This window comes from Ascaphus truei, chromosome 10 (assembly GCF_040206685.1).
Source record: "Ascaphus truei isolate aAscTru1 chromosome 10, aAscTru1.hap1, whole genome shotgun sequence".
In the NCBI taxonomy this organism is placed as follows: domain Eukaryota; kingdom Metazoa; phylum Chordata; class Amphibia; order Anura; family Ascaphidae; genus Ascaphus; species Ascaphus truei.
Genome location: NC_134492.1, coordinates 12613741 through 12685829, shown reverse-complemented (window position 1 = coordinate 12685829; position 72089 = coordinate 12613741). Strand labels below are relative to the sequence as shown.

At 45.5% G+C, this 72089-nt stretch overlaps 2 protein-coding genes across 6 annotated transcripts; both read right to left on the bottom strand.

Annotated features, from left to right (window-relative positions):
* Positions 1-12756: 12756 nt before the first annotated feature.
* Positions 12757-22651, bottom strand: DIRAS3 (DIRAS family GTPase 3). Of its 4 annotated transcripts, none has more exons than XM_075615857.1 (2): positions 22578-22651; positions 12757-13934 (listed from the first exon to the last, which is right to left on the bottom strand). In XM_075615857.1, exon 2 carries the CDS (start codon positions 13837-13839, stop codon positions 13243-13245), a length of 597 nt encoding a protein of 198 aa, XP_075471972.1. In that variant the 5' UTR covers positions 13840-13934; positions 22578-22651; the 3' UTR covers positions 12757-13242. The 4 variants fall into 4 exon arrangements, with proteins under 4 accessions (XP_075471972.1, XP_075471973.1, XP_075471971.1 ...); XM_075615858.1 differs by lacking the exon at positions 22578-22651 and adding an exon at positions 14342-14509; XM_075615856.1 differs by lacking the exon at positions 22578-22651 and adding an exon at positions 14329-14508.
* An 8675-nt stretch (positions 22652-31326) lies between these two features.
* On the bottom strand, positions 31327-65773 carry WLS (Wnt ligand secretion mediator). 2 transcript variants are annotated; one of them, XR_012804036.1, is made up of 13 exons: positions 65494-65773; positions 52944-53216; positions 48139-48263; positions 45105-45266; positions 43572-43708; positions 41499-41667; positions 40494-40591; positions 39216-39279; positions 35537-35680; positions 34330-34413; positions 33676-33829; positions 32516-32645; positions 31327-31872 (listed from the first exon to the last, which is right to left on the bottom strand). XR_012804036.1 is itself a non-coding variant. In XM_075615853.1 (12 exons), the coding sequence occupies exons 1-12, from the start codon at positions 65597-65599 to the stop codon at positions 31757-31759; spliced, it is 1632 nt and encodes a 543-aa protein (XP_075471968.1). In that variant the 5' UTR covers positions 65600-65773; the 3' UTR covers positions 31327-31756. The 2 variants fall into 2 exon arrangements, 1 of the variants encoding a protein (XP_075471968.1); XM_075615853.1 differs by lacking the exon at positions 32516-32645.
* Between the last annotated feature and the right edge of the window lie 6316 nt (positions 65774-72089).

The following is a 72089-nucleotide window of genomic DNA, read 5'->3' as shown; positions in this document are numbered from 1 at the left end:
CACAGTGTCAGATGTATTTAACAGTCTCTCAAATGTAGTCCCATAATCCTTAATCCAAAAAGCACAAGGTTCAGTGAACATTGCATAATTTACTGAACTGTCGCTCAACTCACTCATTTCAGCATCAGTATCTCATAGACTCGAGTGATGTATCACTGATAATAGTCAATAGCAACAAAAGGCTATTTTTTGGGTTGAAACCCCCCAAATCGTATTGCTGATGTTGCTTGGAGGTTAACATCTCTGTATTAGGGTAAACAAAAAGTTTGCTTCCTTGGGTTAGCTTCACAGTGAGGTTTGCGTGATTCGATACGATCAATGAGAAAAACGAGACGGCGGTTTTGGAGCACGGACGCATGGCCCCAGTTTTCCAAGTCCATTTGGGTTGAATATAGGAACTGTTTCATGCATCTGGGGCAGATTGTTACTTGGCAGCAATGTAACACCGCTCTAAACCTGCAGCTGAGTGAAGGGAGAAGAACAGCAACAGACGCTCAATGTAAAACATCTCATTATAATCTGTGCATCCTTGAGCCCTCTATAACGCCTCCTGCTCCAATTTTGTTCCAAAATTGCCCAAGTCCATAAACTCAAATGTCTCAAAAAACAATATTATTTTTAACCATCTAAGGCCCAGATCCACAAAGCTCTGTTATTGACTACAGATGTGTTTACTTAAAGCTGAAGTTCAAGCAATATCCTACATATGTTTTTTTTTGTTTTTTTTCATACATCAGTTCGGTACTATGAGAAACTTGTAGCATTTAAAAAAAACATGTAAAGACATTTTTAATGTATTCTGTACAAGCATTTTTGGTCCTGTAGCAACCATATACAAAGTCACATCCCCTTCCCCTTCTGAAACAGCATCACCTTTTTGAGCCCTGCCCTCTCTCTAGCAGTGAGCCAATTGAATCTAGTGCCTGCCTGGTCACATCATCTTCCTCACAGAACTTTGGCTGTCAGTGCAGCAGAAGATTACCCAAGATGCATTTAGTGAACCCCTGCCCGAATCCTCAGCGATCGATTACAGGAGAACGGATCGATCGGCAGCTTAGCTAATCACTTGTCAGCGTGCAGATTGTATTGATGCACATATTGAATTATTTTTTTTTTTAAATGACAGCTTGACCTGCAGCTTTAAGGTAACACCTTGTTAAGTGCTAACGAGTATCTTCAAAGCTCACTAATTCAGTGTTAAGTGCTTTTGTCAGCCGCAATGAGCCCTTGCATTATTATGACAGATATTAGTGCTAATGACATGAAAAAGAGCTGTTCTCTCTAACAACACATATCCAAAGAGCTTCCTTAAAGTTAATGCAGGGATTTAATGAGACATTGTATATATGTATAGCTTTATTTATATATAACGCCATTAATGTACATAGCGCTTCACAGCAGTAACATGTGACATAATAATATAAAATAACAAACAATACAAATAACACATACTGGGAATAAGCGCTCCAGGCATACAAGTAACATTAGAAAAAGAAGCCCCTGCCCTGAAGAGCTTACAATCTAATTGGTAGAACGTACAGAGACAGTAGGAGGGCGTTCTGGTAAGTGTGTCTGCAAGAGGCCGAGGTCGATGTATGAGGTGTAAAGTATCAGCCACGGAGGTACCCATATGCTTCGCTAAAGAGGTGTGTTTTAAGAAAGGTCCTAAAGGTGGAGAGGGTGCTAGTTGGATATGCAGGAGAAGGGCGTTCCAGAGGTGTGGGGCTGTGAGTGGGAAAGGTTCAAGGTGGGACATTACTTGGATAATAGCTAAACTTGGCGTTACTCACATCCACACCCTGAAACAGGTCGGTTACAGGGTCTGGATGAGTGTAAGACCGCAGTTAGGTAGGATTTAACTATCATATCTTTATTTACAGGATTCTTTCCTCGTCTCAGTCTTCTCTTTTTAAACTTTAATTAAACACCTGTTCAGGGTCTGCATGGAAATAACGCCCGGAAATAAGTCCGGCATCACGCCATGTTATTTGAAGCCAGCGCAAGGCAAAGCTAACTTCACACGGGGTTAAGCCTGTGCTAATGAAAATAACTAGTGGCCGTTGCTTTTGCATATACTTAGCTTTGTGCATTCGCGTTAACCTCAGGGGAAATAACATCCGTTACCTATTTCGGCAACGCCCCGTTATTTTCCTGGATTTGATGGAGCTTTGTGGATTTGGGTGTAAGTGGGACTGCATGGCTGATAATGGAACAATGCGTCACTTATCAATTTGACGAGTGTTAATTATAATAATGCTGAGTATACCCAGTGTTGGTAAGTGCCACACTGCATTGTGCTACTAAAACCCCCTCTGGATGTTCATTGTGAAGGGGGCACACTTGTGTGGGCGGCTTCTTTGCTGTGCAAGTCACATCGGGATCACGGTTTGCAGAGAAGACGTGTTCGCATGGAATTCTTTCCGTCCCTCCCACTCATGTTATTCTCACAGAGCAGGTGCCCAGATGAGATGACATTTTCTCCCGGTACTTTCATTTGCAAACATCCTCCAAAGTCATGGGTAATAAATAGAAATAATACTTTTATTGGGGACATGTAAATGGCTAATAAGATTCAGTGCTTTATGTCGTTTCCGAAAGAAGGGTTGCCATGGTTACCTGCTCGAAAACGTCTGTACCAGGAATATGAAATGAGGACTTTTACATCAAAGCCACCTAGTTCTTACTTACATTCTGCTTCTTGAACTTCAGGACCAGATGCTCTCAGCTCTGTTTAATCAGGGCACTTCATGTTACCTAAAACAGGGGCAGACGTTATGTTCCGTCATAACTTGATATTCACAAAGCTAAATATATACAAAATGAACGTCAAACTTCATCTTATTAGCATAGGCTTAATATCACTGTCAGGGTTGATCGGACTAGCAGGGATCGTACAAACGCTAGATATGGGGTTCCTAGGAACCCTTGGGTACCCCTTGAGCATTCCCCTAAAGCAGCGTTTCCCAAATGGTGGGTCGCGACCCGGCACCGGGCCACGGCACCAAAATTGCCGGGTCGCAGCGAGGCTGGCCACGCGGTGTCTCCCGTCCGCCCCGCTCAAGTTAAAAAAAATGGCGGCGATTCCTCCCGCGGTCCCGCGCGCTTGCGCAGGGCAAGTAGGGCCCGCTCCCTTCCTCCCCCCCGCTCCCAACGTGGGACGGAGGGGAAGTACCAGCTCCTCTGCGGCCCGCACATTACATGGGGGAGGGTGGAAGTACAAGCTCCTACTGCGGCCCGCTTCCCCCCGCGGCCAGCTTCCCGAGCTCACCTCCCGTGGCACCCCCTCCCGAGCCCACCTCCCGTGCCCCCAAGCACACATCCCGTCCCGGGCAGCAGGGGATATCGGGGGCAGCAGGGGAAAGCGTCCGGCGGCAAGGTAAGTCACCCCACCCAGTCACTGCCTCCCACCCAAGTGTCCCTGCCCCCCCCTAAGTGTCCCTGGCCCCCTCCCTCCCACCCACCCAAGTGTCCCTGGCCCCCTCCCTCCCACCCACCCAAGTGTCCCTGGCCCCCTCCCTCCCACCCACTCAATTGTCCCTGGCCCCCGACCTCCCACCCACCCAAGTGTCCCTGGCCCCCTCCCTCCCACCCACCCAAGTGTCCCTGGCCCCCTAAGTGTCCCTGGCCCCCTCCCTCCCACCCAAGTGTCCCTGGCCCCCTCCCAAGGTGTCCCTGCCCCCCCCTCTCCCACCCAAGTGTCCCTGGCCCCCCCTCCAGTCACTCACATCCGTCGTTGCCTGTAATTCACTGTTCGTGTCTGTGTGCGTATAGGGGAGAGCGAGTGTGTGTGTGTGTATCTGTGTGTATCTGTATCAGTGTGTGTGTGTCTGTGTGTGAATCAGTGTCTGTGTGTATCAGTATCAGTGTAAGTGTGTGTGTATCAGTGTCTGTGTGCGTGTATCAGTGTTTGTGTGTATCAGTGTTTGTGTGTGTGTGTAGCAGTGTCTCTGTGTGTGTAGCAGTGTCTCTGTGTGTGTATCAGTGTGTGTGTATCAGTGTGTGTGTAGCAGTGTCTGTGTGGCTGCGTGTGTGTCAGTGGCTGGGTGTGTGTGTGTCAGTAGCTGCGTGTGTGTGTATCAGTGTGTGTGTCAGTGGCTGCGTGTGTCAGTGGCTGTGTGTGTGTGTATCAGTGGCTGTGTATGTGTGTGTATCAGTGGCTGTGTGTGTGTATCAGCGGCTGTGTGTGTGTCTGTGTGTGTGTATATCAGTGGCTGTGTGTGTGTCTGTGCAGGCCCTATAGGCCAGTATAGGCGATAAAAATTTTAGTGGGTCACGAAAAAGAAGTTAAAAAATAACCGGGTCACGGAAAAAAAAGTTTGGGAAACCCTGCTCTAAAGGGTTCCCTGCAATTTTCAAAATTTGAAAATTGTACCAAATACAGAAGAATTTACAATGCATCTGATCTCAGACGCGCTATTAGAGAGGGTTGGGGTTCCTTACAATGCATCTGATCTCAGACGCGCTATTAGAGAGGGTTGGGGTTCCTTACAATGCATCTGATCTCAGATGCGCTATTAGAGAGGGTCGGGGTTCCTTGCGATGCATCTGATCTCAGATGCGCTATTAGAGAGGGTTGGGGTTCCTTACAATGCATCTGATCTCAGACACGCTATTAGAGAGGGTTGGGGTTCCTTGCGATGCATCTGATCTCAGATGCGCTATTAGAGAGGGTTGGGGTTCCTTACAATGCATCTGATCTCAGACACGCTATTAGAGAGGGTCGGGGTTCCCTGCGATGCATCTGATCTCAGACGCGCTATTAGAGAGGGTTCCTTACAATGCAGGGAGTCGCCGCAAAGTCTGGGGGAAACAAGAGGCACGATTGGGGAAGCTGTCTCTAACGTTGGGGTGCCCATTGTCCGAAGGTCTGCACACGGCCCAGGTACTCTGTTATTACCAGGACACCCTGGACCTGGATACATGGGGCGACATGGCCAAATTTGGTCATGCCTATGTTTAACATAGGCCATCCGATAAAGGCTTCGCGGGCGCACAGGAATGCACAGGGGGAGAACTGTCAGAAAGAGCCGAGATTCATGCACTTGACCTTTTATTGGATTTGAGATGTTTGATACTTTAGTGTCCACATCATGTGCACTACATGCTGTTCTTATTATATAACACCTAATGTGTGCATCGTTTGCAATCGCCTCATCATTATTCATGTTATGCTATTGTACTTGGAGGATACAGCGTTACTTTTAATGTCAAGTTAAGTGAGTTCATGGAGCTTTGATTATCTGGTCCTTAATGTCCTTTACCTGTTATACAGCAGGAGGGTACCTGTTACATTTATTACACTATCCTATACATACAGTATGCAACTGCATTGGTTTGCTTATTCCGTTTACAAAGCACGAGTACTGTACAATGCAGTTCCAAATGGGGGGAAAGATGTGGATTTGTACGACATGTACACGTACTATAAAACGATTATAAAGGGACGACAGACGAATAAGGAACCTGGCATTGCCATTATCGCTCTTTAATGATTATTCAAACTAAAAACATAAGGGGCCATAGTTGCAGTTTCCTCTACAAAGAACCGGAAGAGCAATCTCTCAACAGTTCTCAGGAGGTTTCATGGGGGAAAAAGTGGAGCAGAGTGTAGGTCAGGGGATATTTCAAGGGATCCCTTAGGTTTTTGAAGACTTTGAGAGATGCCACATACTGTATAGGATGTTGTAAGGTAGGTGTGCTCAATTCCAGTCCTCAAGACCACCCAACAGGTCCGATTGTAAGGATATCCCAGCTTCAGCACAGGTGGTGCAATCTTTGACTGAGCCACCTGTGCTGAAGCTGGGATTTCCTTACAACCGGACCTGTTGGGGGGTCTTGAGGACCGGAGTTGAGCACCACTCTTGTAAGGGAAAATACCCAACAGGTGGTGGGAAGCTGAAGTAAAATGTTGGAGTCGGGATTGATGGGAGAAGATGAGAGGTGGAGATGTTGATCATAACAAGGCGAGCATAGGGGTATTGCAGTGGAAGTGTGACAACAGGAGGGAATGAGTCACATAGAGCTTTAGAATGGGAAGATGAGAACCTTTAGTTTAATTCAAAAGGATGTGGGATGACTTGCGTAGAGATTAAAGTGTTAGGTGGGTGATAATGATTCCAGCAGCAGCATTCGGATTGGTTGGTGTGAGAGAAATTAGATAGAGGAAGAGGTTGCAGGAATATATATGATGAATAATAATAATAATAAATAAATTAGAATATTAAACCTTAAATCATTTTTTTTCTAATGGGAAGCCAAAAAGATTTTTTCCCTTTAAAGCAGCAGTCCAAGCTCCTGTTTAAAAAAAAAATTCCTTTTAATATGTGCATCAATACGATCCACACAATAAGTAATTAGCTAAGTTGCAGATCAAACCAGTCTGCTGTGATCGATCGGTGAAGATTCAGCTCAGGGGTTCACTAAATGGCTGTCAGTGCAGCAGAAGAGGACCAAAGATGCAAGGTTCTGTGGGGAAGATCATGTGACCAGGCAGCCACTAGATACAATTGGTGCACTGCTAGAGAGAGGACAGGGCTCAAAAAGGGGTGTGCCTGTTTCAGAAGAGGAAGGTGATGTGACTTCGTAATGATTGCTATAGAAACAAAAAATGCTTGTTACATTATTATACATTAAAAATGTCATTCAACATTGATTTAAAAAAAATACTACAAGTATTTTCTCATAGTACAGAAATGATTTATTTAAAAAAACACACATGTAGGATATTGCTGGGTCTGCAGCGTTAAACCTGTATAAATGTCACTTCCAAAAAATAAAGGCATTTTCAGTGAGCACAATTATTCTGTTTCTTTATTCCCTCCAGGATTCTCCAACTACAGTGTCTGCTTCTCACATCTATTTCCAGTTCCTCCCAAGTCACTTTCTCCCATTCACGTGTCACCTCTCACAGTGTGAACTATCAGTCCTTGGCATCTGCCATCAGTACAGTAACATTTGAATGCGTTGGCTGCCGATCCATAAATCCTTTCTTTATCTCTCGTTTATCTTTTCAGAACAAATACAAACTAACACATTGGAGGCACTTATGAAAACTCCCTAAGGTTGTGTCTCCCGTCCGAGCCTGATGACAGACAGTCTGTAATACAGACTGATACTAAAGAGTTTAAATCCGGAGCATTTTGGTTTTAACCACTCCACAGATACAGAACTTATGAATTAATTTATGGCAAGAATTCCCTTTGGGGAAGTGTTCAGAGTGACTACAATGCTTAAAAAACAAACAAAAACATTATTGGTTTCACTGGAAGTGAATGTATTTATGTATAGGAACCTCCTGCACTAAATGAGGTCAATAACTTCACCCCAACTACCTGATTTATTTGTAACTTTATTTACCTGGGCAAGAACGCTCTTACATTGGAATCCATTCAGTGCAGGAGCCATTCCCTTTCAATTTGTCTACTCCGCTCTGGAAATACCAATAGCTCCAATGATATTATTCCAGATGGACATACACAATCTTAGTCAGCTCAAAATGAAAACCCACAGTATTATGTATTTATATACTTAATAATAGTGTCAACTGGACGTGCTACTGGGAAAGTGACCTCAAATATACAACAGTAAACAAAGACGCCCCAATGCACGTCCAATATGACGCATTACGGATTTATTTTCCTTCTCGTACGTAGGAGTCACATAGTTCAATCTTCTGGCCAAGCTATGTTAAGCATCCAGCCACATGAAGGTTTACCCTTCCAGCAGGTTGTACATTTCCTCACTACACGGAGAAAGAGGACACCAAACAATGGTATAGACCCATACTTCTGAGAAGAAAACATATATAAAAGTATTATTACTGATACTTGGCCGTGCACTTGGTCATTGGCTGCTGTGGACCGTGCTCATTTCGTTCTCTCTGACAGTGCTGGGACTTAGCCAGTCAATAGCTCCCAAATCAGGGATTCTGCTGCTTTACACCCGGATTAAGGAGCGATTGACTTTTAGAGGGGTTTTTTTTGCAAGATAATCGATTCTTCTCTAAGGGAGCTTGTCTTTAGAGGAGGTAACTAACTAAGAGGAATACTTTCATGATGGATAAGATTTCATTAGGACACAAGAAATGAACCTTGCTATTTTACTACAGTAATAACTAAAATATAAAAAAACACTTAAAATGATGTATGGATTAATTGATCCCTAAACTCCATGCTATATAGCACTATGAATGAAAAGATTAGAGACAGGTGGAAAGGGGAAGAGAGAGACAGAGAGACAGAGAAACACACACACACACACATACACACACACACACACACACACACACAGAGACAGAGCGACACACACACAGACAGAGAGCGAGAAACACACACACAAACACAGCGACAGACACACACACAGAGACAGACACAGAGAGTGACAGACACAGACACACAGAGACACACAGAGACACACACACACACAGACACACACAGACAGGGAGAGAAACACAGAAACTCAAAAGTAGTCAAAAAATTCTTAACATTCTTTTCAATTATTCTAAAAAGTCCTACACATCAAACCACCAAGGTGAGATTCCTGATTCCTTTTACTTCTATAAGAAGCTATTGCCATGATGTGTTCCAGGCATACAGAAGGAGAAATCCCATAACTTGTGTAGCCCTTTTTCTAAACCCTCCCAAAGGAACTACTGGTCGCTGTACAACACCTGCGGCTCCAGGAGATCTGAGCCTCCGCTAGCTGGGAGCCTGGGGTAACACTCATACACTTACTTAGCGCAGCGCCTCCACTTACCCAGGATCCCCGTGATGTGAGATTCCCCTGGGCAAGAAATACATACACACATATGTAATGCAACCAACTTTATGTAATATGATAATGCATGGCAACCTTATCACTCTAACATGCAATTAGCAATAACACATATCCTAATAACTGGTACCGTCCTTATAACGGTAGTGACTTAGCCACCCTCTTACGGAGTACTGTCTCAGTCCCGCTACCGCGTGCTCCACACCGTGTCCGTGTACGGTACTATATGGTATAGGCTCAGTCTTGTAACCACTCGCTCAGTGACAAAAAGACAGTTTGTTAATGTATATGCAATCATCATTTCATGGAGTACTTGGGATTGCTGCTCAAAAGAGGAAAGAGAGGAGTTTACCATATTCTAAGGCCATACTCCTTTCTAAAACATCTAAACCGGATTAAATGTGGGTTATCATATTTGCTTTTACATGGGCTCCTCATATCAGATAAAAGTCGTGCCTTGTAAACTGGGGTAACTTAAAGCGGTGGTCAAAACCCATGTATTCATTATTTCTCGTACACCCTAAAACAGCGCCCTTCTGCACGTCTCCCAAAACATGAATGCGTAAAAGGGACAAAATAATATGGACACTACATTTTAGGCATATTAAAAAGATACTTAAACAGAATTTGCCTTCAATAAACATTTAGTATTTCAGCGTGTTTGTAACATATATGCCATATGTTTTGATTGGGTTACCTTAAAATGTGAATGGGAATTTGAATGAGAAATATTACAATTAGCTGCTTGAGTAACTGCGATGGAATTAGCAGTAGCAGATGGTCTGCGGGTTGCACAGCTCAGTTCTAAAACATGTTTAAAAAAAAGTGTGTGTGTGCCGGGCACACGCATTTTAAGTGAAACTTCTTTGTCTTTTGTCACACAAATTGTATTTGTGATGGTGATGTTTTTCATTAAAAATCAAAACACAATTTCAGTGACAAAACACAAAGAAGTGTGACTTTGAACGCACTTGCACAGCACTAATATATTTGTGCAAACTGTGAATTCCTCGTGTGTGTGATTGCGTCCATGTGACTGTGCATGCATGCGACTGTGCGTGTAACTTCATGTGTGCGACTCTGCGTGTGTGTGACTCTGGTTGTGCATGTGTGTGTTTGTGACTGTGCGTGTGTGTGTGACTCTGTATGTGAGTGTGTGTGTTTGTGACTCTGTGTGTTTAACTTTGTGTCTGTTTCAGTACCGGGATCTCGGTGAACGCGGCTCTCTCACTCTTCCTGCTCAGTGTTCCCGGCTCCTCTCCTCCCCCTCGGTCAGTCCTCTCTAAGGTGGCGCGCATGTGCAGAGGCCTGCGGCCTGTAGAGTGCATGCTCAGAGGCTCGCGGCCGTTAGTGCACATGCATCCTGGAAGAGGGGGGAGCGCGAATGTACTTGGAGGTGGACAAGGGCAGTACTGCGCATGCGTGATGGGGCCTGCAAGCTCCTCTTCTGCGCTTGCGCTGGATACAACCTCCATGCGAGCTTTTATGCGCATGCACGATAGGTGCATGTGCGAGCATGCCGGGCGTGCGCCCATTAGTTGCATGACGTCACCTTTGTTACGGTTTTTCGTTACAAGGGAATACATTTTGTCCCACGAAAACCCTGTGGGCACCCCCAAAGAAGTTTCACTTCAAAAGAAGTCTGGGAAAGGCAGGGGGAAGAATCCTGTGGAGTAAAGAAAGGTATTGTTCTGTGAGGATACAGAATGATTAATACCCAGGCTGAGGCAGAGAAAAGTACCCACCGTATGCTACTCACCAAGCACGATGTGGCCAGGCAGGTGTACCCCACTTTACGTGCAGGTGTACCCCACTTTACATCTTTGAATTTAAAAAAAAAACCTTATTAACCATCCAAATGCAGTACCTCTCTGTGGATGGCGACAAGAGCAGAGCCTGGGATATTTCTGGAAACAGCTTGTATCCATGGAAAAGCACTCGTGAATAGCTTGGTATTAACATAAGTCAACGTTTATATCTGGAGGGGAAGGGTAAAAAGGAAAGGCTAAAGTAATAACGAATATGGAAGAGAGGTGTCCAGCCCCAGCTATCCCAGGAGAGCGCAGAGAAGAGGACCATACATCTACTTGGCAGCTAATACAAATTTTTGTGCCATTTCCCATTGCTGAAGTAACCCAGTTTCTTTTTAGATGCACTTTTTTGTTTGTTTTCCTTTTGAGGTCCATGTGATCGTGTTTAGTTGTCATTGCTGCCTTGAAAATAAATGGTTTAATTAACACTGCATTTCATGCTGATCTGCCATCATTTCAGATTTCATTTATGACGCTTATTCTACTTAGTGACTCTCTTCCTTCCCCCCCCAAGTCATCATTGAGAGGGTGTAATAACGCATTGCAAACCCAGCGAGCAGACAGGTGGCTGTTCACAATGGTTCCTTCTGATCCCTTGTAATTGACATTGGACCTTGATACTGTTGTTGTGTGAGCACACGGTCTGTGTTATAGAAGAGTAAGGCAGTATAGGGAGATCTTGCCTGTCTGTACAATACAAAATGAGCACAGAATCCTCACTTAGATCTCACTGCGGAATGCAAATGTATCGGTGAGAAACAGAAACAGAATGTAACAGCAGATAAGAATCACTTAGCCCATTCTCCTATCTGCTGGAAAACCTCAAACATGATGTGATGCTCAGCTTTCTGTCATAGTTAGGATTTAGCTTATGTCTATCCCAAGCGAGTTTGAATTCCCTTACTCAGGGGTACTCACCTCCAGTCCCGTCCCCCCCCAAACAGGTTAGGTTTTCAGGATATCCCTGCTTCAGCACAGGTGGCTCAATCAGGGGCTCAGTCAAAGACTGGGCCACCTATGCTGAAGCAGGGATATCCTGAGAACCCGACCTGTTGGGATGGGGGGCTTGAGAATCCCTGCCTTACTGTATTAACCTCTACCACATCTGTTGGGAGGCTATTCCATGTATCTACCGCCCTTTCGGTGGAGAAGCAACTCCTCACATTTCCCCACAGCCTGCCAGTAGAATGGAAAAGCAGCCAAAGTCTTCCATGTTAGGGCTTTATACCAACATGTTACGTTTTCTCCAGGTTCAGCGAGGCTAAGACGGACACGAAAGCCAAAGGGGGGGTGTGTGTGTGTGTGTGTGTGTGTGTGTGTGTGTGTGTGTGTGTGTGTGTGTGACAGAGAGATAGGCGTATTTGACTGCTCACTGTTAAAGAAAAACACATTGCAATATGTCACTATGCTTTTCAGATTGTTTGCTTAGAAAACGATGTTTTAACCAATGCTTTTCCTGCTGCATCTGAAAATAATTATATGAAATGTTTCACGTCTTTGAGTTTAACATTCATTGTTAATTCTTTGAAGGGATTAATACAGGGGGGCTCAACTCCAGTCCTCAAGATCCCCCCAACAGGTCAGGTTTTCAGGATAACCCAGATTTAGCACAGGTGGCTCAATCAGAGGCTCAGTCTTTGACTGAGCCACCTGTGCTGAAATAGGGATATCCTAAAAAAACGGACCTGTTGGAGGGAGGGGGGGGGGGGGAGGAGGAGAAGGGGGTGTTGAGGACTGATGCTGATCACCTCTGGATTAATGAATGACTATACTGTAGGACAGGGGTGCGCAATTTTTTTTGGCTGCTCCCTCCTCCCTGCTTTAGCCTTTTGTTCTCGGGACCCCCCCCCCCCCCCTTTACCTTTTCTCCGGCGTCTTCTGACGTCACGACATCAAATGTCACTTTGTCATGGCGACGCCAGAAGCCGCCGGAGACAAGGAAAGCAGCGCGCCCACCCCCAGAAAATCCCTTTTATAAATCTATGGGGATTTTTCGGCAGAAAACAGCACAAACAGTCACTTCAGTGGATATAAAATTCCCCCTTTGGACTATATGAAATAGGATCGGTTCCCCCACCCATTTTTATAAACAAATATCAAACACATAACCAAAAAAAAAAAAAACCAACAAAAAAAACCCACTAGGCACAATTTGAATACATAGAGGTGTATATATTTAATTTACAGCCGCAGTATCTTTCCACAAACTGCATATCCTGGCATGCGAAAGTCACACAAAAACCTTGAGCTGTATGTGGTATGCAAGTGAATGTCTCCACACGCGTCCAATATCAGAAACACACCAAGCACCCAATATAAGACTGGTCCTATAAGCTAAAGGATGGAGCTTTTATACGGAGAGCAGCTCTCTGTAATAAGAGACAGATGTTCTGCTTTCCAATGTGCAAAAATGGTTAATGGCGATATATTGATACTAAATGAAGCAGCACGAACATGCAGCAAACGTTACTTCAATTAATATTTAATGGCAGAAAATGGCTGCAATGGTGCTCATGTCTTCAAATCCCGGTGTGCACTTTCCCTTTACAATCCTAGTGAAACCCAAAAGTTAATACCTTCTATTTTAATTTCTATTAAAAAGCACTCCAGCCTGGCATTGCCTCATGCAGAAATGCGAGTCTGGCGAGGCCAGGGCACTTCACATAATGGAGCATTTCCCTTTCAGCTTATCTTTCTTTTTCCGCTGCTTGGATTTCTTTCCATCCACCTGGAGGCTGACAGTTCTCCGCTTTTCCAAGTTTAGAAGTTCTTGAAAGAGTTCCTGGACATTGTAGTTGAGTTTGGCCGAGGTTTCCATGAAGGCGCACTTCCACTTGTTGGCCAAGCTTTCTCCTTCACTAGCATTGACCTCCCTCTGAGATTCGTCGCTCTTGTTACCAACCAGCATGATGGGAATGTTTTGGGTGTCTCCTTTAATCTGGCAGACTTGTTCATAGATTGGCTGGAGCTCCTCCATGGACTGCTTGCTTATGACCGAATAGACCAAGATAAAAGCATGGCCTTTGGATATGGACAACCTTTGCATGGCAGGAAATTGGTGGCTTCCTGTTGTATCTGTAATCTGTAGAGTGCAGATGTTCTTGTCGCAGCTGATGACTTGCCTATAGTTATCTTCGATGGTAGGGATATAGGTTTCTCTAAAAGTCCCCCTTACAAAACGGAGGACAAGGGAACTTTTTCCAACGCCTGCAGCGCCAAACACCACCACCCTGTAATCATTGCTTTGTTCTGGCATGTTGCCTAGAAAATCAGGGGTTAGGGAAGTTTAAGCGCTTTCTGGTTTAAATGAACAGATTCACGGACGTAACATACCCCATGTGAAACGCCTACCTATGAAGAGAAATTATATATAAGAGTCAATATTTCACATAATGTACAAAAAAACAAAAAAACGCTAACAACTATTGCAATGCATGAGGAAAATACAGCAAATCGTGAATCCTAGATGAATTGAACTGCAGAAGATACGCACAGCACATGCATAGTTTCAGAAACAATATTCATAATAAAGCAAAGTCAGATCATATTCATCTTTGGTGACATTCAATGACTGCCAACAGCCCAAAATCCCTCAGCTGACAATATTCTGTAAAGTACTTTGAAGTATACAAACCGCAGACGTGAATGGTCCAGATACCCAGCTAATTACATCCTTCGCTCAAAGCTCCGTCAGTCAGTCAGATCTGCACGTACATAATAACAACCTGCAGAATAAGGCACACACCTTACTCGATCACCTCTGCTTGTAGAATTTATCAGCCTACGAGTTCTCCTTCTTGCTGTGTGGAGGGGGTATGACTATTGCATCTTACGCAGGCAGCACAGCTACCGATGACGGCTGGAGCTATGGTACCTCCCTTTGGTCTCTCTGTTTTCCTCTTATTCGGTTTGAATGGCGCCTGCAAGATTAGATTATTTCTGCCATCTAGTGGATTTGCAACACATCTTCTGCTCTCCCAGTACCTTTCACACAACTATAAATCGTTCTGTTTCTCATTTCAGTTCAATTGCTGCTGATGATGTTTAACCCTTCGAAGAGGGTCTGCGCAGCAAAAGCTTAATCCCACTAGGCTTCCTATGAGAGCTCCTATCAAGGAAATACATGGCAAAAACATGGGAGATCTCTTCATCCATCACTGACTTGCAACAGGTGTTGGAACTTTTATCAGGGAGAAAGTACACTGGCGACACACTTTATTCGAGCTCGGCTAGTCCCACGAATTCGGGTATACCCGGGTGTATTGAGGTTTGTGACTGTTTTCTGCCCGAGTGCATTGGGTTATTTTCCAGGCAGGGATTGAAGCATTTTATTCCCGCTGGCTGCAATACTGCACAGTATATATATATATATATATATATATATACTGCATTACAATTCATGAATTTATGCCATCTGGTAGACACACGAAGCATTGCAGCCTATTAAATCCTAATCATTATTATTTAACAGATCAGCCGCCCATCAGCCAGGCATGAACCCAGGCTGGGAAGGCAAACGCAACGGGGCTTGTCAGAGGTGAGGAGCGGCGCATTCCAGGTATCTGCCAGGTACATACTGGGTATTTGCTCGAATAAAGTGTGTCGGTGCAGTACTAGAGCATGGGTTCTCAACTCCAGTTCTAGACCCCCAACAGGTCAGGTTTTCAGGATATCCCTGCTTCAGCACAGGTGTCTCAATCAGTAGCTCAGTTGAAGTCTGCACCACCTGTGCTGATGCAGGGATATCCTGAAAACCTGACCTGTTGGGGGTCTTGAGGACTGGCGTTGAGAGCGCCTGTACTAGAGTGACTGGCTATTCTGATTGTAACTCTTCTATCCACTATTAAAGGGAAATGAGTCTGTTTTTCTTATCCAATGAGCAGCTGTGCCTCACAAGGACAATTTATGTAACTATAAAACATTTAACAAGTTGCTGTAATGCATTTTTATAATAATTTGAAGTTACTACAACAGTATAAATCAGAGTTTATTCCCCACATACTGTGCAACTTCCAGGTGAAGTTTAAACTAGACATCACTTTGGCCAGGATTCACTAAGTCGCGCGTGACTGGCGGTTACCCCCGGATCAGGGCGGGGCATCTCGGCTTCGTGAATCACGACCTTTCAGTCTTCTCTTGACTTTTTGTTCTGAACTTCAAAAAAAAAAAACATTGTTCTCCTATTGTCTAATACTGTACTGCTTTTGCACTTCTGCCATCCATTTAATTCCTTCTCATCCCAGCATAACCTGGGACCTTAATTTTTAATCAAATTACTTATTCATATTCAGTCTTTACAAAGGCAACAACAAATTGATTGCTCTTTGAAGATCCAATCTTTATAGGTGTAACACTAGTGGGTTTACTAGTGTACTACAAATAGTTAATGGTGATGCTGAGCTCTACCGTGTGGTGACATCACATGAGGTATAAAAAGGAGGAAGTAGAGAGTTGTGGAAGGGAGGTTCCAGCATGGCAGAAGGAGAGGAGCCTCGGGGAGTAGAGGTAGGGGATATGTTCCCTAAAGTATAGTATAGGCCAGGCCCCTTTTATTATAGGCATCAAATATTCTTGATTAATAATAAAAAAAACTATGATCTTAGGACAGGGCTGGGCAACTATAGTCCTCAAGGGCCACCATCAGGTCAGGCTTTAAGGAGATCCCTGCTTCACCACAGATGGCTCATTCAAAGACGGAGCCACCTGTGCTGAAGCATGTATATCCGGAAAATTTGACCTGTTGGTGGCCCTTGAGGAGTGGAGTTGCTCACTCCTGTCTTAGGAGGTCAGTTGCCCAAAATAGAATACTTGTGAATAGTTATACTGCACATACAGATAAAGAGCAGTTTATATTGTCCTTCAGACAGTGGTTGAAGTGCCATAAGAAGTGCCATAAAAAGGAGTAATGGGACTGTCCGGTCCTAGAACCCCAGCCTTGACCTGGCCTTGGTAGAGTTGTTGAGAAGATGAAGGGAAGTGTGGAGAGGGGTGTGCCGACAGAGTTATAAAGGGGGTTGCTAGACTTGTTAAAGGGGAGAGGGGAGCACGTTGGGGCCCATTCTTGCCCTAGCTGACTCCCCCTTTTGGTAGATCAGGGTACTCTACCAGATCTCAAGAAATTCTAAACCTGGGATAAAATTCAAGATTGTTCAAGATTGGGATAAAGTTCTTTTGACCCCATTACACAAAGGTTTATACAATCATTATGCTCTACAAACAGAGACATAGAGAGCCCTTGTAACATTAATCCTTCTTTCTTTAAAAACAAAGAAGAGAGAGTTTACATTTGTAAATGATTAAGTAGTGGAACCCCAGGTTTATAAATAGGAGTACATACCTCCAATACACCACACGGAAACCTGGCCAATTTCCTCTGAGTAAGGAATTCCTCCCCCCCCCCCCCCAAAAAAAGAGATAGATTTGGGGAAAATCCCAAAAAGATCTATAGGAAGAATTTTGAAAAAGAAAAAAATATAAATCAGAGCTTTTATCATTTGTGCGGACATTAAAAAAAAAAAAATCAAAATAGCAGGCAATTTAACATGGTGTTTCCCCAGCCCATGGGAGATTCCCCCGTTACCAGGGGTATGGTGCATGCTACCTGTTGGCTCACAAGAGGCTGAGGTGTCAGCTGATATTTGTGGGGACTGCAGAACAGGCTTCGGGGGTACGAGTCTTAGTGCTCACCGGAGTTGCAGCCTTTTTGCGTTCCAGGTGTGCCCGGACATGGGCCATAAAGTGAGTCACGCCAGTAATACTTGATGTGGTACTCACTGGAGCGGGAATCGGCCATTCCTCATCTGCCCTGGCGGTTGCCTTCCTGTTGACGTCATCAGGTGCTGGTCTCGCGGGATCCTGATAGAGGTCGATGTCCCGCACCGGAAGTATGTTGATACCAGGTCTTTGAGTGGGTGTGTTGCCGTCGTCCTCCGTGTTTGGATCGCTGTCGCCCGGTACCTTCTCACCGGAAGTCTCCATCGGTTCCTGCTGGGAGTAAGGAGGTGGACTCTCACCGCACCGCTGACGCACTGGAACTCGACGATCGGGATGCTGGTTCGCCGACCAGGCCGCTGGGAACCGCCACCCCTGGGATACTGCTCAGGCCGCACCGTCGCCATCGGGACTTGACCGCACCGTCGCTCGATGTCACAGGTACTCATCTTTGGCAGGATCTGTAGTGGTACACACTGGCTGGTGAAGCACAACAGACCACTACTCTGGCTCGATGAGGGCAGGGACACCTCCGCGGGGGATAGGCACTGGAGCATTGCACCGTCTATGGCAATCAACAGGCAGCGTTTTAGCTCCAGTGCCGCGACCGACTGTGGCTCCACCTCGCCCTAGGCAGTCACCTTACCCGGTTGCTCATTCTCCGTTTATTCTGGCTCACGGACAGTCTCTGGCACTATATCTGGGACAGTCTGGAACCATCTCAATCATTGGGGTACACGGACGCCCTGGGAGCATCCGCTGGGGTGCACGGGCCCTCGTGAACCTTCATAGCGGAGGTAGTTGTGTCATCATCGGCCGCCCAGGTATTGGGGTCAGCCGCATCTTTCTTAGAGAAGGCCGTAGGCTTTAGCAGCATTGGCTTTAAATAGTGTGCTCCGCACCGTGGACACATAGCAGCCCAGACAAGGTCTCCACCCGGGAAGTTGCACTTGGAGGTAAAGGCACTTCAAGTATCATGTCCCTTCTACCTTCACTACCATGAGGCCTCCTGGCAGACAGTAGTGGGAAAAATCGCTGCTTGCTATCTCTTGCTTTGGCCGATTGCGTTAAGGTAGGAGAACAGATAAGGTAGCTCCTCTCTCTCTGCAGGCTCTGAAGAATGGAGGGTGCGGTCGGCAACATCTGGCTCCTCCCTTAGTTGAGATGGTCTTTTGGCATTGGCTCTCCCAGTGCCCCCTCCCTCTGGTGGAGATTAGAGTAGGGGCATACTGGGACAGGGCGTGACTCTGGTTCCTCTCTGAGCCAGTCACATCACTTGGGTGCGGTTCTGGCTTTCACACCAGACCTTGCAACAATTGAGCATGGAACTTTTCTGCACGCTGCACACACCGTCTCCAGTCTTGGCAGAGAACGCCATCTTGACTGACGAACTTCACGTGGTGTGTTCGAGCAGAAGTACCACCATTTTAAGTTCAGTGTTATACAGGTCCACGTGTCCCACACGATTCTGACAGGAATCCATTCTCTGTAGTTCCTTACATGGTTTTACCAGCTACCAAGTGTAGGTGTACCCCAGGCTAGCAAAGCTCCTTCTGATACGCTGCACTCGGTCACAGTCCATTCTGAGCATTCTGCGGTTCACTGTGTCAAAGGCTAGTGATACTGTTGTGGTTCTTCAAGCAGAGAAGTCTAGGCAGCTGAATACGGCAGGCACTTCCCCATAGACACCACTCAGTCAGTACCTTACATGACACTTCAGATTGTCCCTAGCCCTGCTCTACCGGTTAAGGGCCCCCGCAGCAGTCCTAGCTCTTCCCTGATCCTCTAGCAGGACCAGGGGAATAGGCAATCACTCACTCTCCCCTGAAGGAAAGAGAACCTGGGCCTGCCATTGCACAGCAGCCTAGTGTGATACCTTGTCCCTCTCATGGTAGAGACCAACTGACAATTTAGAGAAGCAACCCCATTGAGTACAGTAGAGGGAGGATACCAGGTCTGAACCTAGGATTGGGCAGAATACAGACCTGATCCCACCTCCTCCCCTATCACTCACTGGTACTGCCAGAGTGGGGAAAACCCATGATTGGTCCTAACATTGCCTGCTATTACCAGGACTGACATGCCAGGAAAGGGCAGAATAGTAGCCAGATATGGCACGGCTACACCTATATATCAATATGTTACATTACTCCCCTTCCTCCACCCACCATTGATGCTTTTTTGCCATTCCGGGAACAGTACAAGAGTACTTGTGAATACTCACATTATTCCTATTATTTCAGCTGTCCCAGGTGCTGAACTCAACAGAAGAGGAACACCTCTCTTATTCAGGTCAGTGGTTGGCATCCATGGGGGTATGATAGAAATGACAGGATTCAAGGTCCAAAAGCCTCAGAACCACTGCTATTTACTGGATTACCCACTAGGTGAAATACATTATGTAAACACAGTAAAGCAGTGCTACTGGGTCATCGTGTGTCAAACATTGACAAAGCACGAAGGATGAGAAACACGCAGGAGGTAGCTGTGTTTTATACACGTGCTGTTCTAAAAATATTGTAACTTTTTACCTCTCAAGTTTCAAGTCTCCACCCCAGTGCGAAATAAAGTGTGTGTCCAAACGTGATTTTAAATGTTGCAATTAAAGTTTAGGATATATTTGACTGAACCCCTATGCTAATGGGGTGGGGGGAAGTGGGTGCTGCAATTTTTTTGCAAAGTGCAGGCCCCTTTGGCAGTGAACACGTTAGTCCCAAAATCCTAAACGCACAGCAAGAACAACCCTGGTATATCCAGCTTATATGGGCATATTTACTAAGCGGCGCTATTCTATAAGACATCAGAAGGTACTTTAGATTCCATTCACTTGAATAGGCTTAAAAGGGTCTATTATGGAATAGAACAACTTAGTACATAATCGGCCATAATGCATTTGTTAGGGGCTTGTTCTGGCTCTCCTATCTCAGTGAGGTAAAAAAAAATAAGTGTTATTCCCGGGAGCAAAGAAACCTTTGCATTGGATGATGAATAATACAGTGTTTACTACACTAATGTATGGAACAATGCGCATTATTTACAATGTAGCAGCTATTAAGTGTTAAAAACCCAAAATAGATTCACCAACAAAGTGCAGATTTTAATAACAAGATTTTTTAATCTTCTTCAAACAGGAGATTCATATATTTTGTTCTTCAAAGAATGGAAGCTTTACAATAACATACAATGGCAGCTACTTCCTGTTTGGGCCAGATTGGAACCCGAGAATAATTCAGGAGCTGGGAAGTCACCAGCGGCCATCTTGCCCTATCCCAGGTCACCAGCGACTTGGGTGGCCCTGTAAGACAAGGTAAGCCTTGGTAGATGAGATTGCGTTTTTAACTCGTTCGATGCCCATTGGGGCCGCAATACATTGTAAATTGATTTACATGTATGAATAATTAATGATATATTCATACTTTCTCCTCAGTCATTGCAAGTACCATAAATACACAATGCTGTGCCAAGATTTCTTAATGATCACTCTGGGATCTTCCTCTTTGGAAACCTATCCGTTCCCACCATTTTTTCACTGCTACAATGTAGCAAAGTTTACGGGGCTTATTCTGTATTCAATGAAACGGACGATTGGTCAGTTTGACAGAAATTCCCCACAGCCTTCAATGGAGACTGTTATCTGAAAAACGACCTGATTGGCTGCTTTGGCGAATATAGACTGAGGCAGCGTCCATAGACACTTCGCCCGTGCGGAGGCGGAGGGAAAGCGGGTGCTTTCCCTGGCCATGGTACGCACGCCGCCCGTTGGCGCGTCACAGAGCTGGTTCGCCCTCATCGGGCGAACCGCTCACGTGACCGACCTGTCGCGCCAAGAAATCAGTTTTAATTGATTTCTTGCGCAACACGCGCCCCCTCCCACTTCCGCACACATGCGCCCTCACGCTGTATAGACGCGATCACTGCCTTTAGGCAGTCTGATCGCTCAGCGTGCGGACACGTCCACACGGTCGTCCATACCATGGACGCAACCTAAGCCCCATGAGAGAAAAGATTTATGCCAAACATACAGAACCCAGATGTTTCTATACTGTGGCCTCTTTGGTAACACATCGTAATGCAGAAATCACGGCAGGGTCATTTATTGGGGTAGGGGGTGGCAACGCGGAAGATTGCCCGGAGTTAATCCGTGGTTCATCGGCATAAAAGGACACCCCATTTCTCGAGATATTACACTTCTAAGAGCTTATTTATGACAGCCTAATCACTGCATATATAGAAGTTACCGGTTAACCCATAACTATCCCTATATGAAAGCAGTATGCATTTCAGATTACTTTATATGTGTGGGTCAAGTGTTTGGAAAGTGGTTTTCTGGGCAAAATTTGAGTGTATGTATATATTTTTTTATTTCCATAGTGCTGATCATTTATTTTACACGCTCTGTTCATACATCCATACCATACAGCATAAAGGAAAATAAGATATAAAATAGGATGAAAAATTGGGAGTCTAACCATATATAAACTGTTACATGTATTAGGAAATAGGAAAAGTTAAACATGATAGAGGGGGTGTCTCAATTTAATCCCCAGATGCAGCATATTCTGCTAAGTGACACTGGACTTTAATAGAATTGTTATTCAAGTTTTTGGGCGTGAATGGGTGTGTAAAAAGGTGACAACATGTTAAGTGTGCACATGTAAGTATTAGCAGTCCAGCTCACGTTACATAAATATGCATCTAAATATACTGATGCATATATATCTGTTATAGGAAATGGGGCGGTTAAAATGGCCTTAAATATGCAAGTTTAGGCTTAGAAACCTACACCCACTAAATATTATTGTATTACTCACTCCTGATGTCCCAGCGCACGCACTGGTGCGATATGGCCAGTAAGATTTAAAAATTAGGATGGACTGGTCATTTATGGCTAGATGGGTCTGCAATGTATTGCTTTGCAGGGGACCTGGAGGCCCATTCAGCACAGACAGGGTTAATATAAACTGCTTGTGAAGCATCTTGCCTGTATATTTGACACATTTCTGCAGGTTTACCCTGGAAGAGTTGATAGCCAAGTTGCTGGAGAGAGAGAGAGAGAGCACTTCAGATCTGAGGGCTTAGGGCTGAGGATACGCATCCTTCTGGGCAGACAACCCCCAAGCCAAAGAGCAGCAGTGCATATAGCTTTGTGAGGAGTGATACCAGGATGCCAGTGATACCATGTCTCAGCTTACACAAGGTGGGACATGCTGCTGGAAAATGCATGTACCCCATTCCTTTACTTCAGCATAAAACGATGTGGAATAAAAGCAACAGCACACTTACCTTATGAGGAGTGTAGCCACTGAATACACACTGCAGGGTTGTACATTTCACTGATAGAAAGCCAACGCAGGCCCATACCATTCTGCAGGCTTTATCCAGGGGAGGACTGATTAACAGTAACAGCTGCAAATGCAAGACCATCTTTAGCCCATCATCCTTATGCCACATTAAGCATTGCAAAGGCTAGGGCCCTGATGTTATAATACATTTCCTCATTGACTCAGCAGTGAGATAGAGCATTATGGGTGCATGTGTGTCTGACTTCACCCCCCACCTTTCATTCATATTTTACTGCAGTGGAACATCCCATTCATGCAGCTGCAGTGGGACAATACACTTCACTCATGCAGTGCTGGAGGGGAATGAAGCACATGGAGAAGCAATGTGTTGTAGACTCCTTCCAGCAGCCATGGGGTGAATTGGCCCTCTGCCTTGGAGAACAGAGCCAGGAATGGTCCCAGAGGAGCAACTGGCTTGTGCAGTGTGTACTTATTATTCTTGTGTTATTACCATGTGTTTGACGCTGATTAATTATATTTTTTTCAAAGTCTATTGCGCACAGTCCCAGGATGAAGTCATTTACAAATGCTGCTCCTCCGTTTCACTAATTGATGGGCATGAAACGCACTGCAAAGCAATTCGAGGGAGGTATACTATAGATACTGGGATCAGGGGCGGCCAACACCAGTCCTCAAGGGCCACCAACAGGCCAGGTTTTCAGGATATCCCTGCTTCGCCACTGATTGAGCCACCTGTGCTGAAGCAGGGATAGCCTGAAAACCTGGCCTGTTGGTGGCCCTTGATGACTGCAGCTGGTCACCCCTGGTGTAGCTAGAAGATAACTATATGTGCTTGGCATAGTCTCAAAATAAATAATGAATTAACCCCTTAGTAGTCATGAACGCCTGCATCTTGCATGCCTTGTTGACTGCTAAAGGTAGTCGAGGGGTTAAAGCTGCAGTTCAGGCAGTATCCTGCATGTGTGTTTTTTTTAATAAATCAGTTCTGTAGTAAGAAAAAATACTTTTAGAATTTTCTGTTTTTAAAAAAAACAACTTTGAAAGACCAATTTTCTTGTATTGTATTTTAACAAGCATTTGCTAAGGCACTGCCCCTTCATGTCCTGTCACAAGCCCTGGCACACCCCTTTGTCAGCCCTGCCCTCCCTCTAGCACAGGTCAGTGCAGGAGTGCTCATGAATATTCATGAGCTTCCACTGAGAGAAAGAAGCAGAAGAAAAACAGATCCCTTCACTAATTATGTCACCAAATGTTGCCTATCAATACATGGAGAACGAATTGACTGGCAACTATACAGTTCTTTAGGTAATTAGAGATTGCCCACATGAAACTATTGAAGTAAAAAAAATAAATAATAATAAAAAAAAGACTGAACTGCAGCTTTAAAACATGTAACTACCTAATTACTTACCCATTGTATAGTACTGTACTCCAACATTTCCCTGCATCACACCAGGATTTGAGACTTCTCACACCCAAGACACCTGCACAATATGTGTAATCGTATGAGTATATTACTGCAGGATTTGCGTTGCCCCCAAATAATCTCGTCTTTAGAGCAGTGATTTTCAATCTTTTATGAATGTATTGTGACTCAGTGGAACACAATACAAGTTTATTGTCACTAGAATCCCAACCCACATATCTTTATGTTGGACAATGCCATTGCTGTGGTAGGCCGTATATTCTTGAATTCATTTTTTTAATATGATTATATATATAGCAAATGTAAATATACTGTATGCTCATTTGCATGTCTGAGGCAGGTCTGCAACCCCGCCTTTCACCATTATCACCCAGCACACAGCACTTCCACTGTAGCAAGGGATTCTGGGAAATGACATGCAAATGAGCACACAGTGTCACTTTTTGCTTCATAAACCATTTTATACATGGTTCCCTATAGGCTATATAATATATATATATTACTTAGAACATCTGAAAAAGTTTTGTAATTATTACATTTAAAATGTGAAATCTATCATTTATTGGGTAAAATATCCACCATTAACAACAAGGTCACAGGAACGCCTTTATCAGAATCCAGGTTCAAAAGCGCTTCTATAAAGCTCCAAAGTAGTTTTCTTTCACCTTTTTTTTGGTTAAGGAACTCTATAATTATATTGTGAAATTCTGCGAAACCCCAACCCTCTCTAATAGCGCATCTGAGATCAGATACATTGTAAGGAACCCCAACCCTCTCTAATAGCGCGTCTGAGATCAGATGCATTGTAAGGAACCCCAACCCTCTCTAATAGCGCGTCTGAGATGAGATACATTGTAAGGAACCCCAACCCTCTCTAATAGCGCGTCTGAGATCAGATGCATTCTGCGAAACCCCAACCCTCTCTAATAGCGCGTCTGAGATCAGATGCATTCTGCGAAACCCCAACCCTCTCTAATAGCGCGTCTGAGATCAGATGCATTCTGCGAAACCCCAACCCTCTCTAATAGCGCGTCTGAGATCAGATGCATTGTAAGGAACCCCAATCCTCTCTAATAGCGCGTCTGAGATCAGATGCATTGTAAGGAACCCCAACCCTCTCTAATAGCGCGTCTGAGATCAGATGCATTGTAAGGAACCCCAACCCTCTCTAATAGCATGTCTGAGATCAGATGCATTCTGCGAAACCCCAACCCTCTCTAATAGCGCGTCTATCAGATGCATTGTAAGGAACCCCGACCCTCTCTAATAACGCGTCTGAGATCAGATGCATTCTAAGAAACCCCAACCCTCTCTAATAGCGCGTCTATCAGATGCATTGTAAGGAACCCCAACCCTCTCTAATAGCGCGTCTGAGATCAGATGCATTGTAAGGAACCCCGACCCTCTCTAATAACGCGTCTGAGATCAGATGCATTCTAAGAAACCCCAACCCTCTCTAATAGCGCGTCTATCAGATGCATTGTAAGGAACCCCAACCCTCTCTAATAGCGCGTCTGAGATCAGATGCATTGTAAGGAACCCCAACCCTCTCTAATAGCGCGTCTGAGATCAGATGCATTGTAAGGAACCCTTGTAAATTCTTCTGTATTTGGTACAATTTTCAAATGACCTGGAAATTACAGGAAACCCTTTAGGGATTCCCGGGGAACCCAAGGGGTCCTAGGAAACCGTGTTGAAAAACACTGCTCTACGGAGACAAGTGAGCTTCTTTACTCTCACAGAGATGGCTCTTTCAGTCCCACTGCTTATTTTTTTCTCCTCTGGGGATTGTTGAGTGATGAGCAGGTTTGTCCTCCAGAGAAGTATACTTGTTCGATGAGTTCAGATTCACTGCGGTGGCGGCGGCCCCTAGAAAATCACCACGTCCCTTGGGATTCCTTTAAAAAAAAATTCTTTAAACTGAATCAGGGGCCGTTCCTAAAATATTTGTGTAAAAAAAAAAAAAAAAAACTACAAATGTCAGAGGGATCACGATTAGACGTCGCTTCAAATTTCTGTTTGGCAAATCGGGAGACTGGGGTCTACGGAGGTCTGGAACCAAGAATCCGCTTGGGTGGGGAAATCGGGTTTGCTTTTAAAAATAACAATAACAATAATTTGCCAGATTGGTGCTTTCATTATAGATTTCACTTGTTTCCAAAACTATGATAAAGGCCAAGAACCATAAACAGGTATTCTGGAAATGAAAGGATCCCATTTATGGGGTGTTTCATAGGAAGTAATAGTATTTAAGTTACTTTAAAGCTGCAGTTCAGTTAATATCCTGCATGTATTTTTTTTTTTTAATAAATCAGTTCTGTAGTAAGAAAAAATACTTTTAGCATTTTCTGTTTTAAAAAAAACTTTGAAAGACCAATTTTATTGTATTCTATTTTAACAGCCATTTGCTAAGGCACTGCCCCTTCATGTCCTGTCACAAGCCCTGGCACACCCCTTTGTCAGCCCTGCCCTCCCTCTAGCACATGTCAGTGCAGGAGTGCTCATGAATATTCATGAGCTTCCACTGAGTGACAGAAGCAGAAGAAAAACATATCCCTTCACTAATGATGTCACCAAATTTCGCCGATCAATACATGGAGAACGAATTGACCTGCAGCTATACAGTTCTTTAGGTAATTAGAGATTGCCCACATGAAACTATTGAAGTAAAAAAATTCATTAAAAATAAATAAATAAATAAAAGACTGAACTGCAGCTTTAACATCTTCTCTGCTGGTATCAAGAAATACACCTTAAATAACATGGTGTACAGACTTCATAACCTGTATTTAACTTGCTTTATTAATTTCCTTTTAACTAAGACATTCCAAGATTGGCTGTTCTCTCCAACGATTTGTACGCAGATCAGGTTTGATGTAAGCGGCAAAAATACATTACTGATCCTGTGATAAATATTTAGTATATCAGGGGCGGCCACATCCAATCCTCAAGGGCCACTAACAGGTCAGGTTTTCAGGATATCCCTGCTTCAGCACAGATGGCTCAGTCTTCGACTGAGCAACCTGTGCTGATGCAGTGATATCCTGAAAACCTGTCCTGTTGGTAGCTCTTTAGGTCTGGTGTTTAGGTCCGGTTGAGCAAGTTTCTGTAACACTGTCTGTAATAATGTAATTTGGGGAAGTGATTAGTGCTGGTTAGTTGCTGAAAGCGACACCTTGAAAACAAACCCCAGAACCAACGCAGGGTACAGCCTTCTCGGGGTGCAGCCTTCTCGGGGCGCAGCCTTCTCGGGGCACAGCCCTCTCGGGGCACTGCCTTCTCGGGGCACAGCCCTCTCGGGGCACAGCCTTCTCGGGGGACAGCCTTCTCGGGGCACTGCCTTCTCGGGGGACAGCCCTCTCGGGGCACAGCCTTCTCGGGGGACAGCCTTCTCGGGGCACAGCCCTCTCGGGGCACTGCCTTCTCGGGGCACAGCCCTCTCGGGGCACTGCCTTCTCGGGGCACAGCCCTCTCGGGGCACTGCCCTCTCGGGGCACAGCCTTCTCGGGGGACAGCCCTCTCGGGGCACAGCCTTCTCGGGGCACTGCCCTCTCGGGGCACTGCCCTCTCGGGGCACAGCCCTCTCGGGGCACAGCCTTCTCGGGGGACAGCCTTCTCGGGGCACAGCCCTCTCGGGGCACAGCCCTCTCGGGGCACAGCCTTCTCGGGGGACAGCCTTCTCGGGGCACAGCGTTTTCGGGGGACAGCCTTCTCGGGGCACAGCCCTCTCGGGGCGCAGCCTTCGCGGTGCGCCGCCTTCTCGGGGCGCAGCCCTCTCGGGGCGCTGCCTTCTCGGGGCACAGCCTTCTCGGGGCACAGCAAAACATACTTGACATTTAGTTTTGTGAAACACATTTACAAGAGATTAGGTTTTTTTTTGATCTTTTCTATTTTATCATATTTCTGAGCACAAATTGTACTATAGGAGAAATACAAACTGTGATACCAATTAGCGGCATAAAACATTCAGGCCCAGATCTGTAAAAGGGCGCTAAGCTTTGCCACGCCTGCCCATGGGACTCCAGACGTGCAAAATCTTAGTGCACTTTTGCTGATCTACGTCTCATTGGGTTATTTATAAAAGCCTCACAGTGCTTGGTTTGTTAAAGTAAAGAATCCCTTGGCTTACTTAGTTTTTTTTTTGGGGGGGGGGGGGGGGGGTTTGCATCAGTTTTACAGCTGGCAGACTTGGCTCTTTTTATTCTTTTTATTGCATGTATGTATATTCTACGTTAACATCCCAACCCCAAAAGGGCAATTCTTCACTAATCGCTGTACACTTGCCACCCATGTGCGTTGAACACTTTCTATCTCAGGGCAGCATTACTTACCAAAGCCACGATGCAGAAACACAGCATAGGACATGAACCATTTCAAGCCCCGTCCCTTTAGCGGGGATGGAGAGTCCGGGATGATGGCGTGATTGCTTTATGAAAATCCCTTAACCTTTCTGATGGTTTTTATGACGGTTGTCATTTAAATGACATACATACAGTGAAAGTTTAACCTTTATGCTGGAAGTACCCCTGCCCCGAGCACAGACCCCGTTGATGTTATTCTGCGTCCGAGACATTGGGAAAGTGGGTGATCCTCTTCTCGTCCCTCTGGATAGGGCAGTTCACGTCGAACTCTGAGAAGGGGACCTCCTGTTTCAGGGTCTGGAAAGCCTCCCAGTACCTCCTGCAGGCTCCCGCCGTGGCGAAGGTGACGAAAAACAGGCCACCCCTGAGGTCCTGGATGCTCAGGATCTCGTCCGGAGTAAAGCCTGCTTTGCTCACCAGCTCCTTGGCAAAGGTCTCAGCGTCCAATAGAGGGCGCTGTCCGTCGACCTCCCTCAGCTGCATCACCTCACAGACAGGTGTTTCGACCTTTATGGGTTTCATCAGTGTGGGGTTGGTAAACTGGGTATGCAGAGAAGCTAAAGGATGGGGTTTACCATACTGAGTTAAGTTATGGTGAGTAAAAAAAGTGACAAAAACTCTCCACAGCAAAGCAAATATGCAAATGTAAATACAACTGTATGCTCATCTGCATGTCTTAGGCAGGTCTGCAACCCCGCCTTTCCCCATTATCACCCAGCACACAACAGGTCAGGTTTTCAGGCTAACCCTGCTTCAGCACCAGTTGCTCAGTCATTGATGAAGCCACCTGTGCTGAAACTGGGTTATCCTGAAAACCTGACCTGTTGGTGGTCTTTAAGGACTGGATTTGGCCACTCCTGCTATAATCCCATCAGGATTAAACAGGAACAATTCTGCGGTGCCTTTCCTGTACTTACGACATCATATCTTCGTATTGTACGACACGATCGCCATTTAGTTTGCAGTTCTGAACCTGCGTTTTATTTCCGACAGGCTCACCCATTGTTATACTAAAGTTTAACCCCTCGAGATCCAGGCCGGCCTGCAAAGCATTGCTCTGCATGGATGACCCCGCTGGCACTCAAGGAGTTATTGTATTATGTGTATGTCATAGGACGCCTCTTATTAAACACAGGTAACCCCCGTATTGTCACCGCAGCGCTGGTAATGTCTGCGAGACACAGCACTCTCTAGGACAGGGCTCAGCTCAACAGCTTGTTTTGCAAGAGACACACATAATGACTGTCTGTTATATAGAAAACCAATTACATTCAGTATCCATCAATAAAGGGAACCAGTGTGAAAGCCCAATGCACGCACCGGAGCTGTAACAAATAGTGACCAAATGTGCATATTTACTTCCATTTTTACACCAGGACCCAAATGTTTTTTATTTTTTATTTAGTTTGCGGTGAATTAAGATGTTATACTGGATACTTCTATATTTATTATCACCGTACACTAGGACAGGGGCGCGCAAAGTTTTGGAGCTGCGCTCCTGTGTACCAGCCCCAGCGCTCTCCCCACTCCTGTGACCGCACCGTCAGTTGATGCGCGTTACCATGACGGCGCTTCACATCACCCCTTGTCATGGCGACGTGACCAGAAGCCGGCTGAAAACAGTAAGTTGAAGTTGCAGAGACCTCGTGCGATCCTTTCCCCCCCCCCCCCCCGGCATTTCATTTAAATGCCTCGGGGAAGAGCACAGGGCCACTGCAACCGCCGCGCCCCCCCAAAAATCCTGCGCCCCCCTGCACTAGGGACTAATGAGTGCAATGTTCAGTGGATGTATTTTTAACTAGTTGTTTACTTCACTGAAGTTATGTTTTGGTTTAGCATTTATAGGGTGTGATTTACCATACACATGCTTCATATGTGTATTTGTATGTGGTTATGTACATTTCATTTATTGATTATTGTCTTTTGGTCACAGTGACCTTTATTAGATTTTGTGATACACTTTTTACTAATCTGTGGTGCGCTTGTGTGTGTTTGTTTTTTCATTTATAACCAGTGGATAGCAGCAAAAAAGCAGCAAGAGATTGGGGATCTTAATTTAAACAAAATATATAGGTTGTGTGTATATCCTTCCTCCCCAACATCCCTGCTTAGTTCTAAATACATTCAGGAGTATACATCAGTTTCCCCCCCATAAACTTACATGATACACACTTTCCTCCCCCCCCCCCTCACAAAATCAGTAAGTGATACATGTTTTCCTATAATATTTGATGGAACTAACATATCTTCGACACGGTCTTGCTCTTGAAAAATAATATAGGACAGCTGTGGCTCCACACCAGATAAGTCAGAATGGGGGTTGTGCATTATAACCGAGTGAATGGTTATTGCCTCTGAATGCTAAACATGACATGAAGCCAGTTTATTGGCATTAAGGTAAAGCAACCAGAAAAAAAAACACATTACCAATGCACGTTTCCATAAACTAAGTGCAGCCGTCTTGTGCTTCCCGCATCACAACTCAACGACTCTACTGTAGGAAATTTCACCAGCAACAAAGGAAAGGGTTCTTTACAGTAAGGGCAGTTAAAATGTGGAATTCATTACCCATGGAGACTGTGATGGCAGATACAATAGATTTGTTCAAAAAAAGGTTGGACATCTTTTTAGATGGGAAAGGTATAAAGGGATATACCAAATAAGTATACATGGGAAGGATGTTGATCCAGGGAGTAATCCGATTGCCAATTCTTGGAGTCAGGAAGGAATTATTTTTTCCCCTTAATGGGGTTTTTTATTTGCCCTTCTCTGGATCAATAAGTAAGTATAGATATAGGATAAAGTATCAGTTGTCTAAATTTAGCATAGGTTGAACTTGATGGACCTATGTCTTTTTTCAACCTCATCTACTATGTAACTATGTAACTATGTAACAGACATTGCACGTGGGCTAATCAATCAGGACAAAGTGCACAAAAGGGTACAAAAGACAAATCTCTTTATTGCTTATTGGATATTGCTTGTGAACAACAAGGCAGTGTGTGTGTGTGTGTGTGTGTGTGTGTGTGTGTGTGTGTGTGTGTGTGTGTGTGTGTGTGTGTGTCAAATGTGTAACATTCCCAATGAAATCACTTCTAAATACGGAAGTACTTAAAAACAGAATTGTTTTTTTTTTCCTCATCCAGCAGCGAAAAAAAATATTTTTTTCCCAATGTGAAAAAGCGCTCTCCCACCAACTGAACTGTATATATACTGTATACATATATATATATATAAAAAGCTACAATACAAATAAATGCCATGCCACTCCTCTAACAGAGAAATAGAGCTATAAATACAGTATTTGTAACATGGTTTTATAGTGGGATATATAAACTAGAATATCTACATTGAATCCCACCCTAGGTTGTGTTATTCTTGGGACTCCTTGCCAGCCAGCCGGTACACTTCTGTTGGTCCATCCACATGTGTGATGGTGGTCGTTAGCTGGAGTTCCTCGCCGCTGCTCATTCCGCCGCCGCTGCCACCTGAAACAAAAGCGCTTTTAGGGTTACGGAACCTTTTGAAAACGCATGGGGTCATATCTAGTTAGCGGTGCTCTGCGTGCTGGGAGGACAACTGAAGGTCAATTCTGTGAGGTGTCCCCCGCCATAGCACCACTTGGTAGATATGGTCTTCTCTCTAAAAGGAAGCCCCTCTATACATCCACAAAATATAATCAGATCCCTTCCCCCAGGTGATGGTGACATTGCCGGTGTGCCGCATGCCAAGCTTGGAGGTGGGAAACCACATGACTCATTTCAATGAGCATTAACTCGACATGATGCGGGTGGGGACAAAATAAAGGTTATTTAAGCATTGGTCACATATACGGTTTGTATAATACATGGTGAGTGTTATATTAACAAGGTTAGTTGTGGTCACCAGGTCTCACTGAGTCTAGGGAATGTGCTTTTTCTATATTTGTTGGGGTAACGTTGAGAAGCGAGGCTTACAATCACAGTACCTGGAAAGGGGGGGGGGGGGGGGTGCGGGAAAAAAGGGGGGGCGAGAGAGAGAACGGAGAACGAGAGAGAGAACGAGGGGAGGGGGGGGGAAGGGAAGAAAAGGGAAAGGGGGGGGGGATGTCACCACATTTGCATATATACATATTTTTAGTCATGAACTCACAGAATCACACAACTATTTTTCGCTTTATACACTGGGTCCATATACAACGTTGATTGTCAGGCATAGAGCGCCAACCATCCATTCCGACTCTTGTCCCCAATTGAGACAATTCCGTTTGTGATTGTCAAGTCTATGGAGAGACGCGTGTCTTTATGTTAGAAGGGGTTCCCAGACACTACGGAACCTAGGCACAGATTTTGAAAGGCTATCTCTTTAGAATTGCATTAAACGTTAACGAACATGCCACCGGGGAGCAAAGACAACCAGGTATTTTATCATCGTTACGGTAATGATGATCGCTGCTGAGTCGGAATTTTGAGGCCAACAACGCGCCATGCGTTCCTGATGAAAATGTGGAGCGATATCTGAAGCAGCGTGGCGCGTGTCCGCAGAAAGTGACAGGCCGTATCATCTCTGCATGTGTGACCAGTGATTCACAACCAGTGTTAGTTGGATCAGCACTAGCAAGTTCTGTGCCAGCCCATGGGTCAGATAAATTTAGGCACCGCAGGCCAGAATAATCTCGAATTAGAGTATTTGTTAGATGTTGTCATTTCTACCTCGATCTACTGTATGTTATACTATATGTGTGTGCTGGTGTTTGAGCTCTGTGTATGTAGGGCATTTCTGAACTAAAACATCAGGGGTGGTCAACTCCAGTCCTCAAGGGCCACCAACAGGCCAGGTATTGTGGATACCCCTTCTTCAGCACAGGTGGCTCAGTCGAAAATTGTGCCACTGATTGGGTCACTTGTGCTGATGCAGGGATATCCCCAATACCTGGCCTGTTGGTAGCCCTTGAGGACTGGAGTTGGCCTGTCAACGACTGAGCCACCTGTGCTGAAGCAGGGATGTCCCTAATACCTGGCCTGTTGGTGGCCCTTGAGGACTGACGTTGGCCAGTCCCTGACATACATAAATGTATATTGTTAGCAAGTATTTCTTGGTCATACCAGAAACATAGCATTCATTGGTAACTATGAAGGAAGAATGCTATATACCAGTAATTGGTACTTCACGTACCACATTTCTTAGCCGATCCTAAATGGATTTCCAAAGCTGCAATAGAGAGGTAGCCAAACTATTTAAACAATGCAGCCCCCGCACCATAACTTGCAACACTGTTCTAATCCTAGTGCATGAACCACAAGAAGCCTCACCATTTGATTGATCATCTCCATAATTCTTGTGTGACGGGGCGTACAGGAACATGAGCGCGAAGACGTACAGATTCCACATGCCGTAGACGCCGGTAAAGAAGGCGCTGTTCAACTCAATGGTAAACTCTCCCCATTTCCAATTACCTTCAGAAACCTGCAGAACAAATTAGCATCATTTCGGGTGCGAGCAGGATTTTCATTAACTCCCCACCCCACCCCCCCACCCAAAATGGTAAAAAAAATAAAAGGATATGACAGAATGTGTCAGATCAGATGTTACGGGCCCTACTCGCTATGCTGGGGAGAAGGTTTGCTCTTGCGTCCCTTGAATGAGGCCCAAGTTGAGTTGCAAATTGCCAGTTGGATGCATCTTACATGGCTGTGAAACCAGACCACAGTGTGCCGGGCTAAGCAGGTATTAATGGACCATTCACTGGTAGAAGTGCAGGGAGATTAACAATGATATATTCCGGGATATCATCCTTTACCTGGGATATACCTTCAGGTCACTTCTGTAGCAGTTAAGACGCTTATATGCCCCTTTATAAAGTACATATAACATTTAATTAGGAGGTAATATACAAATAGTTTTTTGGAGGTAAGAAACTAGTTACTTTGATCACGGTTAAATGCAGATATAGTCCGGGAACTTACCTGGGTGGTGATAAAAAAGATGACTGTTAAGGCTGCACAGGCTAACGTGATGATCATCAAAAACTTGAACCGAAATATCAGCCCCTGTTTAAAAGAAGTCGGTATTTTAACAGAATATTGAACTGCATCCTGCTTATTATTTCAACATTTCTAACATGCACGTGATGTATAAATGTCATTCCTGAGGGTCAGAGATTGAAGTTTACATGATGTTTACAAGCTCCCTTTGACCCTCTTGCTTCTAACCTCCTTATACTATAGTAATAATAGTCTTTCTTCTTCTTGTACACTGCCGACAGTGTATGCAGCACTGTACATATCCTTTTTGCAGGCACAATGAGTCCCTGCCCCTTACAATCACATTTTTCGTGCCTGAGGCACAGGGAGATAAAGTGACATACCCAAGGTCCTGACATGGGGAATTGAACTAGGCTCCCCTGCTTCAGACTCCCTGTCATGTTTTCAGAGTCAGCGCCTGACCTCACTGAGCCGCTTCTTCATGCTGTCCTCTCTAACCATCTGCTATTTCTATATGCTTTCCATTTAAATAATGTTCCAAAAACAGAGCTCTCTTATCTCCTCAATATTTACAATTGTCAGAGCAACTGGTGAGAAATCGTCCAACATTCTACAAATATTCACATAGCTAAGGCAGGGGGGCCAAACTCCAGCCTTCAAGCCCCCCCAACAGGTCAGGTTTTCAGGATATCCCAGCTTCAGCATAGGTGGCTCAAATCAGAGGCTCAGTTGAAGACTGAGCCTCTAATTGAGCCACCTATGCTGCAGCAGGGACTGATTGAGCCACTTGTGCTGAAGCACGGATATCCTGAAAACTTGACTTGTTGAGGGGGAGGGGGGGCTTGAGAAACTGGTGTTGAGCGACCCTGAGCTAAGTGATGTCAAGATGAGACCGAGTCATATGTCTCCAACGGACGAATAGAACCTACCAAAGACTGTATCAAATATTGAATAACATTCATGAAATATTGACCTGCATGGTGCTAAAAAAAACTACATTTTTAAATGTTGGCCAATAAAAACATTTGTGCCCAAACACTTTTAAAGCAGAGAATGCACCACGCTACTGGCGTACCTTGCAAAGTCCTCACCAGAGAAAGGGACATGGTTTAAGTGAAGTGTACATCACATGAACTTTTAGTACATGTTCACCTAGTCTCCTGACCCCCATCCTAAAACTGACACTAACCTCATAGTGAAGCCGCCGCGCCTTGCTCATTGCTGGTAAGGTTGACCGTTTCCCACTAATGTTCCTGAAGACGTGGTACACCATGAAGCACAAGAACAAGAAATAGAGACACGCGCAGATTCCGGCTACGATAATGAAAGCCATCTGCACATTTCAGTTAAAGGAATAAAATAAAGTCATTTGATGACCCGCCCAATGAACGTGGTTTTGTATACAGAACAGATCGAACCAAGAGAGGCGCGTGCCACTTAAACCCCAAGAAATCCAATCCACACAACGACATTTTGTGTGTTTGTCAATGAGATTCAGCTCTGCATCTGGAAATACTTGCAAGTGTGAAATGGGAAAATCACACTGAATGTTAAGTAGCACAAAAGCAAATAGAAGCTGAGAATGTTACTGAGATTGGAAGATTGTCAGCCGGCTGGAACGTCTTACTGGCCAACTAGAAATGATACTCACGGAAGCCGTTTAAGTGGGACACATTTAATTATTCTTAAAAGGACTCATTTTCTGGAACAACCTACCCGGACACTCACATCCACCACCAGTTTAAGTTCTTTCAAAACTAAGGCTGTCTCACATTTTAATCTGGTCTGTAACTGTTACATAAGCCTATAATATATATTATCTCTTAATGTGCATGCAATGTCTTGTATATAATGTATACCCTTTTCATTTATGTAACTGTATTTGTAACCATGTATTATTTGTCATATTAACTATGCCCAGGACATACTTGAAGACGAGAGGTAACTCTCAATGTATTACTTCTTGGCAAAACATTTTATAAATAAATAAATTTGCCCTTCTACAAATTCATATGCATAACAACTTATGCATACCGTTGTGTCCTGGAGCTTTACAGCTTCTAGAACTCTCCATCCCCAGATGTGCAAACGTTTTATGTACAGATCAGTCATGTTTAAAAACTGGAGAAACATTTATGCCCAGCACAGAGGTCCTGAGAAGGATTCCATGCTGTGTGTATGTAGCATGGCCTTGTTGATCCAGTATTATCACAACCTTCAAGGCGCCTTTGTTTCTGAAGGTTCGGTACAAAAACCAGAGCAGGGGCGGCCAAGTCCAGTCCTCAAGGGCCACCAACATGTCAGGTTGTTAGGATATCCCTGCTTCAGCATAGGTGGCTCAATCAGTGGCTCACTGGAAGACTGAGCCACCTGTGCTGAAGCAGGGATATACTGAAAACCTGTTGGTGGCGCTTGAGGACTGGAGTTGGCTACCCTTGAACTAGAGCCCTTCACAATAGCCACACCCCCCCCCCCCCCCAATTTAATATATTATGAAGCCCCTCCCCCCCAATTTAATATATGAAGCCCCCCCCCCCATTTAATATGATATGAAGAAGGGGGTCCCCAGAGCTAAAATTAACGGGGTTCAGCTCCGGAGCAAATCTGCTTCAATCTGAAAAAAATAAAATAAAGGCCTGGATTGCCCCTTTAATGGAAGTTTTCCCGAACTAATTAACACTGTTTAGCCTGCAGAGTCCCTGCTTCCTATACATGTAAAAGCAAAGAGAGGGCCCGTAGGGAGCTGCTGCTTTACATTAGTGTTACAGGAGGTGGTACGAGTAATAAAATATTAAATAACGTAAGCATATTTCTATGAGCCGACCTGGAGCGGTCACTTCTGCTCGGCTGGTTGGAGGAGACCTAGCTCAGCGGTGACCCCAGAAAGTGCTCCGTCGCCAGAGAGGATTTAATAGAACGTGAATGGAAGTGGATGCATCGTTAGCTGCACATTATCCGCACTATATTGAAGTAGTAGAGTCGCTGCAGTGTGTCCCGCTCACCAATAACCAAGACATGTCTGATTTGTTGGGTGGAAGACAAGCCTGTGTACTGCCGCATGTGTAACTAATGAATCTCCACCCACTTTCCATACTGTGCTGGCCTCATAGGAGTACAGTAGTTGGACCTATGTACTGTGCTCACTATATGGGTTTCAAATACCTGTCCACTGTCCAGAATTGATTGTCATTGTGATGAAGAACAAATACATTCACGTGTCTTAGCACAGCCTGGGTTAAACGGCAGACATACGCTTAAGACAGGGGTGATCAACTCCAGTCTCCAAGACCCCCGCCCCCCCCCGGTCAGGTTTTAAGGCTATCCCAGCTTCAGCACAGGTGGCTCAATCAGTGGCTCAGTCAAAGACTGAGCCACCTGTGCTGAAGCTGGGATATCCTTAAAACCTGACCCTTTTGGGGGGGTGGGGGGGTCTTGAAGACTGGAGTTGAGCCCACTGCCTTAAGGGGATCCTAAGAAGCAAAAGCTGATTCACTGTGAGTGCTCATTTGCATGTCATTACCCAGAATCCCTGGCTGCAGTGGAAGCACTGTGTGCTATGTCAAGTGTAAAGCATGTTACATGTGCTCTTTATCTTAATCTGCCCTTTATCTTTATGGAACCTAAACTAATCACAATACTATATATCCCAAAGTAATACAAACAAATGCCTCTCAAAGCATTTCAATAGAACGTTATTACTGGAAATTAATATTGAAGCTAAACCAGGGTTTGTACTAGCCTGGGAAAAGGAGCTGGGCAGGGAGAACTCTGCACTCGCATGGACTCGGATGTGGAGTAATGCCAGCTCTTCCTCGATATCAACCAATATTTTAGAAAATGGATATAAGATAATGTATAAGTGGCATTGCACACCACATAAACTGAAAGAATGCTACCCGGGAACTTCCAATAAGTGCTGGAGAGGGTGTGAGGAGGTGGGAACTATGCTTCATATCTGTGGGGGTGTAAGATAATAGAGCGGTTTTGGGATATGATAGTGGAGCAGATTCTCGATATTACCAAGATTAGAATCCCAAAAGACCCGAGTATTACACTGCTAAACAGAGAAGGGGGCAAAGGGCACAGAATTAGGAAATCTCTATTAATACACATGCTAAATGCAGCAAGATGTGTCAGCGCTGCCAACTGGAAAAAGCTGGAGGCCCCCACTATGGGACAATGGGAGTCGAGAGTAGGGGAGGTCATGAGGATGGAACAACTATCATATATAACCACTGACACAGGATTAACATTTGAACTCCTCTGGCTGCCATGGTCAGAGATCACTGGACATACTTGAAAACGAGAGGTAACTCTCAATGTATTACTTCCTGGTAAAATATTTTATAAATAAATAAATAGAATATTGTGGGAGGATTTGAAAGTGAAAACATCTGCCATAGTGAGAATAATAATAAGGCTAATTTGGACTACTAATTCTGGGTTCGATTGTTTCTATTTTCTTTTCTTTAATAATATATATTTTAAAATTATTTATGTTAGTTTTGTTTGTTTTTCATGCGATTGTAATTACTATTAATGCTGACAGTTAATATGTTAGTGTATATAACTCTACTATATAACTCACTTTATGCTACATTACACAATAGGTCTGAGTATTGCTGACTTCAGACGGCAGAGTGTAAATGTGTAAAACTATGATATATTTTTGTTTCAAGTTGTATTGTATATGTTAAATGTTATAAAAATGTGGCCTCTAAATAAAGAATTTACAAAAAAAAAAAAACATTTCAACGTAAACAGAGTAATTTGTTTTTGTGTTTTCTGATACTGCATCCAACCATTTGTAGTGTAAGTTTGTCAATGCAAATGAAAGAAATCGTAATGTCTCCAGAAATTAAGGATACAGCAAGTTCTGCGCCAACATCTGTGGTCCAAATGCTATAAAACGGATTCTTCAGTTGTACTCCTCTGAAGTGCGAAGAGAAGAGGACAAAAAAACAAGAACACAGTATTAGGCGCATATATATCTACAGAGTGTGTGTGTGTGTGTGTGTGTGTGTGAGTGTGTGTGTGTGAGTGTGTGTGAGTGTGTGTGTGTGTGTGTATATATATAGATATAGCTATAGATATGTGTGTGTGTGTGTGTATATATATATATATATATATGTATATATATATATATATATAAATATATATATAGATATAGATTATATCTATAGATATATCTATATCTATGCTCTGAACGGTTTCCAGGTTGGGGTTGTATCACAGATGTCCAAAAAAGCAGTGAACAGCGCAACAGCCAACAGAGAGCATATAATCCGCTCCGCCCTCCATTTTTTTTACTATACTGCATTAATAAACAGATTTTTTTGATTATTTGGACCCTGTTCTCTGTTGGCTGTTGCGCTGTATCACTGCTTTTTTGGACATCTCTGGACTTCACGCCACACCAAGGGGAGACAGATCAGCGAGAAAAACAGTGAATACTTTATATATTGTCTGAGTATTATCCCAATGAGGTTGTGAGAGGTGGATTATTGCCACTACCTTCAGGGAATAATTGTCATTATTATAACATATGAGACTTTCTGAGATTGCTCACTGGTTCATATTATATACGTTCTGTGGAATTATATCCCCTGTGTCTCTGTGTCTCCAGAAACGAATAGCATCATATATAATACAATTACGAGATCCAGTACTTGAGCGCCAAGACCACAACTTTTGCACAATTCTATGGGGTTTGTATCACACAGTTTTAAGAATGCGATTCACATTTAGAATATTGTGAAACTGCTGCGACACGACACTCGAAAAATGTGTAGAACCAATGAAATATATAGGTAACAAATATGTACAACACCACGTTACTTTCATCTTAAAATGAAAATGTAACAAAAACTGTAAAAAAATAAAAATAAAAAATACTACATAAAATAGTGTGGACATCACATGGTGAATAAAAAGTAGGGAGTGTGTGCATTTGTAAAGTTAAAGCTATATCCAATGTAAAAAAAAATGAGAGGCGCATAGATTTTAGAATAGTCATGGACTTCCAACATAATTGGGGGGGTGGGGACAAAAATGTCCTATTTGGAGCACAAAATAGTAAATTATTAGATGATTAGCAAGAGGTTTGGGAAGTTCCTAGTGATTAAATGTGAATCCTGCCCCATTACCTTTCACACATATCAAATATAAAGAGGCAGCACGATCCAAAGGCAATAGGAATAACTTGTTTCCAGTACACGGAGATGCGATTTCTTTCAGTCTGATCCTATTAACAAACAAATATAGTGTTACTGTTACATTCATCGTTCCCATCTTCAATTGGCCGATACTTTTTAAATACGAAGATGTATAGTTGGAGTAACCGCTATGTATATATAATAATAAACAGAAGTTGATTAATTGCACATAAGGCTGTAGTATCTGTCAAATGACCAAATGACCGGTGGTGCTTCGCCGTGACTCACCTCACCACCGGGAGCTATTGCCGCCAAGGTAAATCCCTAATCTTAACCCTTTATCCTAAAAGCCCCTAATCCCAAAGCTACCCCTAGCCTAAAAATCGTAACATGTTAGCCTAAACCCCCTACACTACACTAAAACCCCTAAAGGTAACCCCCTACCCTAACCACTAAGACACCTTAAATTAACCTCCTAACCGCTAAAACCCCTAAAGTTAATCTCCTACCCTAAGCAGTAAACCCCATAAAGTTAGCCCCCAAAGCACTAAAAACTAACCTTATTGTAGAAGCGGCCAGCGGCGAAGGGTCAGTCTGCGGCCGAATGTCGGCGGTCATTTGGTCACAGCAAAACATCCACCACCAAATACCCCATTCCGCAGTAGTATCGCATGCCACGACACAATGCCACGACACAATGCCACGACACAATGCCACGACACAATGCCACGACACAATGCCACGCATCTAATACGTTCATTGCATCCTATTCCGTTTTTTTCATTCTCAGTTATGATAATACAGGGTTTCCATGAATTATTCACCCCATTATAATGTTTTAAGGGGTCCCTTATAATAGGGTGTATAATTTATGGGCACCCTGTATATTAAGGGCAGTTGATGCACCCGAGTCCTACATTTGGAATACATACGGCATTGAATAAACGGCCTGCAAACATACACGTTTTCCCCCGGTTATAATATTGGTAAACCTACCATCATGTGCTCCCCGCAGAAGATGATCCAGAATGATAGCAGCATTGAATAGAATATTCCCTGACGGATATCTCCAAACAGCAACATCCAGGTCCAGTTAAATCCAATGGAAAACCACTCGACAGGAATATTAATGAAAGTCATGGAGATCCCCAAAGCAAAAATGACTCTAAGGGCAAAACAGCAAAGATGGTTTTGTTATTCCATTCGTTTCAACCCCCCTTCCCCTTTCCCCAAAAAACAGGAGGGTGTAAGTCTAGAGTAGATTTTCCAGTGATCCAGCGTGTAAAACTATTACAAACAAATTATCTTCCTGTGGGCATATGGCAATAATCAGTGGTCGACAAATCACCAAAAAATCTACTCGCCGAACAAAAAAAATCTACTCGCCACCTAGTACCACACATGTGCTGCTTGGGCCAATAGGAGCTCGCCACGATGTTAAATCCACTCGCCCGGGGCGTGCAAATGTATAGGTTTGTCGAACACTGGCAATAATACATATTTTATTATCTAAATTAATAGCATGATCATGAGGAGCAGAGCCAGTTGGGAGTAATCAATAGAGCCCAGCAGAGGTGCGCAAACTTTTACCCCTGCGCCACCCTGGCTGTTCCCCCCCCCCCCTTACTGCTCGCGCCCCTCCCCACGCCCCTTACCTTGTCTCCGGCGTTTGACGTCTGCCATGGCAACGCGACATCATGCGAACCCACGGCGTCATTTGACATTGCCATGGCGACCGATGGAGTCATGGTAAGGGAACGTACGCGTTCCCTCAGCATTTAATTTAAACGCTTTGGGGAAGAGCTCGGGGCCTCTAAGCGCTGCGCCCCCCGCTGTACTCCAGGGGTGGGCAACTACAGCCCTCAAGGCAACCAACAGGTCAGGTTTTAAGGATATCCCTGTTTCAGCACAGGTGGCTCTATCAGTCTCAGCTTCAGCACAGATCGCTCAGTGTTTGTGGGTGGCTCTTGAGGATTGAGGTTGGCCACCACTGGAGTACAAGCTTAAACTACAAATGTTGCGTCTTAAATGGTCTCCATCCATGCGACCGCGAGCCATAAATACCATACAGCAGAAATGTCACCCTCTGAGTGCCCTTCGGACATAGCTACATCATGGCATCTGGCACCTGGATTCCCCATAACATAGTAGCCACAGAAAGAAAAAAATGCTAGTCTTCGGAGCGGCTCCGTCCTGATGGAGTCAGGATGCGAAACCGAACTGAGGAGGACAGAAAGGGGGGTGGCCCCTCCCCGCAGTGACGTAGCGGTAACATGATTCCGAGTACCAGAGGCGCTCAGACCGCTCTGGCACGCAAAGGGTGGAGAAAGCATCTTGCCCTTTCCATTTCCAAAGTGCTTTTATTTTTACAATCTGATGTTTGAAATAGGAACTGTCCCAGAATGGGAGAACTTTCCAGAACAGTCGAAAGGCTTGAACGGTAACCTCGGCGCGCTAGAAATGATCATGTTTAACGCTAAACAAATAAATAAATAAGGCGCAGAACTTGTGGAGCAAGATAGTAACATTTTAGGAGTTAAACTCATATAGGCTTCTGGGGGGGTTGCGGCTTTAAAATGACCATTTTGCCTCTCGCTTCCGAACTGCACGCCAGGGAAATGTGATCTACTACAATCATAGAAGCATTTTATATGATGGGGCGACATACACGGGGCGACATACATGGGGCGACATACACGGGGCGACATACTGGCTGAGTGTTGGGAAAAGAATGTGGAAGGATGAATGAAGGCAGTGAGCAGCTATGGACTGGACACAGATAGATACCCCATTCTTGTGGTATTCCTGTCATCTATAGCAAGGGTGGGCAAGTCCAGCCCTCAAAGGCCACCAACAGGTCAGGTTTTCAGGACATCCCTGCTTCAGCACAGGTGGCTCAGTCAAAGACTTGAGCCACTGGTGCTGAAGCAGGGATATCCCCAATACCTGGCCAGTTGGTGGCCCTTGAGGACTGGAGTTGCCCACCCCTGCTGAACAGCACACGCCACCATCTTCAGGGGCCGTGAAATGCACGCGATGTGAGGAGCGCGAGTGAGTACGTGGCCTTACTTCTCCAGCAGCACGGGGGGCCGCGTCATCATGGTGATTCTCCTCCAGTACCAGATCATAATAATAAGGATGCTCGGAGTGAGGAAGGTCTTCATAGCAAACCACACCTTTGTGAAACCGCCGTTCTGGAAGATACTCTAAATGTGACAAAAAGAAAGAACAGCGACGTTTAAAGACATGGGCCTCGGTTTTAAACTGGACCTACGTCCGATTGTTTTGCTGTAATAATAAAGGAGGGGAGGGACGGTGCGCGCAGTCCCAGGGGGCTTCTATCGGTACCCCAACCGTATATGTGTGTGGTCTCCGTCTACTGCTCAATCCTCCCAATAGCAATAGATTACAATTTATGTAAAAAATAAACAAGTTAGACACACACACACACACACAGACACACAGACACACAGACACACAGACACACAGACACACAGACACACAGACACACAGACACACAGACACACAGACACACAGACACACAGACACACACACACACACACACACACACACACGTCATGTAGATTATTCCTGGAATAATGTATATGACCCTTTTTTCTATATGGAAGTTTCTAACTTGTTTATTTTTTTAATGAATTTTAATCTATTGAGATTGTGTTTTGCTGAAATAATAAAGGAACAGCACATTTTATTCCACAAAAATGTGGACTGAAAACACAAATTCCACGTCATCTTACAGTATGTGTATAGCTAAAATGACGCCTGTAAAAATGCAGGAACAAAACTACATACACATGGGCTATTCCCTAAACCTTTCACAACAGTCCCGTTTCTGGCTTTAGGTCAGTTCTGGGGAGCAGAGAAGGGGGGGGGGGAGGGGGCGGAAGAAGGGGGGAAGGGGTATCTGCTCCCAGAGCCTTTTAGGGGTCCACACAAGATTTGATTTAAGGTGTCCTACTGTCATGCGAGTCGTCCTGGCCTAAACTTTTTAGCCCCAATTATAAGCAATCCGTGCCGTTTGTTTCTTAATTGGATTGAAGCAGGGCGTCTCTGGCGCTGAACCCCATTAAGTTAAGCTGCGGGGACCCCCTGCTTTCAGAGATGCTTAACTAGTTGGTAGCCGCTCCAGGGTTCACATTATGGCGGATTTTCAAATCTACCGCGCTCCGCAGGCCAATAGGAAGCCGTGACGTCACCCGGTGCAGCTTACTACTGGTCAATGCGACGCAGCAGCAGCTTTAAACTGCAGAAAGATACCAGCACCTCCCTCAGAGGTAAGTATCTCCCAGGGGGTCCCCGGAGCGGAAATTAACGGGGTTCGGCTCCAGAGACCCATCCCCCCGCTTCAATCCTGTATTAAGAAAATGAAAAACAGCATGGATGGCTCCTTTAAGGGTTGTGTCTTGTGGGGCGCACTCTAATGAGCGCAGGTTTCAGTTAATCATGTTGCCATATTATAGTGCTTATCATAGCCAGATGATCAGCAACATCTTATACCCATTGAAGCTTTGTAACTGTTACAAGTCTACTGTATATTAACGTTTCATCCATTAGATAAGCCAGGCGAGGTCTCCAGCTCACCACAATGCGCAGATCTCGGATTTCCCCGATCCCGACGTTGATTTTCTTCCTCTCGTTGACGGGGAGCTTGATATTAAGAAGGTAGTATTTGTGGGCCACGCTTCCGAGCTCCATTAGTGGGAGGACATCACAATCATAGTAACGTCCTTCGTTCTCACGGGTCTGCCACAAAAAGGTGGGAGAAAGGGGAATCAACTGTGTCCGATTGTGCTAATTGTTTGGTTTTCCAGTAGTAAAACAGAATAATATTAGGGGATTGGGATACAAGAATTAATATGGCCAACAATGTCCAGATTGCAATCTTCTCACTTCCAGCTTTACAATTTAAAGCTAAATGTTAAGATTGATGAGCCCAGAACACATGGGCTCTGACTTTGCTATATCATCCTGGGTGGCCCTCCACCAACTCAAACTTAAAACGTCAAAGATGGAGCACTGCAGACTCCCTCCCAAGCCTGGCCCTACTGCCCCTTTCTCCATTACTATTGGCAATACTATCATAAACCCCGTATCATAAGCACGATACCTAGTGGTCACTCTCACATTAACAAAGTAGCTAAAATCTGTCGTTTTTTCCACCGTAACATTGGAAAGATACGCCTTTTCCTCTGTCGCTCTACTGCTAAAACTCTAACACAGGTCCTCATTCTCTCCCGTCTCGACTATTGTAACCTTCTACAGTCCAACCCTTCCTGCCTCTCACCTGTCTCCCATACCATCTATCCTAAACGCTGCTGCGAGAATCACTTTACTCTCTCATAAATCTGTCTCGGCGTCTCCCCTGCTGAAATCCCTCTCCTGTCTTCCTATCAAATCCTGTATTACACACAACATTCTCCTCCTCACTATTAGGCTTTACACTCTTCTGCTCCTCCTTACATCTCAGCCCTAATTTCTCGCTATAGAGCGTCTCAACTCTTGCATTCTGCTCAAGGAGGTCTCGTGTCTGCCCCTTTTGTATCCAAATCCCTCTCCCGCCTAAAAACCTCTCGCTCACTGCCCCGCACCTCTGGATGCCTTCCCCTCAATATCCGACTAGCACCCTCTCTATCCACTTTTAAGAACCATCTTAAACAACACCTTTTTAACGAAGCATATGGGTAGCTTCGTGGCTGACACTATACACCTCATACCCTGACCGTGGCCCCTTGCAGACACACTTACCAGAATGCCTCCTACTGTCTCTAAGTTCTCCCTCCTTACCACTTAGATTGTAAGCTCTTCGGGGCAGGGATAATTTTTTTATAAATGTTACTTTTATGTCTCAAGCGCTTATTCCCATTATGTGTTACTTTGTTATGTCGTGTATTACTGCTGTGACGCGCTGTGTACATGGATGCTGCTATAAAAGATATACATCCATTTCCCTTACTCAGACACTGTTCTATATGCTGTGAAGACATTCCCCCTTCATGTCAAACATTTTAGCCCTTTTCATGTGACTGCAGCTGAACTCTTCTCCGTCGCAGGGAAAACAGCTTCACAAAATACTGAACAGGAGCCTTCGATGTTTAACACAGAAGGCTAATGGTGAGAGGAGAGCCCTGTCAAGGGAGAAGTAATTTCACATGTGCACGTTTGGATAAGCCATTGAACATCTTTGCATTGTTGATCCCAGCTGATATTTGGGGCGCTGATACAAGCTGTGAAAAATGACTAGAGCTGGAGTGTTTTTTAATCTTGTTTTTAAATGCAGTGATATCCATGGTGGTTTCATCTACCAAGAATTCTTCTTCTCTTTTGTATGTTCATAAGACTGAATTATGTGCAGTGGGGCATGCACCTCCCTTCCTAGCAGGGCCACCGACAGGGGGAGGAGGGACAGGTGTCCGGGGCCCGGTGGCTGTGAGGGGGCCCAGCTGCCGCTCCTCTCGTTGCCGCTGGGCCCGGCTCTCCCTCACCGAGCTTCTGATGCCGGCGTGCGTCGGGTCTCTCTGATGCCGGCACGCACCGGAAGCAAGCTGGGCTCAGCTTCTCGGCAAGAGAGAGGCCCGATGCGTTCCGCGGCATTAGAAGCCCAGCGTGGGGCAGTCAGTGAGGGAAGCCCGCAGCTGGGGAGAGCTGGTCCCGGCGGCGGCAATGAGAAGACCGGCGGCGGCAATGAAAGACCGGCCGCCAGGCAAAAAAGTTGGCCTGGATCAGAGGTCTGAGATCATCCCCAAAGTAAGTCTGTATTTATTTATTTTTTGTACGTATTTGGTGGGGGGGGGTTGGTATGTATTTTGGGGGGGGAGGTTATTTTTTTGGTATGTAATTTGTGGGGGGCGTGTGTGTGTTCGGGGAGGGAATGAGTGTGAGGAGTGGTGTAATTGATGGCGGGGGGAGAGAGAGGAAAGATGGGGTGATTGAGGGAGTGAGGAAAAGTGAGACGGAGGGGAGAGAAATACATGCGAGGTGAGAGTGGGGGGGAAGGGATTCAGTGAGAGTTGGGCAATTGATGGAGGGGGGTGAGTGAGGAAGAGGAGAGAGAAAAACATGGGATGAGGGGGTAAATAGAGGGGGCTCCTGAGGTGTGAAATGGGGGGGCGGGGGGGAACTTGCAAGACAGCCGACACGAGGGTGTGGAGGCGCCTGTCGCAAGTCTAGTCCTGAGCCCCGGGAAATCTGCCTGGTGCCCCGCTTCCTACACCAGCAATGAAAACTCATATATCTTGATGACTTGGACTCTCGCTGATGAACAAGATGCCCAATATGGCACATTACAGTAACATGCTGCGGCCAATACTGTATTTACAGATCAGTGAAGCACAAGAAAGGGTTCCACATGTAATCACACACTGGGGTTTATCCATTACACTCAAACACTGACGATTGGGGCACTAGCGAATGGAAACGCCTATTGAAGTAAATTGTGCTTCTGTGCAAAAAGTGCTCCAATCGGCACTATCAGAGTTTAATGAATAACCTCCACTGCAGCTCATATGCACATGGATAGAATATACAAAACTGCGTTACTACGATAGGTATCACTGCTGTGGAAAACAGATGTACATGATTTTCAGAAGAGCTAAAAGCATTGTGTTAGAAAACTGACCTTTGGAGTGGGAAATGTACACTTCAGTTTTCTTAATTCTGTGGAGCGGGCTATTTCTGTCCATTCATGGTTCGGGTCATCACGATACGCCATAGCCACTTCCAGTGTAACCATTGCATTTTCCTCTGGAATAAAGACATTAACCATTAGTTTCATGATGAGGAGTTAAACTTTATCCTTTTGGTTCTTTGAATACATGGCTCTCTCTGGTTAACTCTGCAGGAAACACGAAGCTAGTCAGAGGTTTGTATGTATAAAACGGTCATCTAATTCCCCCAACAAAAAAATCCCCATTTAACTATTTGTGTAATGTCTAAACCAGCGAAGGGCAAACTGGGGGGCGGGAGATTTTTGTAGGGGGCGCGCAGGTTGCAGAGGACCCCAGCACTTCCTCACGGCATTTAAATTAAATGCCGGGGGATCGCGTGAGGCCTCTGCAACCTATTACTTACCGAGAATCAGACAGCAACGCGGCAGGGTCATGTAACGTCACATGACCCCGCGGCGTCATTTGACGCAGGGAACAGAGGCGCGAGCACCGGGGGCAGCAGCCAGGGGGGCGCAGCTGCAAAAGTTTGCGCACCCCTTGTCTAAACGAGAAAGACTCCTTCATACAGCAGCAGTCCAAACTGCTGTTCTTTTTTTTATTCATTTGTCCCCCCTTTAATATATGCATCAATACAATCCACACAATGATAAGTAATTAGCTAAATTGCCAATCGATCGGCAAAGATTTGGCACCCACTAAATTGCTGCAGAGGAGTATTCTGCAGTCAGTGGAAGGCATTTGCCTATTAATATGAAAAACCTCTGTGGGGAAGATCATGTGACCAGGCACTCACTAGATACAATTGGTGCACTGCTAGAGAGGGCGGGGCTCAAAAAGGGGTGTGCCAGAGCCTGTTTCAAAGAGGAAGAAGATGTGACTTTGTAAATGGTTGCTATAGAAGCAAAAAGGCTTGTTACATTATAATACATTCAAAATGTAATTCAGAGTTGTTTTAAAAAAAATGCTACAAGTATTTTCTCATAGTACAGAACTGATTTATTAAAAATAAAAAACACATGTAGGATATTGGTTGGTCTGCAGCTTCAATTGCCAATGTGCCAATAATAAAAGATGTTGGAAGGCACGCTGGGCCCCCCCGAAGAGCAATATTCTCCACCCAGGCCTCAAAGAGCCTCCCAAGCCAAAAACATGACATACCGAATGCTGCTAAACAAGGGGCAATCCTTCAGCACATAGCATGCTGCAGACTGTATGCACCATGGGGAATGGTTTTCTGATGTTTGCTGGCACTCACAAACATGCTGTTTTGATCAGTCTTAATCCTTTTTAATGAATCTGACCTCCTGCTGGCAACAACCAACAGAGAAAAGCAACTACAGGTGAATTATTGAAGTAATCCAAACAGAGAAAGCAGCAGGCCCTCATAACAGATGAAACCCTCTTTACATATTTATTTAAAGTGAGATTCAATGTTTCGGGCCCAACAGGGGACATATGAAAGGGAAGGGGACTAAAAGTGTTCTTCTAAGTTTGAGACATTTAACCGGAGACCCCTCCCAGGCAGCAATCGGGGTCTCCATGGGAGCCTCAATATTTGAGCCTTACAGACATATATTCTAATTCTGTGCCGGACTTCTCTCTCTGGAATAACTGAATTAAATCAAGCACAGCCTTTCTTTGGTAAACACCGAAAAAGGCGACATGCACAAAATCCAAGGAACTACATTTGAAGATATATATTTTTTTCAGGTCTCTCAACACAGGGGATTTTACCGGATTTTACCGGCTTACAATGCGATCCCACCAAGCACAGAAGGCACGGAGACGGGGTAGCGCCTCGCTAGCGTTTGTTTTATTACCTGTTCCGTGTGTTACACGGTAACTGCAAACTGTCTGAACTATTCTACTAGTGAGCACTGCGTTAATATTGTGGCGCAATGTATTTTGTGCTTTTTAATGCCCCTTGTGATTTTTTTGCTATGAAGCGAACATAAAAACAGTCCAGACACAAAGGATGCAATGTTTTCATAGCTCATTAGAGTATTAGCCTAGGGCCCGAGCACAAAGCAAGTCTGAACTGTCCCCGCGTTCAGAGGAGGAACAAAGAAAAGAAAAAGTTACACTCATGGACCTGGAAAAGTAAAAAGAATTCGGACTGTGACACTTCCCAACTTCTACACTGGAAGAAAGGGAGACAATCCTAAGGCCATACAGCCTCGGGCAAAGGCTGTGACGTCACCCGCGTGCAGCGGGTGCGTTTAGTGTCCATGTTGGACACGCGGTGGTTGGCGTGCCTAGGGGCGTCACGGAGCTGGTTCGCCCTCATTGGGCGAACCGCTCACGTGACCTGCCTGTCGCGTCAAGAAATCTGTTTCAACTGATTTCTTGCGGAATGCGCGCCACCTCGTTGGCAATGTGATACGCCTCAGCGCGGTCTGCAGCAGTACGGACCTGCCCATAGAAACATTTGCTTGCTTGTTGTGATGTAAATGCCAACAAGTGCTGTAAAGGGTAAGGCAAAAGTGGCCAATTCCAGTCCTCAGGGGCCACCAACAGGTCAGGTTTTCAGGAAACCCCTGCTTCAGCAGAGGTGGATGCACCACCTGCGCTGAAGCAGGGATATCCTGAAAACCAGACCTGTTGGTGGCCCCTGAGGACTGGAGTTAGCCACTCCTGGCCTAAGTTTTTATGTGGGGCATCTCTAGATCTAATAAAAACAGGGTCTGTCTCCCTCTCCTGCTCTTGTGCGTCTAAAACATGGATACAGTATTTATTACTTTTGAGAGCATTAAACGTGGGAAGTACAATAGAAACGGACAGTCACAAAAACGCATAACATGTATTTTCTACGGTAGATTCAGCACGTCTGCTTCAGATATTGAATAAAATGGCACTTAGTAGATTGTTCAAGATTTATATATATATTTTTTTATTTTTGTTTTACAACAACTGCATTTGAATTGAAAATTAAGCCTATTAAAAAGTGTCCCCATTTTATTATAACCGACAGCTGTCAGTTTACGGCTCACAATCATTCCTACATAGAGCGACTGTGGGAACGCCGTGAGCTTTTCAATGTCATTCGACACAGAGGATGCTCTTTATCCACCCCGGTGGGCGAGTGTTATTGCAGGGGGGATGACATTGTGTTCTATTTAAAGATGTTACCTCTTCACTCTAGTTTTAGAACACGCGCTCCTGGATGAGGAGGTGTGAGCCAGGCGGGAGTTAAACCCTGGCCAGTTCTAGAAGACGACGTGACGGTGGAGGAATTATATTGTTTTACAGCTTTGTATTATTTTCTTGCTTCGTGGCTCAATGGCGAATAGAAGCTTTGTGCTGGAATATTGCTGCAAGTTCCAGCACAACTTCAATTCTGTAATAAGAATGACATTACTGCAGCATTTCACAGCTACCTTTAATATATGAAAAAGAAACTCCCTTTAGCCGTCACACTACTTTCCTCTTCTTTAACCAGGAATACCCATCCTCAGATAATTCAAAGAGTGAGCCACCTGTGCTGAAGCTGGGATATCCTGAAAACCTGACCTGTTGGGGGGGGGGGGGGGGAGAGGGGGGGTCTTGTAGACTGGAGTTAAGCACCCCATGCGTAGGCCAATAGCAAGCAACTGGGAAATCTCTTCAGGCTACTAAACAGGCTGATATCAGCGTATACATGCACGGCATCAATATACACCGCAGTGTGTTCATTAACAACACACACAGTCGCTCCTGTCTTACCCCACCTCTTCCCCCTCAGACCCTTCTCCCACAGACACCTCACCCCCCTCCCACAGATAACCACACTCCTCCCCCTCCCAGAGACACCTCACTCCCCTCCCACAGACACCTCACTTCCCCCCCTCCAACAGACACCTCACTCCCCCCCTCAAGACACCTCACTCCCCCCCTCAAGACACCTCACTCCCCCCTCAAGACACCTCACTCCCCCCCTCAAGACACCTCACTCCCCCCCTCAAGACACCTCACTCCCCCCTCAAGACACCTCACTCCCCCCCTCAAGACACCTCACTCCCCCCCTCAAGACACCTCACTCCCTCTCCGCCTCACTCCCTCTGCTCCTCACACACCTCTCACTCCCTCTCCCCCTCACTCCAACCTCTCTCACACACACCTCTCACTGCCTCCTCCCCTTCCGCCTCACCTCCTGCCTGTGCGTCCTGGATCTTCCCAGCCTCACGGCGCCGGCATTGCGCCTCCATGACGCGCCGCTAGGAATTGTGGGGCGTAATTCTTTCGTGCCCAGCGGCTGTCATTCACCATAAAGCACGAATTAGTTGCACCCCACAAATCTCAGCGCTCCAGACGGGAGGGCACGGAAGTCGCAGAGCGCTGCGGGGGGCTCGAGTCCCGCTGCGTCACTGCTGCACTAGTTAGCACTTCAACAAAACCGGCTGACCATCACCCCCTGCTCCTCCCCCCGATAACTTCACGCACACTTTTTTCCCCCACAATGCAAGTTCTTGGGAGCAGGAATTGTTCTATATTAATCGTACGTGATTGAATTAAACCAGCATCGGGCATGGCAGCGGGAGAGCGATGCTGGCGGTGGCAGCGGTGATTGACAGGTCAGGCAGCGCACAGCACAGGCGCCAAGAGACACTTTTAGGTGCCTAGTATTCCCCCCCGCTGTACTGCAACAGCGAAGAAATCTTTAAAAATTAAACATTCGGGGGGAACAGGTCCGTTAAATATTGCAAAAACCCTTCCGTCGTTAGAAATTCGCCGGATACAAGCCCAAGAGGAGAATATACAACGCCAGGGTCAGACTTACCTATGTAATTGTTCAACTTAAATGCAATATCAAGCTGCAGAATCAGCAGCATGAACTGAAACCAGGGGCTCATCTCGTGGTTACTGAAAGGAATGTGCACAGAAAACACAATATCGTTGGCTTCGATGTGTTTGTTCGCGGCTTCTTTAAAGTCTTGAATGTGGTCACACTGATTCTTCCCCCAAGGCAAAAGCCACTTGGACTTGTGATGGCTTCTCCGTATATCGATGCATTTCATTCCCAAAAAATGGACGGACGTAGTTGGTCTTGGAGCTGCAAAAACGAAATAATAAAAGGGAACGTTTGAAGAAAAAAAAACGTCTCACAAAATACAGCGGATATACAAGAACCGACATTACCAAATATACTGTAATAAGATGGTGTATAACAGAGAAAATAAGAATATAGCTTAGTATAAGGTGTTTGCAATGTGTTTCTTGCTTCAACACGAACATTAATTGGCAGTTTTTGCCTTAAAATGCATGGAAAAAAACAGCCAGTATCTTCCTGCAGGTTTGCAACACATGATCTGTATTCAACACTTGACCACACAACCAGCTGTAACTTCTTGTACCTTCTATATCTAGTATACAGAACGAGCATGGAGTACAAAATGCCTAAAGCAATCACGCCAGGATTGGAACCACTGAGTCCTGCGGAGATTTCTGCTCCGAGGTTCATGAGACACTAACCAGTGCAGTTACCAGTGCAGTTACCAGTGCAGTAACCAGTGCAGTTTACCAGTGCAGTTTACCAGTGCAGTAACCAGTGCAGTAACCAGTGCAGTAACCAGTGCAGTAACCAGTGCAGTAACCAGTGCAGTTACCAGTGCAGTTACCAGTGCAGTTACCAGTGCAGTAACCAGTGCAGTAACCAGTGCAGTAACCAGTGCAGTTACCAGTGCAGTTACCAGTGCAGTTACCAGTGCAGTAACCAGTGCAGTTACCAGTGCAGTTACCAGTGCAGTTACCAGTGCAGTTACCAGTGCAGTTACCAGTGCAGTTACCAGTGTTCTTGACGGGGGATTTACGTGGATGTCCAATGGGAAGCGGCAACAGATGATGCTGCAGCTTCCTATTGGCCCACAAGATTTGCGAGCCATATTTTTCCTTTGGAGGGAGCTTCAAATCCAGTAACTTCAACTGTAAAGTATCTCAGGAACTGGTGGTTGCCAAGAGATGAAAGTAGTGGCGTTCAGCTCCGTAGCACTTCCGGTTCCTTTGGTATATATATACATATATATACATATATATATATATAAAAAAAACACAAGTGGGGGGTGATTGTTGCTTTAAAGCGGCAATCCAAACGGATGATTTTTTTTTTTTTACATGATTGTAGCAGGGGGTTTCTCCGGAGCTGAACCCCATTAATTTCAGCTTCGGGGACCCCCTGCTTCCAGAGATAGTGAGGGTTCACATTATGGCGGCGTTTAAGCGCTCCCGCACCCTGCAGGCCAATAGGAAGCCGTGACATCATCCACTCCGGCTTCCAATTGGCCCATGTGAGGAGGGAGCTTTAAGCCTCCAGAACAGCTACTGGCACCCCCTACGGAGGTAAGAATCTCTGGAAACAGGGGGTCTCCGGAGCAGAAATTAATGGGGCTCAGCAGAGGAGACCCAGTGCTTCAAATCTGTGTTAAAAACAAAACTGGCATGAATTGCTCCTTTATTACCGAGTATCAACATTCTTGTCCCCAGCGAGACTTTTTTTTTTGTAATAAATATTCAGTTTATTATGTCTTGTGTATTATTTCTATACATAGTTGGGGCTATATATAAATAAAAAATACAATACAAACCACGGGAAGTGTGTGATGAAAATGCAAGGAAAGGAAAATAGTACCATCAAATAAAAATGGAATGATTGGGACGTCCAGGTTGGACAGGGACTGCGATGTATGTAGAGTTTGTGCGCGTCTCAGTCACGGAGTCTCAAATCATCCCCAACAAAGAAAATACTCAATGTAAACAGCCTCGCAAAACGAAAAATGCACAAAACTTTCATTAATTTATTTGTTTAACATAGGGTTGAAGCAGGTGGTCTCCGGAGCTGAACCCCATTAATTTGAGCTTGGGGGACCCCCAGCTTCCCGAGATACTTACAAAAAGGAGGTGCCTGTATCTGCAAAGTTTAACGTTCCCGCGTCACACGGGCCAATAGGAAGCGGAACCTGATTCCGTCACAGCTTCCTATTGGCGCGGGAGTTTTGACACGTCGCCATTATTTGAACCCTGCTAACCGGGCAGCTACCGGCACCTCCTACGGAAGTATCTCTGGAACCAAGGGGTCACTGGAGCTGAAATGAATGGGATTCAGCCCCGGGGCCCCCTGCTTCAATCCTATGCTTATAAAATATAGATATTCTTTTTTTAAATCGCCGGCTTGCATTCCCGCTGTAATATCCGACCTCTGAGCGAACAGGACGGCACATTATTCCATGTCCTCACAGTTTGACAACTAGCCGTCACGGTAAAAGACTTAACAGTCCAAGTATAAAATAAAGTACCTAACAGAGCTGATATTCAGCATTAGTACAACGCAGAAAAATTAGCCCAACATGGCAAATAACAGTATTATCATTCAGCACAAGAACTGGCCCGCTTTCATTTCAAAGCACTGGATCTGCACCGCGACACACAGTCCAATACAACTACATACAAAAATAGGTCAATGACATGCATACATGCAGTTTTGATGAAGCATTTTAATGTTTTATGTTAAAATGTAATAAGAAACAGTGCATCATAAGAGAGAGAAGGGGGGGAGGGCTGTTTAGCTGTAACATTTATGTTCAGCCTCTATTAAAAACATACAAGTACTTTGATTAGTGGAATTTTAGTGTTCTGTATTTTATAATTGAAAATAAATACACATTTTGCATGTCGTCGTCAGAGAGCTTGAGCAATGCAAATTCCAACGGCTGCTTGTATTTACTAAGCAGCACGGAAAGGGTTAAACGCGTATGGGAAACATATACACTTTAGCCCGTTGCATTACTAGAAACAGCTAGTTATTTTTTTTATGAGGTTTAAGCAGATCAAACTGGTGCAAAAATCTAATCTTGAGAGAAATAACGCCAAAGCCGCACTCCCCCCGGACTTCCAGTTCCTCCGTGTTCCCTGCTGCCCAAACCATTTCACCCAATTCCCAATAACACTAACACCAGTTTGGATGTAAAATGGCCACAGCATTTATTAAATACATCACACACTTGCCAGCGACATTTAACATAACTTAACCGTTTAAACATCAAGTTTACAACAACCGTATCCAGCCAGGCATTGACCACCTCGGGCCAATGGCCGCGTCACACCGTACTCTCCAAAGGTCAGCGCTAGCCCTGCCGCAAGGCTATCGGCATTGCTACTACCTTACCATGGCCCATAGATGGGCAAAACCAGGTAACCACTTTCACCAACTTCCACTGGTAAGCAATATTCAGGGGTGAAGGGGGGGGGAGAAAGAAGGGGTGGGAGACCTGTTCTCAGTTGTCCTAAAATGGCTGCCCCTGCTGCCTGTTAACCCTCTTTTCTCTCCTATACTTAACCCCACACCATCATCCAATCTCCAGATCTCCCACATGTCAAACACCTTAACCCGTTCATTACCCCACAGGGTTCCGTCACTACAGTCACGGACCCTACCCCCTATAGTCAATGGCCCTGCTAGAAGTCAACAAAAAATGCTACGATCTATAGGTGGTGATGCCATAAGAATGGACATTTGAAATGAATTGCCAGGGTATAGAACTCCACTTCTCTGTGCTCAGCATGTTAAGGTCATGCAACAAGTGGAATTCAAGCTAGGAACAGGTCTGTCTGGGAAGTAGCAAAAGTCTTCAATACGCTACCACAGCAGCACTAAGGGGTGGTCAACTTCAGTCCTCAAGAGCTACAACAGGTCCGGTTTTAAGGATATCCCTGCTTCAGCACAGGTGGCTCAATGAGTGAGAGCCCAACCAGATACGTCTAACCTGAAGTCGTGTTTGTTAGAATTGTTCGTCGCGATTCTACTCTCTGGTCGGCAACACGTTAAGTTGGGGCAGAAATGACAATATCGGAACCCCTCTGCTTCTGGGTTTAAATGTAAAGGCACCAGGAGTCAGGCGCGTGGAATATTAAAAGGCCCAGACCAGTGGTGGCTAACTCCAGTTCTCAAAGGCTTGTTGACTGAGCCACCAGTGCTGAAGCAGAGATATTCTTAAAACATGGACCGGTGGCCCTTGAGGACTGGAGTTGGCCACGCCTGACTTAGGACATACATGAAAACAAGGAGGTTACTCTCAATGTATTTTTTCCTGTTAAAATATTTTATAAATAAAATATAAAAACACACACACACACACACACACACACACACACACACACACACACACACACACACACACACACACACACACACGATATGTAACTCACTGCAAACTCCCATGATGCTAAATCAGCTGAAACATCAATACAAAAAGTACATTTTACACAGTGCCAAGTTTAGTGATGAGTGCTAAAAGGTGTTTGCTGTCTGCTGGATGATAAGGTCTCCCGGGAACGAAAGGACTTGCAGCAAGTACGAAAGCTCTGCTCTGACCTGAATAACCTGGGTTTGGCTGTGTGTTTCGCTCATTATGCCGGTTTCGTGGAAGTGAGGATCGTTAACATTTCATTCGCTTTAAAAACAAAAACGTCTGGCATTTCCTCACGGCTGTGAACATGCGTGTGCGTGTGCTTAGTATGGCCACTGCAAGTCTGCGTATCAAATCACTGGGAGAAACTGTGAATGGCTTGTTCCTACATATGTGAAGGTACTAGCATAGCATGCCCTAAATGCCCAGCGACTAGAAATAATTCCAAGATCAGTGACCGGATACAGAGACCGTTTTCAGACTTTCCTGTAAAGTTAAAAGCGTTTTTTTGTGTGTGTTTTTTTTTTAAAGTACTTGTATATGTAAAATTGAACGAGTGTCTAAATGATTGTTCTTTTCTTCCCAATCTTCATCCACAAATTAAACGACCACTATAAGAAGACACATTTCAGAGTATTTGTAGCCCCCCAAAAAGCTCATGATATAATAATTTACCCAGGACACCTTTTTGGTATGAGTTTAAAGAAAAAAAATAATTAGTACTGACACAAACAGCACACCTGTGAGCATGCGACTGGTGTATGGCAAGGGTTAATACACACCGATACCTCACGCTCACCTCCGCAGGGTGCCCCAAATTAGTAATATCTCCCGTGCAGGGTTTTTGGTCAGTTTATTAGGAAAAATATGCCAGTAACACCCAGCAAAATGTGGCCGAAAATGGCTGCACCTTTAAGCACAGCCATACCAGACGTGCATTGTGTCTATAACACCTCAGAAAAAGTAGGGCATTTTAAATTGGCAACTGACCCCTGGACTTGCACCGCAAACAAGCCTTTGGAAAGTCTCAATTGCATTATGTCTACATTGATTAATCCTGGTGACGTCGTCCTGTGGTGTCGACTTCTCCCAGGCACCAATTCTGCTCAATTACCTCCTGCGGTGAGGATTCAGCACTGTCCGCTGCACACGTATAATACCACGCAGTCATTACACTAACCAACAGCAGCGTGGCACAAAGAAACGAGCTCATTTCGCTGGGCCGTACTCTGTCTAACTATTTACATTCTGGAAGAAAATATTTTATAAGCACCTACTGGATTATTACAAAGGGAAAATATTTATGTTGTACAGAGAGAAAAAAAAACACAGAAATGTCATTAAATACAGTGAATCAAAATCTAAAATGTGCAGCTACATGGAATTAAATGGAACAAACACCTGTTTATGTCCTGAATTAAAATAAATATATATATATATATATATATATATATATATATATGTAAATACGGGTTTTTGTCACTTTTTTTACTCACCATAACTTAACTCAGTATTATGGTATATATATATATAAATATATATATATATATATATATATTTTTTTTTAAATCAATCATTTTTGAAGTTTGGATTTTTTTTAATGTTTAATTACGAGAGAAAAGAGAAAATAAGGGCTGCGTGACCCATCGAAACTTAAAATCACAATGATTGAAAACAGGAAAACATACAAAGAGAGGCAGGTTCCGGGAAGGAATGTAAAAAGAATCCTTTAGAAGTGGAGACCGTGCTAATGAGTCGTTTCGTTTAGCCAGGTTCCGACATTTATTTACTGAAAACATTACGCTCGGGCAATACAGCTGCAACAGTTATGTATCTGCCTCCGAAAACAGGATTTAACTTGCACAAGGGAACACAGAGACTAGACCAGACAACCCCGGGATAGCTCACTTATTCTCTCTACTTAAAAGCATTCCTGGACAGAGCTGTAATTACTTCAAAAGATGGTATTTTTATTACACAAATCTAATGACATTAAAGAAGCAAGTCTACTGGTGACCAGTTTATATTCTAGTGAACACTTTATAGGTTGGATTTAAAAACATTGTAATATTTATTTCATAATTTAAGATACATATTATAAAATGTAATGTGATATAAATGTCTATCTTAAAGCCAATCAAATTCTTCCAAATCTGCACTGCTAGGGTCCTACATAAACCAGCGATCTACAGAGATAGAGGGGTACCCCCTCCAAAAAAAATATTTATATAATACACCATTTTAGAGAAAATCGAGTCGATTTATCAAGCGGCAATCCTGCTTAACCGAGAAAAGAAAAAGAAGGATCTTCAAAGTTGTTACCGTTGTAATCCAATATTTGTAATACTATATATGTATATAGTACATACAATTAACATATGTGCGCCAAAATATTTGACTAAAACCACTTTTGACGCTTAAGACAAAAGTGACAGTGTGCTCATTTGGATGCTATTTCCCAGAATCCTTGGCTGCAGTGGAAGCACTGTGCTGCAGACCTCTCAGACGTGTGAATGTGCTCACAAGTGATATTTTTATTTCCTGTGTGCGGTACGGGGGAGGATGTGTCGCTTTTTTACCCACCATAACATCTTTAATGACGCTTAAGGCGTTATTGGTAAAATAAGTATTGGTAAAATAAGGTTTGTACATAAGCTCACAAAGCACAACACAATTTTTGTGCGTTAATTTTACGCTCAAAAATCCGTGTGCGAACACACATTTACCAAAGGACATTGAGAAACTAATAGCTATTAATTTTCATTTCACACGGCAACTGCACGCTATTAAATATTTAGGTGTTTTACTTACAATTATAAAACGCTCTATTGGGCAAATTTCCCAATTACTCCAAACAGAGAGGATATCAGAATATGGTCCTCATATGATATTTAATGGATTGGAAAGATACAATGTATTACAATGAACTTGCTCCCTCACATTTCTATTTGCTTCAGACCCTTGCAGTGCGGGTTATATTACAAGACATTCTTTCCCTTCAATCCTTAATCACCAAGTTCATATGGAACTATAAGAAATGAAGAGTAAGGGGAAGGATTCTTGAAAGACCGACATTGGCAGGAGGTTTAGCAGTACCTGGCTCGTTGTCATACTATATGAAGAGAGCGGCTCAATCCTGCCAGATTTCCCGATGGCATGTCGATCCCAACCTAAAAAGGTGGGCAGCATTAGGAAAGGAAGCCTGCTTCCCACTGCATTTGAACAAACTAACCTGGTCTCAGAAATTGGTAATTAAAACTATCAGAGAGCCATTGTCTTCAATGACCAACTCATTGGAAATCTGGGAGGCTACTAAATTTAGATGCTCACTGACCACCAAACGATCACTAATGACCCCCATATATTTGGTCATCCAGATTTTGCTCCTGGTCTGAACAGTAAAGGTTTCAAAATCTGGAAGCAGAAAGGAATATTTAGCCTTGGAGACTGGTAACAATATCAAAACATTTGAACAAATTAGATCAGAAAAAGATATATCCCATTCTGAATGTTTTAGATACCTCCAGCTTCAAGCATTTTATAATAAGCATCTTCCCTTCTCCCCGTTAACAATTTTTGAAAAGCTCTGTATATTAGAGACAGCCACTGGTGGACTTCCATCACAAATGTATAAAGAGGTAACCTGTTCAGGCTCAGAGAACACACAAAAACTGCACTATATGCCTAATTGGGAGAGTCTGCCTTGGGCGAGGTCGAGGAGGACTGGAATTACATTTTTATATCGGCCGCTAAAAGATCAATATGCACTACGTTAAAGGAGAATGCATATGAAGTTTTAATGAGATGGTATCTCACCCCTATAAAACTCTCAATTTATTCCAGGCTATTCCCAAATGTGTCCAAAAGAACGCGAGGGAACCGGCTGATGTGCTGCACACTGTGTGCTGTGCTCTGGCCCTCAGGTTGCATCGCTCTGGTTGAAAAATAAAAAATTGGTTACAGAGGATTTTGGGCCTTACTATTCCTATGGACCCTTGGTTATTCCCCCTAAACAGGGTTTTTCCAGGTACAAAAGTAAATTTATTGCACATTTTGCTACTGCAACAAGATGTGAGATTGCAGCATTAGGCCTCGGACACGCTTACCGCTGGCGTGCTGAGGCGCGCTGAGGCACAGGGAAAGCGGGTGCTTTCCCTGGCCTTGCGGTTGCTTACCGCAAGCGCTCTCAGCAGTCGTCAGCGGGCGGTCCGGGGGCGGGCGCGTCACTGGCCGGGGGCGGGCCAGTGACGTCACGGAGCTGGTTCGCCCTCATTGGGCGAACCGCTCACGTGACCGGCCTGTCTCGCCGGCAAGTGGGGGAATTTTAAATTCCCCCAAGACCTGCGCTTCCGCAAGCGCGCAGAAGCTCAGGTGAGCCCCTACTAAAGCCGCTCTAATTGCGACTGTAGGGGCTCAGTGCTGAGCGGGAGCGCGCGTCAGCATGCTTCCGCAAGCACGCAGGCAACATGGACGAGGCCTTATGGAAACAAAAAGATGCCCCATCAATTTCTAAAATTCGGAATAGAATTTGGTTCGTCTGCCGGATGGAGAAATGAATGAGTTTGGTTAATGACACTGGCACTAAAATTCCAAAAAGTTTGGCTACCCCAAACAGATATGCCAGGGGTGAGTATAGCCATAGCTTTGCTTTAACAGTGGAAAATGCATTCTCTTTTGACGAGAAGTGGAGATGTGTTGCCACTGACCTTCACCTCTGGTCCTAACATGGACTACCTACCCTTTCATTAAAAATGAGTACAGTATTTTGATATATTCAGGGAAATGTAAATGTATCACTCCCTTTTCCTGTGCTGTTTCCGAGTAGGTTTAACGATATGGGGGAAGTTATGTGAAGTTCCTAAAATAAATTTGATCACTTTATACCCAGGAAGGAGAAATAAAGTAAATTGACAAAATTAACCACTCCAAATGTTCAGTCCCCATTGTAAATGAAAACAAAGTGTTTCAAAAATACTTTAACTTTTTTTATCTCGCTGTTCTCGTGTTTTTGTTGTTGTTTTTTTTATTACTATGTATTGATTTTTATATTGCTATAAAAAGCAAGAGTACTTCACTGTTTAAATTGCGTCAAAAATGTTACATTTAACCCAATAAATATCTAAATGCCTTTAGTTCACTTGACCCTTATGGCGTATATATAGTGGGGCAACATGAAGGTCCCAGATGAAACAAATACAAATCCTATTGCTTTTGCCCCTGTGTCTGCAGTTCTCAGAATCTTGTTTTCATAATAAAGTCATGACCTCTTTTTCTATAAAGCATAGAAATTGGTTCCAGCCAACGACCCAAACTGCCGCCTGGATGTACTATAGTGGGAAAAAAAAATGTTTCAGAAAGTATTATTTATGAATAAAGCGCTGACACAGTCTGCAGGACGGTACAACGGGGGAACAGGAGTCACGTGAAGTAGAACGACATACAAAACTAAAAACAAATGAATTACAGATACAATAGGTACACCTTGCTCGTGGGAGCTTGCAATCTAGAGGTCTCACAAGTTATCAGGAAACGGGTTGATAAATATGTAATGCACAAAATAAATATTAAATGATGTAATAAGCGGATTTTGCCACCAAATCATCTATAATGCTGCACTTTCTGTAGTAGCCATAGTGAAACTGATCAATAGGTTTATTGTGATTGTTTACACACGTCCTCAGTATAGTAATATTATCCTGGCTAAAGATGCAATCAATGGTTAACAATGACATGAAGTGTACCGAGTGGTCTCTACACACAGACTGTTCTAGAATTATCCGTTTAGCTGGAAGGGGCTCTGAAGATTATAACAGGATTCTTACTTTACTTACTTATAAAGTATCCCTCCAAGATCCTCCGTCCTTATTCTATAGTTCACCGATTATAAATTGTTAATGGCGCTGATCCAAATTGTGCATAATTATGTAAAATAAAACTCACAAAAGGAGAAATTAAGCATATCAAAAGCCGACATTTTGTCACCTATCAGCCCTTAATTTTTAAATAATTAGGATGATTAAATCGATACACACGGGGGTGATCAGAGTTGTGTTGAAGTATAGTATAGTACAGTATAGTATAGTACAGTATAGTACAGTATAGTATAGTACAGTATAGTACAGTATAGTACAGTATAGTACAGTATAGTACACGCAGTACAGTATACGCTGCGAAATCTGAATGCACTAGGGAAAAAAAGTTGAACAAAATGTCAAATAAGGACATTTGTTTTTGCAGACAAGGTGACTGAGAAATGACATTATAGACTGACAGTAAATTCTAACAGAAGTAATGACGCAGAACATTAATATCTAAAATATGTAGTCCTAACTGCTGTATCAACCAAGCTTCAATGCCAGTGTATCATGCTTAAATAAACTAACGCAAGAGAGAAATAACCCAACATGCATCCTAATTCAGTACAAGACTTTTGTGGGTTGTGCACTTTTCTTTTATTTTTTTTCCCCATACAAATAATAAACCTTTTATGAAGCCAAAAAAGGCAGAGTGCTGCTTAATATAATCCAATCTTTGTCTTTAGTGCACATCGACGTAATCAAATAATTCCAGCATATCCTCATATATGCAACAGTGAGAGATGGTACAGTGTGGGAGAGGCAAATATTTGTATACGTTTAAGTGCTTACAAACTAGGAGATTGTGTTTCATTCATTTCTTTACAAACATAAGGGTATACGTAAGTAAATTTGTGATCGCTGTGCAAAGCCAAGACAATGAACATGCATGTTTAACAATAATAATAATAATAATCTTCCAGTTACCCTTCAGACATCAGGATGCTTCAGGGTTGGGTGAAATCATTTCCTTATTTAGCATAACTAAATCTGGCTGCATTGGGTTTCCTGTGCAAAGTGCTGCAAGTGACACTTTAGTTTCTTTGAAATTACCAGTTGAAGTAAAATGCAAATGCATCTAATTCCAGAGTATAATTAAAGGGAAAAAAGGGCATTTAAGGAAAAGTCTGATTTTGTGTTTGATGCATTACAAGTAGTGTATTGTCTCTTTTGTAAAGTGCTGTGTACATTAGTGACACACACACACACACACGGTGCTTTGAAACAAGCTAGAGCCGCATGTTTAGCAAAGATATTAAAAATAAAAGTTAAGAAACATACATTTTTAACATACTGCTTTTTACAGTGAATGATGAATCCAATCTGGTTTGTTCAGTGCTCAAAACAATTTCCCAGCTCACTATAGTTGAGTGTATCCGACTCCTCCCTGTTGTGTGCCTCAGCATTCACAAACAGAACTGGAGGAAATGGCAAAGAAAGTTCCCTGCAGAAGCTGAAATGTGCATGTCCTGAGCTCTGGGATCTCAGCCCTTAACATGGAGGAGGAGGAGGAGGACAGAGGGTTAGACATGGCACGTTCTGCACAACTCACAATCACATTTAATATGCAGCCTAGGTTTCTCTTATATAAGAGACTGTGTTGAACAAGCAATCTGCTCTCTACAAATATAATTCATTTATTTCCTATGCTTTAAAAACTCCATCGAAACTAGCTTATAATGTGAGATTTGGGGACTGCATAAAAACGATTGCCACACAAAGAAGTCATAGATGCTATTAATAATCGTTCGTCTGAGATATATATATTGCCTGTGTTGGCACCAAAACTTTTTTGTATTGATTTCCCCTGCAACCGCAGATGGAAATCACTTAAAGTATATCTTACCCCCAGCTCAGATAAAACTGCAGACAACCCAAGTTGTGCAGAACAGCCCCTGCAACACTGACCCATCCCTAACTCCCCACACACTCCCAACAAAGAATGTGATCAGCTCCCGGGGCTCAGCATGAGCGGGGTTACACAATCACCAGTGGATCCTGTTAAGTAGTTAAAAGCATACACAAAAAGTTCTCACAAGACCACTTCCCCTGATTAATATAGATCAGCTAATAATAAATATCATGTTTAAAGTTCATATTGATATAGGCCAAAGGAAAGAAGAAAGGACCCCCCATATATTTTAGTTTAGCCACTAGACTGGGATCTCTTTAGCAAGAGCCCCATGGGGATCTGCTCTCTGGGCTCATTAGATCCCAGTTGCTGGGCCAGTGATACTGTAACACGCGGGGAGAATCAGAGGGAACAAAGGGAAAAGTTTGCAGTGCAAACACTCACCGATCAGCCCCCCGACCAGGAAAGCCAGCACTTGGAAAACAAGCAGGGTCACCCCCAGCATGCACAGCTTTCTGGTGCTCATGTTCTCAATGATTGCCCCAGCCATGGTTAATGTGGGGTGTGCTGGCAGCCCGGGGCAGTCCGAGGATTAGGGGGGGCAGAGAGGAGACAGGATTCCTGGGATCTCTGCACGAGGAGAGTGGATTTAACCTCTGGATCTGGCTGCTGCAGCTCTCCCTCCTCCTGTCTGCAGCAGGAATTACAGGCAGAGCTCTGCTGCCTCCGGATTTAAAGGAGTCAAGTGACGCCCTCCCTGCGTGTACTCCACCCCACACTCACTGCAGCACAGCACTCCCTGCGTGTACTCCACCCCACACTCACTGCAGCACAGCACTCCCTGCGTGTACTCCACCCCACACTCCCTGCGTGTACTCCACCCCACACTCCCTGCGTGTACTCCACCCCACACTCACTGCAGCACAGCACTCCCTGCGTGTACTCCACCCCACACTCACTGCAGCACAACACTCCCTGCGTGTACTCCACCCCACACTCCCTGCGTGTACTCCACCCCACACTCCCTGCGTGTACTCTACCCCACACTCACTGCAGCACTCCCTGCGTGTACTCCACCCCACACTCCCTGCGTGTACTCTACCCCACACTCACTGCAGCACTCGCTGCGTGTACTCCACCCCACACTCCCTGCGTGTACTCTACCCCACACTCACTGCAGCACTCCCTGCGTGTACTCCACCCCACACACTGCAGCACTCCATGCGTGTACTCCACCCCACACTCCCTGCGTGTACTCTACCCCACACTCACTGCAGCACTCCCTGAGTGTACTCCACCCCACACTCCCTGCGTGTACTCTACCCCACACTCACTGCAGCACTCCCTGAGTGTACTCCACCCCACACTCCCTGCGTGTACTCTACCCCACACTCACTGCAGCACTCCCTGAGTGTACTCCACCCCACACTCCCTGCGTGTACTCTACCCCACACTCACCGCAGCACTCCCTGCGTGTACTCCACCCCACACTCCCTGCGTGTACTCCACACCACACTCACTGCAGCACAGCACTCCCTGCGTGAACTCCACCCCACACTCCCTGCGTGTACTCCACCCCACACTCACTGCGTGTACTCTACTCCACACTCCCTGCGTGTACTCTACCCCACACTCACTGCAGCACTCCCTGCGTGTACTCCACCCCACACTCCCTGCGTGTACTCCACCCCACACTCACTGCAGCACAGCACTCCCTGCGTGTACTCCACCCGACACTCCCTGCGTGTACTCCACCCCACACTCCCTGCGTGTACTCTACCCCACACTCACTGCAGCACTCCCTGCGTGTACTCCACCCCACACTCCCTGCGTGTGCTCTACCCCACACTCACTGCAGCACTCCCTGCGTGTACTCCACCCCACACTCCCTGCGTATACTCTACCCCACACTCACTGCAGCACTCCCTGCGTGTACTCCACCCCACACTCCCTGCGTGTACTCTACCCCACACACTGCAGCACTCCCTGCGTGTACTCCACCCCACACTCCCTGCGTGTACTCTACCCCACACTCACTGCAGCACTCCCTGAGTGTACTCCACCCCACACTCCCTGCGTGTACTCTACCCCACACTCACTGCAGCACTCCCTGAGTGTACTCCACCCCACACTCCCTGCGTGTACTCTACCCCACACTCACTGCAGCACTCCCTGCGTGTACTCCACCCCACACTCCCTGCGTGTACTCTACCCCACACTCACCGCAGCACTCCCTGCGTGTACTCCACCCCACACTCCCTGCGTGTACTCCACACCACACTCACTGCAGCACAGCACTCCCTGCGTGAACTCCACCCCACACTCCCTGCGTGTACTCCACCCCACACTCACTGCGTGTACTCTACTCCACACTCCCTGCGTGTACTCTACCCCACACTCACTGCAGCACTCCCTGCGTGTACTCCACCCCACACTCCCTGCGTGTACTCCACCCCACACTCACTGCAGCACAGCACTCCCTGCGTGTACTCCACCCCACACTCCCTGCGTGTACTCCACCCCACACTCCCTGCGTGTACTCTACCCCACACTCACTGCAGCACTCCCTGCGTGTACTCCACCCCACACTCCCTGCGTGTGCTCTACCCCACACTCACTGCAGCACTCCCTGCGTGTACTCCACCCCACACTCCCTGCGTATACTCTACCCCACACTCACTGCAGCACTCCCTGCGTGTACTCCACCCCACACTCCCTGCGTGTACTCTACCCCACACACTGCAGCACTCCCTGCGTGTACTCCACCCCACACTCCCTGCGTGTACTCTACCCCACACTCACTGCAGCACTCCCTGAGTGTACTCCACCCCACACTCCCTGCGTGTACTCTACCCCACACTCACTGCAGCACTCCCTGAGTGTACTCCACCCCACACTCCCTGCGTGTACTCTACCCCACACTCACTGCAGCACTCCCTGCGTGTACTCCACCCCACACTCCCTGCGTGTACTCTACCCCACACTCACTGCAGCACTCCCTGCGTGTACTCCACCCCACACTCCCTGCGTGTACTCTACCCCACACTCACCGCAGCACTCCCTGCGTGTACTCCACCCCACACTCCCTGCGTGTACTCCACACCACACTCACTGCAGCACAGCACTCCCTGCGTGAACTCCACCCCACACTCCCTGCGTGTACTCCACCCCACACTCACTGCGTGTACTCTACTCCACACTCCCTGCGTGTACTCTACCCCACACTCACTGCAGCACTCCCTGCGTGTACTCCACCCCACACTCCCTGCGTGTACTCCACCCCACACTCACTGAGTGTACTCTACCCCACACTCACTGCAGCACTCCCTGAGTGTACTCCACCCCACACTCCCTGCGTGTACTCTACCCCACACTCACTGCAGCACTCCCTGAGTGTACTCCACCCCACACTCCCTGCGTGTACTCCACCCCACACTCACTGCGTGTACTCTACCCCACACTCACTGCAGCACTCCCTGAGTGTACTCCACCCCACACTCCCTGCGTGTACTCTACCCCACACTCACTGCAGCACTCCCTGAGTGTACTCCACCCCACACTCCCTGCGTGTACTCTACCCCACACTCACTGCAGCACTCCCTGAGTGTACTCCACCCACACTCCATGCAGCACAGCACTCCCCCCAGCCCACAGTCCCTGTGTGTACTCCACCCCACACTCCCTTCAGCACAGCACTCCATGCGTAAACTCCCCCTCCCTGCAGCACAGCACTCCCTGCGCGTACTCTACACCACCCTCCCTGCAGCACATCACTCTCTGCGTGTACTCCCTCCCTGCAGCACAGCACGTGTACTCCCTCCCCACCCTCCCTGCAGCACAGCACTCCCTGCAGCACAGCACTCCCTGCGTGTACTCCCTCCCCACCCTCCCTGCAGCACAGCACTCCCTGCGTGTAATCCCTCCCCACCCTCCCTGCAGCACAGCACTCCCTGCGTGTAATCCCTCCCCACCCTCCCTGCAGGACAGCACTCCCTGCAGCTTAGCACTCCCTGCAGCAAAGCACTCCCTGCCCACCCTCCCTGCAGCACAGCACTCCCTGCCCACCCTCCCTGCAGCACAGCACTCCCTGCCCACCCTCCCTGCAGCACAGCACTCCCTGCCCACCCTCCCTGCAGCACAGCACTCCCTGCGTGTACTCCCTCCCCACCCTCCCTGCAGCACAGCACTCCCTGCAGCACAGCACTCCCTGCGTGTACTCCCTCCCCACCCTCCCTGCAGCACAGCACTCCCTGCCCACCCTCCCTGCAGCACAGCACTCCCTGCGTGTACTCCCTCCCCACCCTCCCTGCAGCATAGCACTCCCTGCGTGTACTCCCTCCCCACCCTCCCTGCAGCACAGCACTCCCTGCGTGTACTCCCTCCCCGCAGCACAGCACTCCCTGCATGTACTCCCTCCCCGCAGCACAGCACTCCCTGCATGTACTCCCTCCCCGCAGCACAGCACTCCCTGCGTGTACTCCCTCCCCACCCTCCCTGCAGCACTGCACTCCCTGCCCACCCTCCCTGCAGCACATCACTCCCTGCGTGTACTCCCTCCCCACCCTCCCTGCAGCACAGCACTCCCTGCAGCACAGCACTCCCTGCGTGTACTCCCTCCCCACCCTCCCTGCAGCACAGCACTCCCTGCCCACCCTCCCTGCAGCACAGCACTCCCTGCGTGTACTCCCTCCCCACCCTCCCTGCAGCATAGCACTCCCTGCGTGTACTCCCTCCCCACCCTCCCTGCAGCACAGCACTCCCTGCGTGTACTCCCTCCCCACCCTCCCTGCAGCACAGCACTCCCTGCGTGTACTCCCTCCCCACCCTCCCTGCAGCACAGCACTCCCTGCGTGTACTCCCTCCCCACCCTCCCTGCAGCACAGCACTCCCTGCGTGTACTCCCTCCCCGCAGCACAGCACTCCCTGCATGTATTCCCTCCCCGCAGCACAGCACTCCCTGCGTGTACTCCCTCCCCACCCCCCCTGCAGCACAGCACTCCCTGCCCACCCTCCCTGCAGCACAGCACTCCCTGCGTGTACTCCCTCCCCACCCTCCCTGCAGCACAGCACTCCCTGCAGCACAGCACTCCCTGCGTGTACTCCCTCCCTGCAGCACAGCACTCCCTGCGTTTACTCCCACCCCCCCCTGCAGCAGCACAGCACTCCCTGCGTGTACTCCCTCCCCACCCTCCCTGCAGCACAGCACTCCCTCCCCACCCTCCCTGCAGCACAGCACTCCCTCCCCACCCTCCCTGCAGCACAGCACTCCCTCCCCACCCAGGCCTGTGATGTGTTAGGAGAGGTAGGATAAGCCTGCGATGTGTTAGGAGAGGTAGGATAGGCCTGCGATGTGTTAGGAGAGGTAGGATAAGCCTGCGATGTGTTAGGAGAGGTAGGATAGGCCTGCGATGTGTAGCCAACACAAATAGAGAAGTGAATCTCACAGGATCAGAGTTAGGGTAGATTTCTTGCACACACATATGTGATAAATCTGTCATTGGAGAGAGGACACCTAACCAGTGAGTTAGACGGTAAACCTGATTGCCGGGCTCATTAAAGGGTTAAGGAAATGCCTTCTGTGGACACTTTGATAAAGCGCTATTTTTAGCACGAAACCAGTCAGAGGTTGCACTGTATAGCACCATGATGTCTGCCATGCAATAAAAGCTAGTTTTTTTAACTGCATATCTTGCCTAAGCCCCAGTTTTTTTGGAACTGCTGTGCTCCGTTTTTTTCCCTGCTTCGGGATCTCCCTTTAAGCCTGCTATACGTTGTGTTAACAGGGCTGCTCAACCCAGTCCTCAAGACCCACCCCAACAGGCCAGGTTTTAAGGATATCCCGGCTTCAGCACAGGTGGCTCAATCTACTGAGCCACTGATTGAGCCACCTGTGCTGAAGCTGGGATATCCTTAAAACCTGACCTGCTGGGGGGGAGGGGAGGGTATCTTGACGACTTGGAGTTGAGTACCCCTGTTAGAAGACTTTACCCAACTCAGAGCCGCGAACAACAAAATGGATATTATCCTTAATTTATGTGCCACTGATGCTAAAATGCCAATCATTTGCAATTTGCAGAGTCAAACAGTGGCCATGTTTAAGTAATGGGTTTACTGGCGCCATCCAGAAGTTTCTCATTTTGGTAAAAATTCTGAATAGCTTCACATGCTCTCCGCCTGTACCTGTAAAAACCGGGTGTACCTATTTCTGCCTGTCCGTGAAATCGAGGAGCGTTAGTTACACTGCCTCGCTCCCATTGGCTGAATCTCAGAACCTTCCGCTTATTACAGCTTGAAGGTCAAGGACGCTTTTGATAAACCGTGCACATGGGAAAGTGTCATTTCCGCTGCTATCCGAACATGAGAAGACACTGATTCTGTAAAGAGTTTGAAGCAGGGGGACCTGGTTCAATTTCCCTTGTGACTTTATCTCCCTGTGCTTCAGGCACTAAATCTATAGAGTGTAAGCTCACCTGGACAGGGGCTGTGCCTGTGTCTGTAACATTCCTATGTGCTGCGCACCGTGCGCTGTATTGTCATTGTGATGCGCTGGGAGAAAAGCGCTGTATGGAATAAAGTTATTATATGTAGACTTATGTATTCTATGGATATACTTTTGATTTATGGGGTCTAATATTCCGCTTTAAGATGGAAATAAATCAATTGCAATTTATCTATCACATGTTATCTGTTTTTGGTAGTTAATTAAAATAAATGTCTACTGAAACTCATTGCTTTGGATACAAATAATATGAGGACACTTTTTTTCTTAAGGGATCAATGCTTGTATACAGGCATACCCCACATTAACGTGCGCAATGGGACCGGAGCATGTATGTAAAGTGAAAATGTACTTAAAGTGAAGCACTACCTTTTTCCACTTATCGATGCATGTACTGTACTGCAATCCTCATATACGTGCATAACTGATGTAAATAACGCATTTGTAACAGGCTCTATAGTCTCCCTGCTTGCGCACAGCTTCGGTACAGGTAGGGAGCTGGTATTGCTGTTCAGGACGTGCTGACAGGCGTATGCGCGAG

Bases quoted from the DNA above. Each gene is read 5' to 3' on its own strand.
- DIRAS3 (XM_075615857.1), bottom strand. From the start codon at position 13,839: ATGCCAGAACAAAGCAATGATTACAGGGTGGTGGTGTTTGGCGCTGCA.
- WLS (XM_075615853.1), bottom strand. From the start codon at position 65,599: ATGGCTGGGGCAATCATTGAGAACATGAGCACCAGAAAGCTGTGCATG. The intron at 45,267-48,138 runs GTCAGTTTTCTA...TTTTTGTGGCAG, and splicing joins GTACATTTCCCACTCCAAAG to ACCCGTGAGAACGAAGGACG. The intron at 33,830-34,329 runs GTAAGTTCCCGG...TTTGTTCTGCAG, and splicing joins TCTTTTTTATCACCACCCAG to GTTTCTGAAGGTAATTGGAA.